At 44.2% G+C, this 64,890-nt stretch overlaps 1 protein-coding gene across 1 annotated transcript; it reads right to left on the bottom strand.

The window, feature by feature from the left end:
* Positions 1-4,589: 4,589 nt before the first annotated feature.
* LOC142013935 (interleukin-6 receptor subunit beta-like) lies at positions 4,590-63,413 on the bottom strand. Its single transcript, XM_074995957.1, has 16 exons — positions 63,357-63,413; positions 48,819-48,870; positions 48,563-48,613; positions 41,592-41,703; positions 34,509-34,675; positions 32,763-32,899; positions 29,347-29,488; positions 29,113-29,195; positions 26,542-26,752; positions 19,754-19,912; positions 18,597-18,719; positions 17,844-17,996; positions 15,546-15,689; positions 12,568-12,664; positions 8,806-8,887; positions 4,590-5,082 (listed from the first exon to the last, which is right to left on the bottom strand). The coding sequence occupies exons 1-16, from the start codon at positions 63,411-63,413 to the stop codon at positions 4,606-4,608; spliced, it is 2,247 nt and encodes a 748-aa protein (XP_074852058.1). The 3' UTR covers positions 4,590-4,605.
* Positions 63,414-64,890: the final 1,477 nt, after the last annotated feature.

The following is a 64,890-nucleotide window of genomic DNA, read 5'->3' as shown; positions in this document are numbered from 1 at the left end:
TCCAATTTGTGTCCAGCTGTGGAGTATCTTACTGCCACTACAAAAGCAGGTCAGCAATAACCATCTCTGTAAAACATGCTGTTAAAAATACATCCAGCTGAACTGCAAGGTCTGAGCTTAAACTAACTGCTTTGTATATGGCTAGACCTCCACATGAGAAATAATATGGAGAAGAGAAGTTCTAAGGTGTACTTTGTGCGAACAGGAACAGATGTGAACCCCAGAGCCACTTGTTCTAGTGTATTTAAAATTCACTAGATCCTATTGATTGCTTGTCTTGGGAAGGTTTTCTTTTAAACTGATCTGTTTAGGGTGACGAGGAGGACAGATAATCAGTTTGTTCTGGTTAAACACACTAAAAGCCTAAGGGCTTGATATGTAGTAGGCTACTTTAGCTTTTAGCCAAATTTCATTTCACCTCAACTTTGAAGCCCTCAGGAGCTGAGTGGCTTTCTGCTGCTATGTTGTGGTTGTCATTTGGCTGCTTAAGACGATAAAGAGGATCAGTCTTAAGGGATGGAAGGATGACTATATATTTAAGCAAAAAGCAGTCAAGTAGCACCTTAAAGACTAGCAAAATAGTTTATTAGGTGAGCTTTCATGGGACAGACCCACTTCTTCAGACTATAGCCAGACCAGAACAGACTCAATATTTAAGGCACAGAGAACCAAAAACAGTAAGCAAGGAGGATAAATCAGAAAAAGATAATCAAGGTGAGCAAATCAGAGTGGAGGGGTCGGGAGGGAAGGTCAAGAATTAGATTGAGCCAAGTATGCAGACGAGCCCCTATAGTGACTCAGAAAGTTCCCATCACGATTTAAAACGTGTTAATGTGCCAAATTTGAATATAAAAGCCAGCTCAGCTGTTTCCCTTTCCAGAACGGTGCGATAATTCTTCTTCAATGACACACATACCTTGAGGTCATTGACAGAATGCCCCGTTCCATTAAAATGTTGACTAACTGGTTTGTGGATCTGGTGTGTTTTGATGTCTGTTTTGTGCCCATTGACCCTTTGTCTAAGGGAGTTAGAAGTCTGTCCAATATACAAAGCATCTGGGCATTGTTGGCCCATGATGGTATATACGATGTTAGTAGAGGAGCATGAGAAAGTGCCCGTGATTCTGTGAGTAACCTGGTTAGGTCCAGTGATGGTACTTCCAGAGAAGAAATGTGGACAAAGCTGGCAGTGGGCTTTGTTGCAGGGAAAGGTTCCAGGACTGGTATTCCTGGGGTATAGACTGTGGCTGTTAGTGAGGATCCTCGTGAGATTGGGAGGTTGTCTGTAGGAGAGAACAGGCATGTCACCCAGGGCCTTCTGCAGTGTGGCATCCTGATTCAGGATAGGTTGTAGGTCTTTAATAATTCGTTGCAGTGGTCTGAGTTGGGGGCTGTAGGTGATGACCAGTGGTGTTCTGTTCTTGGCTTTTTTGGGCTGATCTTGTTCCTCTCTGTTACTATATATTTAAGGTGCAAGCTTGGGTAGCAGGTGCCGGGTGCACTTTCATTTCAAACAGGCTTGCTGTGTGACCTTTGATAAGTCATTTAAATGCTCGGTGCCTCAATTTTCTCTTCTGCAGAGCAGGGATACAGTATCTTTTTTCATAGGCTTTATTAAGGTTTGAAAATTCCTTTGAGAGGTTATGTGGAAGGTACCACTACAGCAAGTTTGTGAAATGCATACAAAATATTATTAGATGCAGACATCTGTGCCTCATTACTGGCTTGGAATGAAATATTATAAATGTTGTAGAGGTTCATGTTTGTGCTAACTGAGGATTCCCCCTTGAACGTTCTTACATGGTATAACTTTTAAATACTGCTGGGGAATTTATTAAACTGAGTGCTTCGTAGATAAATCTTGGCAATTTGTTTCCTACGTGTTTCAGAACCTTTCTTGCCAGTCTTCCTCAAACGGTGTATCTCTCTGTAAAGAGTCACAACAGGATGCCTGAAGCAGCATCCCAGGTAGAGAAGTATACTGTTCTTCAACTAGTTTATTTGCTGGTTACTGCATTCACTATGTTTTTAAATAACTTTGCATTAAATAGCAATTTTCAGCTGTAGATCTCAGTACTTACAAAAGTGGGTAAGTATCATTAGCTCCATGTTACAGGTGGAGAAGGTGAAGCTCGGAGGGGCATATAACTTCTCGAAGGCCATACAGCATGCCAGTGTCAGTGGTACAATTAGAATTCAGATTTTCTGATTCTTAAAGTACTTACTCATGTCCATTCCACGTGAGGTGTGTGTGCTTGCCACATGCACCAGTGCCAGTAGTTTTCCCTCAGCAGTAGCCATAGGGAAGTGGCTCTAGACTGGTGCAATAAGCATGGCATAAGAGATGCTGTGTGCCTCCCTCACCGTTACTTCTTGCCGCCAGTGACAGTACGTGAAACGTTTGCTACTCTAGTGTAGCTTGGGCTTTGTACTGAAAGACTTTGTAAGTTGCTGTAAATAGATTGCCTTAGTGTTTAGCTGTCGTTAGTGTGTTATTCCTACCTGGGACTTGGCCAGGGCATGCCCCAGACAGCACCCAAACCCTGCGACCATTGTAAACATCCTGTGACCCATATAGTAGTTGTCTTAGGGGTCTGGATGAAGAGCACATATGCAACAAATATTGCATTTGTAAGTCCTTCAAGCCAAGACTAAGCAGAAGTGTGTGCTGCTAGAGGCAGTAGTGAAGACTCCTGAGGCGTTTTAAATTGTCCTGGACAGCAGGAGAGACTGGCATGTGTGTGGAAGGGGATTGGCAGTTAGGGGCAAGACCTGGTCCCATGCTTGGTGGAGCCTGGCCCCAGGCCAGGAATATTGCTGTATGGGACTGTATGTCCCAGCACAAACTCACCACCTATGCTTGAGTTTGAACACCTGTTCAATTCCTTTCCTCTTTGCTCCTCCAGGTTTCTCATCAGAACAAGATAGGGCTTCCAATTTCCGGCTAAGAAGGGGCACATTAGTAATCGTTTCACTCCTGACCAGGTTCTTCTTTTTTAGACTGTGTGGTTCTTACAATGGGTGTCCGGCTCTGTTTTCAGATGAATGAGGGTTGGTGCGGGCATGTTAATAATTGGATCAAGATAGCAACACAGCCAAAAAGGAAGCAGTGGAAGAAACAAAAAGAGGAGAAAGAAGAGGTTGTGTAGAGAGGGTTATTTTTGGTCTGTTATGTGGGGAAATGAAGTTGAGGGCTGGATTTAAATGAACATGAAAATGTCCTGTTGAAAATAATGTGGGTTTGGTTGAGAGAATCAGGATAACTAAAAGCTGAAATTTACTCATTTTACACATGACAGATGTGTGCAAATTCACAGTAATGACGGCTGTGAGAACGACGGTCCTTTAGTTAGTCAGAACAGGAAGAGCAGAACCATTAATGCTGTGTTAACTTCCTCACGCCTGGGATTGCCAACTGTCTCATTCCATAAACCCAACGACCTTTGCCTTGCTCCTTCCCCAGGCCAGTGTTTCTTAAATTATGTTCCACAGAGCACTGGTATGCCGTGAACAAATTGCAGGTGTGCCACGAGCATCTGACACCTTTTGTGATATCATACACGGAGGATATATATTTTCTGGTATTAAAACCAGATACAATGTTACTTCTTCATTGCTATGATACCTGATTAAATTAATTCATTTTTTTTTTTGCTGTATATGTTGCTGTTTGGGGTGGTGGTTTTGTTTTTCTTTTGTTTCAGTCGAACAACAATTTTTTGAAGAAAATTTTCATAGGTGTTTTGCATAAAAAATATTATTTGGTGCTCTGTGGTCTTGAAAAGTTTCAGAAACACTGCCCTAGGCCATGCCCCGTCCTGCTCCTTCTCTGAGGTCCTGCTCCCCTGCTCATTCCATTCCCCTCTCTCTGTCAGTTGCTGTCCCCTGCTCATTCACTTGCAGCAGGCAGGGGCAGGACATTGGAGTGCAAGGGGCAGCAGGCTCTGGGAGGGAGTGTGGGTGCAGGAGCAGGTGCAGGGGCAGCAGGATCTAAGAGGGAGTGTGGGCGCAGAAATGTGTGCGAGGATATATAGGGAGTTTGGGTGCAGGTTTCAGTCTCTTGGCTGGGGCAGAGGTTGGGATATGGGAGGGGGTGGCACTTACTTCAGATGACTCCTGAAAGTGACCAGCACATCCCTCTGGCAGCAGCTCCTAGGTGGGAGTCCAGGGGATTTCCATGCACTGGTGGCAGAAGGCATGGCCCCCACAGCTCCCATTGGCTGCAGTTTCTGGTCACTGGAAGCTGTGGAGTTGGCACTCAGGAGCGGGGCACTGCACAGAGACACCTGGGCCTTCCCTACAGGGACAGCGCCAATCACTTCTAGGAGCAGTATGGAGCACGGGCAGGCACGGGAGCCTACTTTAGCCCCACTGTGCTGTTAGTGCCCCAGATCCCGTGGGTTAACTGCAAGAATTATTTGAGTATGAGTCTTAGAAAGAGCAAGGGCCTAAAATGGCTGTTTTAATTATATACACAAATTTTATCTGTGGAACTTATTAAAGCAGTAAAGCATCAAGATTCACAGAATTGCTGCCCTATAATATTGTAACCACTCTCATCGAGCATCAGGGTTTGGGGGCTTGATCCTACAGCACTGAGAGACCTCAGCTCAAACTGGTTTCTTTTACCAGTGTTGGGCCCAGTGGCATAACTGCCTCTTGGCTCTGTTTCACGTAGCCTTCTGGAATAAGCAGTGCGTGTTGCCCCTCTTTTCCTGGCCTGTTCAGTTTCCTGTCTAGGCGAGGCTGGGGAGCCCTCAGAGGTAGATTTGGCACCAGACTCAGCATGGCTTTCTGACTGAATTCCATACTGGTGTAGTCACTCAGGAGAGTTGCCCTCATGCCAGAGCTGGCTTTTTCAGTTGCTTTTTCTGGAATTTTCAAAACACTTGGAGAGGTGTCTGGGCAACCACCAGCTCTTTCAGAATGGACTGCATCACACTCCCGGATGTCTTCTAGGGCCTCAGTAAAGGGCTTCAGCTCCAAAGAGGCTTCTGAATCCTGTTCAATCACCTGAATGTTGATGGTATCATTGTCTGTTGGCACTGGAAGCAACGGCCTTGAAGTGGGTCCTTGGCTAGCCTACAAAACCAGATAGGATGGAAAGAAGAAAAAATCATTGAGTGTTAGGGTAAACTTGTGATCTGAAAATAAATAATTTACTAATATTAAACAATAGAAAAAGTCAGGAAATGGTTGGGCTGGCCACAGCTATTACTTTCTTCTTTTAATCTAGCTGGCCAGGCAATTTCATTTAGTCTTTAAATTCCATTGACAATGCACATTGGTAGCAGGAACATAATTAAGGAAATAAATATTTCTGCCCAAAAAAGACCATATTCTCTGCCCCTCATGGTTAAAGTGAGGTGAGGGTATCACAATCAATAAAATGGAAATTTCAGGATGGTCTGTGCAAAGCCCTGTAATTAATGATATGTGTGATTCACGTATTGCTAACAACTTAAACAGGTTGGATCGAACAGTGCTATACTGCTTAACTGCCCTTTTGATGTCAGTATGCCTCTGCAGTGACTTCTCTTCACTTTGCTGACACTATGTTCTTCGAGGGAATGACTGGTTTGAAAGGTTTTGTGTATTTTTAGCTGGCTAAACTGCAGAGCACTGTACAATGTAAAGCCAGGAACTCCCTGCGACTACTGAGCCATACTAGCCATCAGAAAACACACATAGTGGAAAGGCTTTTCATAGTCCATAACCAGTATCCTTCCTTCCTGGTTACGCTGCTTTGTTTTTTTGCATTATCAGTCTTAAATTGCAGACTGGCTGTCATTTTCTCTGATGCACCAGTAACTGTTACAATCTTCAGTTAGTTTAAGGTTGTCATTGATGACCTGAGAAGTTAGACTTCATTCTTTCTGACTCCAGTTCTTGAGCTGAAGCATGACAGCTACTTCATCCCAATCACCCAGCCAAGACTTAACTTTCCATGAAATTTCACCAGCCTTTACCAGGGTTGGTAGCAGGCTCAGCAGACACCTCAGCACATTCAAAAATTGGCTCTGTTTTGAATAAAGGTGTGTGTATGTGCATTTTTGTGGGACCTACCAAAGCTACAAGATTTCTGCATCTCTGTAAACTGAGATTGCAGATCCAGCCACTGATGACATTTACTGAATATTCTGACATCCACCAGTGGTGACAATAGGGATAACTGGTGTAACACCCTACCTAAAGAATCCAGAATAAGCTTTCCCAGATTCCTGACTGAAGGATGCACTAACATAAGACAAAGAAGTATGAGTTGCATCTGAATCGCCCTTATGCCTGCAGGTTGATGAACTCGTGTGGAATTTTGCTTAAGTACAGGACAAGTGTCCTGTCTGAATCTATTGACTTCATTGGCAATATGCACGAGAGAGATACAGATAAAAGACAGTCTGAAAAGCAGTGAGAACAGCCTTCAGATTTCTCTTGTTAGGCAAGAGAATGTTATGCAGTTAAACTGAAAGGCAAACTTAAAAGTGATACAAATAAATGTTTTGTTTTGTTTTGTTTTTTTACCGCATGGCATAGTAAATCTATAGAACTCATTGCTACACAAGACCACTGAGTTTGTCTACCAAGAGTTTTAAAAGGATTAGATATTATATGGATCCCATATAACATGATTTTTGTAACCTTACAAAAATAAGGGGTATTAAATCTGCCCATAATTGCCCATTAAAGTGATTCTGGCACCTTCCTCTGAAGAATCTGGTCTATGCACTTATAGGAGACTGGATTGCGAGGATCACTGATACGATCACTTATGGAAGTTCTTGTGTTCCTATTCTTTGTATGTTCTCTGTTGGTGAGGAATTTATTACTGCTGCAGCTATTACAAAGTTCAGTGCTTTGATTCAGGAAGTCCTACAATTTTTCTTCGACTGTGATATCTGGTATTCCAGCTGAGTTTACAGCAGAAATTTTCAGTAGGTAAGTTTAATCTTATGCTTGACCTCCTTCATGTCCTTTAGGAGTTTACTGCAGATTTATTTGACAGTATTCATTCTTGAATTGAAGCAATGTTGTGAGTGTTCTGACTATTTCCCTGAGGGAACCAGCTTCTATTCAACAACCTCTCAATGCTCACTGGTGGATGTGGGTGCATCTATCACATTTCATTGCCCGTTGCTAATGTCAGCTTACCACTAGGCCTCCAGAAGTAGCTACCTTGATACTGTGCTGCCTACTCACTCTGAACCCTCTTCCTATCTCCCCAACCCCCCCCAAACCTTTATGCGTCATCTGTTAACGATTATTTCTATTTCAGCCATGTTGTCAGCACAGTGATATTTCTTACAGTATCAGTGTAACTGACTTGATTTAATTCCACAGCTTTTCTCTCTGCTGTGTGTAAAGCATACAGTTGGTATGGAGCCATGGTGTTATTTTCCCCCCTCCAAATACCTATTATGGAGCAACATGCATAACTTCTCTGTACCGGTCTTCCGTCTGCAAAATGCAATCACAACATCTTCCACCTATGTCTTGGATACTTTGAGCTGACTTCATGTGGGCAATTATTATTACTCTAAGTTTTTGTCCATCTAGATCCCTCTGTAGGCACACCCTTGAGCCTTGCAGGTTTGATCTGATTCTTTTGGATTGCCATGCCAATTGGAGCCACACACATGGCCCGTATGACCTTGCACGTGCATTATGTGGAAACATTAATGTGAGTGAAGCACAAATCAAAATTGCGCTTCTCGAGGGTTAACTGCGTGTTGGCTGCTCACCACAGGACACCGCGGTGTGCCAAATAAGACTCTGGCACTACATGCAGCTCTTGGAGGCTTTAAATGTGGCTCCTCAGAGCTACACATGGGGCGTACCCTCCGCCCACTCCGCGCACATGTCCCACTACTTGGTAGGACAGGCGGGTAGCAGCAGTGGCTCCTGCGGCTCCTGGGCCCGGCACAGCTCCTGTGGCCTCAGCCCAGAGCTGAGAGGTTCCTGTGACATCGGCACGGCTCCTGCGGCCCTGGCATGGCCCCAGTGGCCCTGGCGTCAGTGGCAGAAGCTCCAGTGAGTTGCCAGCACATTCAGTTAGAGTAGGAATGGGCTGGAGGTGCCCGGCTCTGTGGGAAGGGGAGGGCATTCAATTAGAGCAGGTGGTGGGACTGGGGCTACCTAGTTCTGAGAGAGGGGGAAAATTTATTTAGAGCGGGTGTGGGTGTGTGGTGAATCTGCAAAGACAAGAGCCACCGGTGTGGTGGTCCCTTAATTGCTACTGGATTCCATGGGAATAGATAGAGCAACCCCAAGTAGCCAAAAGTGTCCTGAAGGTGAAGTTGGTGAATCACTGGCTCCAGAATCAGACAGCTGAACCCTGTTCCTTTGTGTTGCAGCTGTGAATTTGGTTCAAAATATTTTATCTAACTTTCATTTAGCTGGAGATTCTGTTAAATGAACAATTTCAGATTCATGTGAGCTTTCACATCTGGGATAACTCAAGAAGCCATCAATCCGAGTGATTATTTACTCTTATTTATCGAAATTTGTATAAATAAATGTTTCTTTTCCCCCTGTGAGATACTTCATCATTTTGTGTAGGTTTTTCACACATTTGGCTTAATGCATGTTGCATAGTATTTCTGGGGGGGAAAAAAATCTATAAAACCCTTTTGCAAAGGCATAGGAAAATCCCCTAGAAAAGCCTGACCCTATCTTCCCAATACCACCACAGCAACTGCTAAATCTTTAATGATGTATATTTACCAAGCACAATTAAAAAGAGAAGAAGCTAGTACTCTGTGCTGCAATAATTCACTGAAAGAGCCAATTCATCAGCACTTCTCATACCAGTGGAATGATTCTTGCCACATCTTGGATAGCACTGCTGTTTCTTGGATTTGGTACTGTTGGCCAACAGAATTTTCTTGTCCTGGAAAGACATGTTTTTTAAACTGAGGTTCCAAATCAATGACTGAGCCTTCATATACTTCTACTTTCATCATAAGTCATATGTGTAGTTGATCAGTATTTTCATGGCACATCAGATCTGGATGTCTTATAGCAGCTATTAATAACACACAGGCACAACTTGGCAATCCAAAACAATAGTCCATTTTTTCACGGTAAATTACTGAGTTACTGGTGCACAGTTATTTAGTATTGTGGATAAGAGCTATGTAAGTTATCAGAATGTGACTCTCTTCCCATATCTACTGCATATCAGCCTTTTCTTCCTTTTAATCCACCACTATTTCATATCTCCTCCAACCCTCCTTTGTTCCGTGGAGGTTTAGTTTGGCCTGCCAGTAGCAAATTATAGATAGGTTTCTATTTAGAAATCTGCCTGTCCCCCAAAAAGAAGCACCTGCTTTTGCCTCATGACAGAGGAGGACCTGTGGACTAGAAGGCAGAATATTGTGGCATATTACCCCTTGGTTAGGACTCTGACACAATGGGAGATCTGCCTTTTGGGACTGAAGGATCACTAATGGCATGTAGTAAATTAGCTGTAGTGAAATAGACATTTCCCTATAACAGACCTGATAGAATTTGAATTTTATATCTGCATTTCCAGGGTTCAGCTAGTCTTTCCGCTTCTGTGCTTAAATTCTTTGAGGATTCATGTGGGAGAGAAATAGTGGTGTTTTCTCAAGGTAAAGCCAAATTCATGAGCCTCATTGAAATTAGTTTCAGCTGAGTGCCTTCACCTCTGAGTGGTTTGTAATCTTGAACTGAATTTGGGATCTCAGAAATAAACATTCAAAAGCCCTAGTAAGCTATCCAGCTCAAACTCTGGGTAACTTAGCCATAAATGTGTTGAGACTTGGCCTCCAGGCTTACAAGAAATCAGATAGTATTTGATGGTTAAACAGAGGAGCAGCTGGGGAAAGCTGATACAGGTTAATATAAAATAAAAGCTACTGGAAAATGGAAATATACACACCACAGGCTTTGCTGGGCCTTTAAAAGGACAGAAGCTCAGTTTCACCTGTGTCATACTTGGCTTACCTTCCCCAGATGGTGGAAATGAGTGCTGAAGTGAAGTGGTAGGCCTGCTTGTGTGTGTGAGAGAGAAAATCAGCTTTTCGGGGGGGGGACTTTATTAGGAAGGGTCCTGAAGTGGATGCTCCATGGAAGAGCAGAAAGAGTCCATGGAAATGGGCCTGTGAGCTGTAGTAAGTAGGAAGGCAGCTAGCAAGTACTGAAAGCAGGTGGAAAGGGTGCTGGGAAGAAAACCACATAGCCTGGGACCACAGGGCAGCCAGCCCAGGTGTTCTGGGTTCCTAAGGCAGCGCATCTGTGGTGGGAGTTGGGTGTGGGTTCTGCCTATGCTGCCACCAAGTGAGGGGCCCACAGAGAGTCCAAACATTAAAGAAAATCAGGAATTACTTTTTTTTTAAAGCTGCCACCTGGTGAGGTGATGCAGTGAAACCTGTAATTGAAGGGAGGATGAAAGGACAGATTAGCACCCAGAAAGGCTACAGCTGAGCTCAGGAGAAGAGTAACAGTGAGAGTGTGATGTGGAAGAGTAGATGAATCCTTGAAAGAAGGGCTGTAGCAGCTGAATCTGGCATGGAAGGGGTGACCTTCTGATTTGACCAGAAGGCCAAGGCTGAAAGAAACATCACAAAGCAAGGGGAAACTGAGGTAAAGACAAGCACAGAGCCAAACTGGATAAGTCTCTATTACAGCCTTTGAGTGTCATCATCCTTCCCATCCCAATCTTCATAGTTCAGCCTAGATTTATGCTTCTCAGAGCAGGGACTAAGACTATATCTGTTAAGCTCTGGGCAACAGGAGGCTGCAGTTTGGAACTGTCATGACAATAAAGGAGTTCTTGGCAATTATGTTCCAGCAGAGGTAGCAGCAAAATGTGGAAGGAATTTCATACACCGTTTACGTTGGCCTGACTTTGCTCCTACTGAAGTCAGGTAAGTGAAATTAATTTAATCTGGGCACTGTTGAGAATCCCATGGCCTCAATTCTCTCTGTATATGCACTTAGTAGAGTAGTGCTCTGTATGTGTTTTTAGTGACTTATTTTCATATTATCATTGCAATAAGTCAAGACTAGATTGTATGTTGTTGAATGTATAAACACTTGTTGACTCTGTTCTCATGAGCCTGGGGGTTTCTTGAGGTCACTGACAGAGTTTGATCTGTCTGACTGCTCTCCATTAGATGCACTAAGATCAGTCTAGCCCATGTGACAGAGTCAATTCATTTTCTTAGACCTCCTCCATACCCTCTGCCCACCAAAAAAAATCCTGTCACAGACCGTTGCTTTACTTATTTATTTTTTTTTTCTCATTCAAAGGGTAGGGTCTGGTTTTTGGGCTCTTTTCGCTTCGGAATACTCTACAGTGGAAATCATAATAGGCTTCTGTGACTTGGTGCACACTTTCTTGGTGCCCTGACTCAGTCCTACACAACGTCTGTCACTTCTGGCTATGGAAAGATACTAGCGAGCTGCAAATTCGTTCTGAAAGTAGCAATGAGCCAGAGAGAATGAAGAGTTCCTGTGTGGGTGGAGGGGGCGTGCTGTATGGAGCAGTAGATCAGAACGAATTGTGTCCTGAACCGTATTTGAACTCAGGCTATAATTTTGACATCCTGTCTACTCTAATCACTTATCAATCACATTAGATCACAATAACAGAAGTAGTTAAAGCATGAAAAGGGAGATGGGGCAGGGTTCCATTATAGTTAGCTATGACAGGTTTTGCATTAGTAGACTACTAGGGCATTGTCAGCGACACACCAGTAGTTTATTAATAAACCAGTCCTGGTTTAGGATTATTGAAGTATAGCACCTTCAGTTTACATTGTGTACAAATAAAATGTTAAAAAGACAGTCTTCTGAGGGAAGGGATGCTTTGCAATATCCTTCCTCTATGGAAAGTAGTTCCTCACAAAATGGGAGGGAAAAAAGACATGCTCTCATCTCAACAAGGCTGTGTTTACACTACAAAAATAACTTTGAAGTAGAGCACTACTCAGTTCCCAGGAACGAAGTAAGGACTCTGAAGCTGAGCCCCCTACTTTGAAGTTAACTTGTGTGTAGACTCTCTGATGGCTACTTTGAAGTTACATCCTAGTGTAGACGCACCCCAAGTGTCTTGTTATCTCTGTCTTTTTCCCCTTATTCTTTCCTTCTCACCCATTTACTGTAATGGGTGTTGGGGGATGGTATGAGCTCATGTCTCAGCTGTGCACCAATGGGAGCTGATGCACTGCTTGGGCTAGCTGGGCTTTCTAGGTTGTATCAATCAGCATGTGACATTGACCAGTTAATCCGCAGTCTGATTCAATAGTAGAAGGGCCATAGTAATCAAATGGATAATTATTCCTTATTCTGGGGACAGTAGGAAGCTTTATAAACTTATCCCATTGATGTCTGAGATTGTTACTGCTATCCCAAAGCCACAAGAATTGAGGAAATTATTTGTATAACCCTGCTTTTTTGCATCTTGTCTCATAAGGGCTTGTCATTTCTAATTTGAAATTAGACCACTTGTGCAAAAATAAGGCAGGACTCAACACTACAGAATGCAAAGTCAATAAAATGTACTTAGGTTGTGCAACAGCCCAGTCAATGTTATCCTCTTACCTTCTTAGCACCAAAGAACAAATGATGGGTAGAAAAAAAATGGTGGATATGATGCCAAGACAAAGGGCAACAACAATGCCTTCAAATACCCCTTTATCTGATGGGAGATAAACAGAAATGAAAATCACTTATGGACCAGGTCTGAGAGACTAGAAAGAGGGAGATCTGTTTGCACAAAGCATAAACCTCATTCCCGTAGCTCGGTATCCCTGTGAACTTAGCCTAAGACAAATCAATATATAACCAATTTCAAGTTTCACACGACTGAAGGATAAATCTGTAAATCCATCAGTTGTGCCCTATGACTACAATCTTGATTCTGCAATCAGCTGATGACCTGCTTACAACAAAAAGGCAGCCATGTCAACTGTGGCTGTCCAACCACATCCCCTACCTTTGTTGGCATCAGTGATTTTTGGGAAAGTGTTGCTAGACGCTTTTCTACCTCATGGGGAGTTGAGTGCTCAGAGAAGCGGCACAAAGACAACTATAGGTAAACAACTAGATAACAAAGTCTGTCTGCACAGCACAGTCAGCAGCATTTTAACTTGGTTACAGGAAAGTAATAATAATATGCTGGCCTATGCTGTGGATGTGGTCAATGCATGAGTGGAAATGTGTATTAACTCAGCTTTGTCTGGGAACAGCCATGAAGCTGGCTGACTTATTTTTTTTTAAATAGTTATTGTATGTTTCTTTCCATTTTTAAGAATGGCTGATGTATTGTTTACCAAAATCCTTTTTCATAACTCTTCATATTTTTAAATGATTAAATGGATTGGGACATGATTGGAAAACTGGGCACTTCAAAATAAAAAACACTGAAATGTATAATTTTTCTGTTTAATTTTTAACCAGCCACCTCAGTAACTGATCATGTTCATTTGACAGTTAGTGCAGATAGAATGTAATATATACTGTGTGTGCTTGGATTACTCACTGATCGTACCTAGTGTGATTCCTGAGCAGCAGGTCAGAGTTTTTAAGGTCAGAAGGGACTAGGAGATCAGGTATGTCACAAGCTGCAGCAACCCACTCAGTTATTCCTATATCAAACCCAATAACCTAGATTAAAAGGATGTATTACAGCCTTCAGGAGACTCAACCTGTACTCTCTGCCTGTGGCATGTTGTAGGCACTGAGGCCTTTGCAATGGCAGGGAATTGATGTGGTGAGGTATATCCAGACTATTCCAGCAACGAATCTGTGCTGCAGAGGAAGCAAATCAAACCAACCCCCTCCCCCACAGTCCCTCTACTAATCTGACCTGGAGAGAAATTCCTTTCTAACTCCAAATCTGGCAGCTCGTGACCCTAAGCATATGAACAAGACTGAGCATGTGAGTAGTCCAAGAAAAGTCTCTATATAACTTCCATGTACTAGCCCACCTTTTGCAGAGTCTTATCTGGGCAGGGACATCTCTGATGCCTCTGAAAAGCAGGGGCGATTGGGTGGGGGAAACAGAGTGGATCAGGGAATGTGGGGAGAAGGTAAATCCTTCCTGACCCCTACAGCTGACCAGCTGAAGTCCTGTAACATTAGCTTTAGGAAAGTAAAACACTAATGAGCAGGGAACCTTTTGGGCCACCAAGTCTAATCTCCCCTTCTCTTCCCCAAGAAACCCAGTCACTAAATCCCATGCAAACCTATTGCAACAGGGTCAGGCCAGCAAACCCTGTTAGGAAGGGCAAAAGGCACCCCAGGATGCAGCTGGAGTTAGGGGAGAAAGGGAAACAGCTGTTTTAACCATGCAGATGATGGCAACAGAGAGGGACTGCAGTCAGGTAACAAGAGCTAGCTGATCCCATGGCCAGCGTGCTGACAGGGCTTTGAAAAGCTGTCCAGTCAGGGAAGGAGGGGAGAGCATGTGAGAGGAGGTGGATGAAGTAGGGAAGCAGCAGAGAGTGAGATAAGAAGAGACAAGACAGACAAAGGCTATGTCTAGATTGCCAAGAACTGTCGGCAAAAGATACACAAATGCCTTACGCAATTTGCATTTCTTTTGCCAACGGTTTTGTTGGGAGAGGCTTTTCTGACATTTGGCCCTGTCCACATGGGGACAAATGTCAGAACCACCCACCATTAAGTCACCCCTCCTTCACAGAATGAGGTGTACAGGGATGTCGATTCAACACACCTGGCTGGCACGTTTTTTCTGGAAGATCTTCAGTCTGGATGTGTTCTGACAAAACTTCTGCCAATAGAAGTTTTGTAGGCAGAAGCCAGCAGTCTAGACATAGTCAAAGAGACCAGAGTGCTGGCAAAAGACCACCGGGGAGGGTGGGAGGAGAAGAGTTCCTGGGCTCCCCTTCTCCAGTGAGTCTGAAAGCTGTGGCTGTGGCTGGGGGGCGGAGAGACTGACTAACCGGCCCAGACTAACTGAGGTGGGTGGAGCCTCAACCCGCCAGCCAGAAGAAGAGGCATGGGACTCTGGCAAGACACAGGGACACCTTACCACACTATCTACTTCATTCCTATAATTAGGTTGTTGGGAGGCTGCTTCTAATGGCATAGAAACATTTGTCTAACTTCCTTCCTAAAACTTGTTCATGCCTGTTATGTGTGCGTTTCATGTGAAAGCTGACTTTACCCAATGAACCATTTGTTTGCAGGGGAAACTTAGCTCATGTAGCATTTCAGGCTGCTTCATCAAGGCCTTGGGTGTGTAGGTTTTGTGTTGTTCCCCCCCCCCCCCCAACTGTACAAAAAATGATTAGAATGAACTAATAGGCCTCCCTCATTGCTTTCTGCTGAAGAGAGTTCATGGGAGTCTGTTTACCCCTCTTTCAGGTCAAAAAGCCATAGGGATGTCCTTTTTCTTGTTCTACTGCTCAGATTCAGAGGTGGTTCTACTTGTGACTAATATTACCCAGTGCTAAGGTTTCGCAATCACATTTTCCTCCCCCCCGACCCACCACCATGCAGTTGTTTATACCATGGATCAAAGCAGCACATTCAAAAAAAGAATTTCACAGTACCATATTTCAAAGTAGTGAAAAACTGTGAATAGCTCTGGGCTCCTTCTCCTGCACCGGTGATTCCTGAAATCTGCACTCTATAGGTAGTTTTTTCTTTAAGTCCTGTTAGCAGGTAGCAGGTGGTAGAAGAATTGACAGCAACTGCTGCAACACAAGAGGAGAAGGGGACAGCAAAAGTACAACATTAGCACCAAATTCAGGCTGTGTATAGGAACAAGTCCATTAAGCTGTAGCTGAGAAGATGCCCAACTTTCATGCCCTCATCCCAAACCTGTGGGAAGCCATACTCTGCAGATGTTGTAATATTGTTGCCAAAGGAGGCAGCGCTTTATGGTGGATGCTGAGATTGGGACACATCACACATCCTCTTATTTTGAAATTACTCAGTGTCCTGGACCAAGGAATCTCAGTGTAGCCATTGAGGATGGTGTGCCATAAACGTCCAGTATTGGTATCTAACCCAAGATCTCCAGAAGTAAAGCATGAGCCTCTACCACTTGAGCGATCCTTAGAGGACAGTTGCAGTAAACTTGTATATCCTGTAGCATAGGAGGGGGTATAAAAACACACTGACAGTGAGTTTTATGTGTACCCACAGTGTTGTGGCAATCAAAACAAGGATTTACCTGAATGTTATTGCCTAATCATTGTGCGTGTACATCTGCATCATGTGATTAGGCCCTGAATTTGACCTCTAATGTAAGAAGGCAGAGTCAGAGGAGCTTGTAGATGCCCGGTAACTCTCAAAACCGGTCATAGTAAAAATTTAAACTTAGGCTCCACTTGTAGGTATTGGTGTGGTATGTTCAGCTCCACAGCTGTATTTTGATCTGGTTTAGTTCAAAACTGGTTCCTCTATTAAGGTGCTGCGGATAATATTGCTGTCATCAGAACAACTTCAGTAATAATGCAACTGTGCCCTTTCATTTATAGAATGCTGCTGTACATTCAGACACTCTTGATATGAGCGTTGTAATGTTAAAGAAAATTGTCTATTTTCTGAAAGCAGAAGGTGTGACCATAATGCTGAGTGAGGCAAAGTGTCTGAGAAATGATGCTTATAAACATTCTTCGTTTCTGGAAAACGCAATAATCATCTCTCAGGTTAACTCATGTTGCAGCAACTTGAATTGTCGCTCTGTTTCAAGCAGTTGTCCCAACTCTCTCTGCACACAAAAAACAAACAATCCTGGGATTTTTTCCCCCAAAATAGTAAAAATTTAAAGCAGGCATCTGGGGTGAAATGTGAGTTTAAGTTGCTTAGACTCTTGCTTTTTGCTTTTTAACTAGGATTTCACACAGCATGTTTTACTGTTTTCAAATGGTCCATTGTGTCCATCATATATTTTTTTTGAGTCCTAGAAAACAACTGCTTTTCTATTTTGGGGAAATATGTCTTCTCTCTTGATACAAAGACTGCATTAGCCCTGAAACTTAAAGATCAAAACCTCAATGTGTTGTAACTTTCAGCGTAGAATCCTTCCGTGACAGACATGGGCAAGGATATCTATCAAAAGAGAATCTGTTGTAACTTTTTTATATGAGCTCATGTAAAATAGTCAGCCCTTTGTTCATTAGCATCTAACTGTTCAATAAATATTTTGTTATTAATATAGCGCCTTCAGGAACCAGCTTAAAACTATGTTCTTTTGGAGCTGGCAACAACAGATCACTTACCTAATCTGTTTTTTAATATGAACAGGAAACTATTAAAATTGTTTCGTTGTAATCTAATAAAATCACTATCTTTGACCTCCAGTAGAAATGTTCAGAAGCAAGTTTGGCTGAGTCATAATGCAACACAGAAACAGTGTGAATTGTCACAATCCCTTTTGCTATATGGTAAATATGCTGACAGCATTTCCTTCCTTTCAGTATTTAGTAGAAATTGCTGCTATGGTTTTGGCAGCAGGAGTTTTAAGAGGCTTTGAAGATTTTATTTAGCCTGGTAGATTTTAGTGTCATACAAGTGGTTGAAGCTTTGATGGCAATTTGTTCATTTTGTAAATTAAAACAAATTGCGCTGAACAGGAGGTAAATGGTGTACTTTTGAACAGATGTGCTTAACTGAAGATGTGCTGAGTGTCTCTTTCATGGCCTAAATTTATCTAATTTTGGCCACCTGTTGTGATGCTGACCCTTAATCTTTTAAAAATAAATTGAGAGCTTACCCTATAATCAGGTGCTGTCTCGGGATTGTGTAACCTTGCTAGACTGTTATAACGTTCCTCCCCGCTCCCCACACACAGCGGTAGCAGTGTTGCTTTTGTCTTATGATGATGAGAGATGGTGACTTACCAAGAGAAAGATTCTTCATTGTGTCTGTGTAGTTGATTCTGTATCCCTGCAGAAAGCCCAAACAGTCTTCTGCAGGTACCTCAGTCCATTTCACAAAAGCAGAATGCTTCTTGATATTTGAAATTGTCACAGTAGCTGGACCTATCCTAGGAACTGAAGCGTCGGGTGATTTTAAAGATAGATAAATCATACTGATCACTGTTTCTGTAATGCAATGTGCTGCAGGCTAATCCATACGTACAAACTGGCCACTGAGTAGGAAGCACCTCCCTAACTTGCAGAGGGGCACAAAGATACTGGTAGAGGAGGGAAAGCAAAAATTACATACAGGGAGTGTCTGAGTCTTGCCTAAAGCAATCTCAAAGAAGGTAGAGACATCCAGCTGCCGTGGATGAAATTGCTAAGGATAGCCTTACTCACCCTATAGTCACAATGGCATGAAGGGTGGTGCTAGTCAGAGTGTGAGTAAGGGTATAGAACTTGGCCACAACTCAAACACACTGCAAGAAGGGACAAAATCCCTGCTCCATTGTCTTCACAACTCTGCCATGGATTGTAATAATTACCCCATCATCTCTGCGGACCTGTCCCTAGCAAGCAACATCGCATTCACTCGCGCACACAGCCAGCACATCACAACTTGGTCTGCAGCATGACTGAGAGGATATTAGTGTTCTATTACAGCCCACTGAAGATGGGATAGGAGACAAATTGGAGGGGAATAAACAAAATGAAGATTTTTCTAGGAAATACCTCCTTGAACTGAGTAGAAGTGGGTCACTCCAAATGTCCTCTCATGTTTCATGAAACTTTCGCATTCACATTTGTTAGATGCATGCACCATTAGTTTGTACAGTTTGTATGGTTGTAACCCATCTGGAAAACAATCAAGCTGAAATTAGTGTTTGCTGAATAGTTGCAAGTATGGTGTGTATGGGAACTGCAGCACCACAAAGTTTTTCTGTATTAACCCCTCAGTGAGGTCTAATAATTCCAGGTCTTCATGTTGAGTCCAAATGTACACTTTCTCCAGTTGGTGTCCTCGACCATCACCACGCAACCTGCATATTGGATTTTTTTCATAATTAAAATGACAGCCGTAATACATTATAGTTTGTAAAGTATGCCAAGTTGGCTTCTAGTCTAACGGTTGTACAGATGGAGCTACAGGGTGGAAAATGGAAAATAAAATAGCTCAAGGCCTCTTGGCTCAATTGTGTATTCCCCACATCCTCCGTCTGGCAAACAGGGATACACCTGTCGTAAGAGGATCCATGAAAATAATAGGGGATGAATTATTGGTACAATTTCAGTTGTGACCCTTGGGTCAAATTTCCTCCAATGTACACTGAGTCTAATCCTGGTTACCTGTATGATCTCAAGCAATATACAGAAGGCAGGTCCTATAAAATGTTCCTGAACAGTAGCTCTTCGCACATAACTCAAATATGCTGTCTAATAAGCTTCAAATTGTTGCTGTGACTTTACAGGGACAAGTTTGGGGAAAGGGCTGATAAGTCATCTGCTAGGCAGCTTTTGCCACAGTATTAGGTTTAACTAGCTGTGGGAAATATTGTCACCCTTATCTTGTTGCTGGCTTGTAGTCCATAAGCTCATATCCTGGGTTTGTTGAGAGAGGATACCATACATAGGCTGTGTTGACACAGCAGCATTTCTTTGCTGAGCATGACAAGTAGGTTTCCCAGGGAGGACTGAAATTCCCATGTACTTCCACTATGATTGTGGCTGCTGAGTGCTCGCCACAGTGACTCCCATTTACACAGAATAAAGAAGAGTAAAGGTGTGAGAGAGGATCTTCACCTGGCCCACGGGTATGAAAAGTGCAAGTGCAAAAGGCATGTTTCCCATCAAATAACTGGACGATCTGTGAAAGAAAGTTGATTTGTTACCTAGTGTGAAATTGCCTGTTGGCTTAGTTATGATTTTCATTTGCATATCTTCTTTACCAGTGCCCCAATCGACCACAAAACACTTTGTCTTATATTCTGGAGTCCAGGAGACAACACTTTGGTTTCCCTGTGAAATGACTGTGATTTGTCCAGGCAAAACTGGGGAGAGACAAAAATTTATAGATCAATAAATAGGAAAGCAAATATTCAAAACAATATTAGGGTGAATTCAGCATCCTGTGGCATGTCATGGTGACTGTGTGGGTAGTAAGGCTTAATGAACTCTAATCACCAGTAAAAAATGTTTTGAAGCTTGTCTAGTGCTCTGCGCTGCCCTAGGGGAAACCTATGTTTGATTCCTGGGCATTGCTTTTTCCTCCTCGCAACCAGCAATGGGAGGTTGAAAATATTCAAGCCTTCGGCAGGATGAAGCACCTCAACCTAACCCATTCCCTTCCCTAGCGAAGTCAGCAGTAGTATTAAATGTTGTGCTGCTATGTAAGATAACTTTAAGGCACTGGAGGGTTTTGCTGACAAAACACCACAGTGTCCACATTACAAGTGCGTTCTGTCGACAGCAAATTGACAGAATACGGCACTTTGATCGACAGCATTCTGCCATTCCCCTATGGGGCAGAACACCTCTCTTGACAGATCTATTGACAGAAAGTCAGTCTGGAAGTTGTGAAGAGCCTTCTGTCAATAGAAAAGTCCTCCAGGGTGCTGGGTAGGTGCCCCGGGGGTGGGCTGGGGGGCTCCCTGTCCACAGAAATCAGTGTTCTATGGTCCCTGCCTCCAGCCATTCTTAATGCTGCAGGGAGCCACAGAAACCCCATGGCAGAAAGCTGAGAGTGTGGAAGCAGCATGCTGCTGTTCAGCATGAACTCGGAGCCACTCTTGACAACAGAGCTGGGTGAGATGGCAGAGAGCCAGGCCCCTCATGACCCTCTGGCCTTCCAGGGAGCAGGCTGAGGGGTCCCAGGAGCCATCCTAGAGCAAAAAACATCAAGTCCCTCCTGGACCAGGCCCAAGATCCAGGCCGTCCTGGATATGTGGGGCAAGGAACATGCCCTCCTCGGGCAAGGGGAGGAATAAATGCCCCAGCCTACACCTGGCTGGCCACCAGCCTGGTGTCACAGGGCCACCGTGCCTGCACCATGGAGCAGGTTCAGGCAAAAGTTAAAGAAATTAGGCAGGGCTACGCTGGGGGTCCGCAATGCAAGATGCAGCTCAGGGTCAGGACTGGCCACCTGCCCCTACTAGAGGGAGCTCCACCACCTCCTGGGGGGGGCGATGATACCTCCACAGCACCTGCCTCCATGGACACCATGGAGGAGCTCCCCCACCCTCGCAATGAGAGGCTGAGGAGGAGGAAGACCAGGAGCACCCCAGGACCCAATACCCCACTGGAGGGGGAGGCAGACATGGGGTTCAAGGCCAGTGGCAGCACCCTGGTCATCACCCTGGACCAGGTCCCTCCAGTCAGGCCACCTTCAGGGCACGCTCAGAGTTGACTGAGGGTCCCTCTGGTAAGTACCTTGCATGTCACACACCCCAGGGCGCGGGGGCAGGTGCAGTTGGAGGTGTGCTGTGAGCCTCACCAGGCTGGTTTGGGTGGGACCTTGTGCTGCTGGCCCAGCATGTGCAACCACGTGCAAGGCAGCATGTCTCACCCAGACCCATCAGATAGCCCCTGGGGATTGGTGCCAGCCTCACAGGAGCCCGGATGAGCTCCAAGCCCTGGGGCTGGGGCCTGGGGACTGCCAGCCCCTGCCACAGCTGGAAGCAGGCTGGCCACACGGGCACTGGCCTGACCTCAGACACACCAAGGAGTGTGACTCCTGGCATGCGGGCATGCCCACCAGGGAGGGTCAGCATCTGTTCCCGTGGATAGTGCTGTGAGCAGAGGTGTGTGTGTGTGTGTGTGTGTGTACACGTACGGGTGGTGGGCTGGGAGGGCCAGGCTGCATCCTGCTCACCCACCACTCATGTGGAGACCCACTCTGTGGCTGGACACGCCCCCTTGGCTACTAGCCCATCTGGACTGGTCATCCCAGTCCCCCCAACGCTATGGAGTCCCCGTGCAGCGGGGCCCACTGTGCAGGCCACACAAGCCTGTGCTCCTGCGTCCCTTGGCCTGGGGGATTTTGGTTGCTGCTCACAGTGGGCGGGGGCAGGGCCTCGGGCTGCATTGTGTGAATGACTCAGCATCTTCCCTCCTTGCTTTCCTTACAGCTGGACCCGCACCAAGTGAGGGATGAGCCATCTCCTCCCTGGCACCAGAGTGAGCTGGCACCCTCCCACTGAGAGGGTGGGCCCGCAGCAAGCTGGCATGTCACTGGGTGAACAAGGACCTCCAGGAGGCAGCAGTGTGGGCCCTCTGGAGGCTGACCAACCTCCTCCAGTGGTGGCTGCAGGATGACCAGGAGTAGTGGACACAGGACCGGGAGTGGCAGTCGTGGGCCTGGGACCAACTGATGTCTCACTTTGATGCCACCAGTAGCGTCTGGTGGCACCTGTTGGCCCAGCCACCCATAGCTGCCACTCGCCCTCCATCCCTGCTCCTTCCGGCCATCCTGCAGGGTGTCCTGGACCTCCTGCAATAGCCAAGGGCCGTGTCTGCCCCCGCTCGCTCCCCTTGCTAACCGAGACCCCACCACAGCCCCACCACCTTCCTGTGCTCCCAGCCTCAGCCCTGCCCCAATGGGGACCCCGAACCTGCGGTTGCAAGGGGTCCCAAGGCTGATGCTACTTGAGGTCCTGCTCACCTGTGGGGTCATGGCCCTCCATTCCCTCCATGGATTGCCCCCCCACCCCTGTCCCAGGCTTCCCCACTGTAGATACTTCACTGTTTGTGCACCTTGTAAATAGTTTATTTTCAAACTGTTTATCTTTGAGTAAAAAACTTATTTGAATACCACCCGCATTCTTCTTTGTTGGGGAGCTGTGAGGGGGTGAAGGGAGGGGTTATGGTGGGGACTGGGTAGGCTTGTGGGCCTGAGGCCCTCACTGGGAGTGCACGGGGTGGGTCATTGGGATCGATTGGCAAAGCTCTCCCTTAGGGCCTCGTGGATCCACAGCCTGTCCATACGGGCTCGGCAGATGGGAGCTGCACCTGTCTGTTTGTAGCCACAGGCAGCATCCGCCACCCTGGGAGGAAAGACTCCTGCTTCCTGTCTACTGTGTAGTGCAGGGCACAGCATGCGGCCATAACTCAAGGTATGTTGTGCTCCCCACATCCAGGTGGGTGAGCAGGCACCAGAAGTGTTCCTTCAGGTAGCCAAAGGTGAATTTGGCCTGCATCCATGCCCGGTGGAGTTGGGCATTGAGGCAGTCTTGGCTTGGGTCCAGCTGCCCAGTGTAGGGCTTCATAAGCCAGGTTATGAGGAGATAGGTGGCATCTCCCATAATGCACAGTTGCACGTGCACATCCCCAACCACCAGCTTCTGCTTGGGAGATGAAGGTGCCCATCTCTATCCTCCAGCACAGGCCAGAGTTGTGGAACACCCACATGTCATGTGGCTGGCCTGACCACCCAAAGGACATGTCAAGGAACCGTCCACGGTAGTTGACCAGGGCTTGCAGCATGATGGAGAAATAATCCTTGTGGTTGATGTACTTGGCCGCATTGTGGTCTGGGGTATGGATGGGGATGTGGGTCCTGTCTATAGCTTCAAAGCAGCTGGGGGCACCCCAGGACAGTGGATCCATCCATGACTGTGTCCATGTCTGTGAGACAGCTGACCCTCCACAGCAGGAGCATGTTGATGGCCCTCACAGCTTGCAGCGGGACATGTGACTGAGCGAGGGAGCCCCTGAGCCCAGGGGTGGTTCTCCTGCCCCCTCCCATCTTCTCCCGCTGAGATCTCCAGGAGCCCCTGCCCCCCACTGTGAAGCCACTGTCCCCAGCAGCAGGGCTGTGCAACGGTAGGACAGAATGGTCTCTTGGGGATGGGGCTTCCCACCCCTCCCATCCTGACCCCACTCCCCAATGGCCCTCCTTAAGTGGGACATCTACCTCCCTCTGTGCAGGACCTGCAGCCCAAGAGTGCCTTACCTGCATGAGGATGGCCCTGATGGTGGACTTCCACATGCAGATCTGGTTCCCAATTGAGCAGTAGCTGTCAGGGGTGGCAAACATCTATAGGGCGATCCGTTCTCCACAGGAATGGCGGGCTGCAGCCAGGTGCCCAGTCTCCAGGGGGTGGGGGAGAGCCAGGCGCAGAGCTCCAGAAAGGTGTCCTTCTGCATGTGGAATTTCTGGAGCCACTGCTGGCTCCCACTGCCCCATGACAAGCTGCTCCCACCAGTCAGAACTGGTGCTGTGCTTCCAGACCCACCTGAGCACATGGGGGGTGAGCCCAGGTGGGCCCATGTGGCAAGCTAGGGAGTGCACCTCAAAGGTAGTGTCTGGGTCATCCTCCCTGGGGAGGAGGAAGAGGACGGCCATGAGGAGGTTCAGCAGAAGCTGAAGCACCTCTGGGTGTGGCCAGTGCAAGCGCAGGGGCTGCTCTGACTCCATGGCTACCTAGAAAGTGCTGTGCTTCACTCAGTGTGTGAACCCTGCTGTAGCAGCTGTGCTGTCCCTTATGGAGGTAGGCAAGCCTCAGAATGGGCAGGGAATGGGTGTTGAGGGGTGGGCTTTAAGGATGTGTCTCACTGGGTCTCCCAGAAGGCCTTGCCAACCATGCAACCCTGTCTGATGGGGCTTTGGGGGCCATTCTGTCGAGAGTGAGTGAGTCTGGCTGCTCTTTGTCGAGAAAGTGGAACAAAAGAGTGAGCCACTTTCGTGGCTGGCTGCAATCTGTCAACAGAAGTTTTGTTGAAAGATCTCTTCCAACAGTAGCTTCTGTTGACAGATTGTGCTAGTGTAGCCATAGCCTAACTGGACGATAGTATAGTCTCTTAATGATCAAAATTGGCAAGACTTAATAGCTGCTGCTAAGAAGGAAGACTGGCAACTTAAGTCAAGAAATGGCAGAAGATGAAATAGAATTCTCTAGCTGAAAAAAACCAGTAGGAGTGTGGTTATAAGAAAGAATTAGAGTGACAAAACTAGCTCAGAGGAACTGGATCTGAGGAAGGAAGCTTCATGGGAAACAAACTGAAAGCCTATATCATCCCAATGGTGCTTATACTGAGGAATAAGACCCATGCATTAGGGAAAACCAAATGTCTAAGGAAAAGCATGAAATTTAAGTGTGCAAGACTTGGTAAACCAGTGACCATCGATAAGATTAGATAGAAACAACTGAAGTGGTGGATGCTACATTCCTCAGGGGCGGGGAAAGATAGAGGAAAATTGTGGGGAGAGCTAAATAAGTCGAGAATAAGAAAAACCAGATGAGAGGTTTGCTAAGGTGACAATGATGTTGGAGGAAGGAGAATAATTGTGTTTAGGGCTAATTTGAAAATCTGGTGCTGGATAGGAGAGAGCAGAAACATAACTGCAGATGCACCAGATAGAGTGATAGTGATGCCTAGATGGATGGAGCAGGAAGGGACTAAAAATGTAATAGAAAACAATGGAGTGGCTACATAAAGTAAACACTGCTCTGCATAATGGTTCTGGACCATTTGAAAGCTCTTACATGTGGTTTTAAGAATCCAGGTGTCACACAGCCTAATCATCACTTGTGATTTTGTTTTTACTAATAGGCATCAGAAAAGAGAACAGCGACCTTGGAATTACATTCTGAGTGTGTTCTAGGCTTTTGGGTTGCACAGAAGAGAATAGAGAGAGCTTTGTGGGAGAAATGAACAAATGGGGGCTCAACTGGGGGCTCATTGTTGATGGGGAGGGAAATAAGAGACTACCCGACAGCCAGTGTGGTACAGATGTGCACTGTCTTGAAGTTAAGGACAAGAATCTTGACTGTGATCTGGTGGAAATGAGAGAGAATATCGTGGTCAGCAACAGAGCAGGAAGAAAGTCTCGGGACTAAAGTATGAATGGATTGAGTAGTTGCAGTATGGGTGCCAGAGGAAAAGAGTTCACGGACATATGAAGTAATATATAACTTATAAAGCAACCTAGAAACACCAGTATTTACAATATTTTTATGATATAGGTGCCAGTCCTTGGAAACATTGCTTTTGAAAAAAAATATGAATGGAGATATACAAGCAGATGTCTAGCAAAACATGGAAACTGTACAATGCCAATTATATTTCCTGGGTTTTGTAGAAGCCGCCTAATTTTTTGGAAGAACCCCCTCAATTTTTTTCTTGCTAGCCAATTACTTTCATGTTGGAAATTGTGCCCAGTGTAACCGGCTGGAAGCTGACATAAAGAGTTCATAGAGTGGCCATAGATCAAGATGACCTTTTATTGTAAATATGCACCAACCAGGCTGCACAGCACAACAACCACCTCCTACTATAAGTGTGTTTAATGCCTTGTAAAATTAGTCTGCTGGTAGGTCGTTAGATTTACTAACTAGCTGAAATAAATATAGCTGTTCTCTTAGGTTTCCAGTTTATTTTCCAGATTTCTTGGTTTAAATCAGCTCACGCAGAATTCAGTTTCAATATCTCCCACAAACCACTAATTTCAGTATGAATAACTTTAATCAGAACAATAGAGCTGTCAGAACATGTTATATAACATGGTACTTTTGGGATAGTTTTCATACGAGTCCTTAATCTAGTGCAGGTTTAAAGAAAATAGTAAACAGGAACAATAGGATCCTCTTGATCCCAGAACTGTTGCTTTTACAAGGAAACGCCCCCCACAGAAGAGAATCAGTGGAGACACTTCATACATCTGTAATAAGTGATAAAGTACCTGTTGCAGTGAAATCTGGGACAACATAAGTGACCTGTGGAGATTCTCCTGCTTCATTATAGGCAGAAACGTTAAATCTGTAATAAGCCATGGAGAGGTTCAGGTGAATTCTTCTCTCAGTTATGTTGATGCATTTTGGTTGATCATTGCAACTGTTGGGAATTCTCTCAATATTAACATGGTATCCAATGACATGCCTGCTTTGTGTTATCTAACAAGAAAAATATGATCACTGAACAATCAGATATCAATCTCCTTTTTAATAAAATTAGCCTGTTCACAAAAATTGTGATCCATGAAACACATGCAGTTATGTATAAACAAATCTCCCCTGTTTTTGACTGTCAAAAAGATACATTTAGTGCTGTGATTGGAGAGGGATTTAGGAAATGATTCAACAAAACACTTAAGGATGTTCTTTGGATTTAAGCATGTGCTTAAAATTATTTAAATATGTAGTATGTAATTGTGTCTAAATGCTTTGCTTAATTGGGATCTTACCTGGGCAAATCCAGTGATTAATGAGAATGAAGCAGCTAAAATACTCTGTAGACTGCATTCAAAATGTGCCTCTGATTATTAAGAGCCTAGAAGCCCATGAGGGTTAGGGCTTAAGAATGTATTTGAAAATCATAAGCCCCCTAAATTCTACAGGACATTTTGAACGACTGTGTAAGGAGAAAGAGACTTAATTAAACTGCTTCATCTGAAAGGAGTCATTACCTACTGATATGAAGCTTGTTTAGTACGGTAGTACTAAAGAGAGCGATCCTCATAAGAACCAGGGGAGAACTGACCAAAGCAAATGAATTTTATGCTTCCTGCCACTGATACTATATACTACAATCTTGTGTCACAAACTGGTCTCTGCACCAAAGTTGTGTAAATAGCTGTGGCAAGAGAGCATGCTTTTTTTTTTCCTCATAATTCTTCATGATTATAAAAGACTCAGAAGTACATCCCAGTTACTCTTACCCTCTTATGCAGCTTTAAAATTACACTCAAAGTCAGAAGAGCACTTAAGTGAATGCTTAAATGCATCCCTATTGATTTGAATGGCACTAAAATGCATAAAAAGCCTTCAATTTTATAGGAGATGGGATCAGATGAAACAATTACATAACAAGCTCTCCAGCTAAAGATAAGTTCTTCCTTTAGCTTGATATTGGAATTGGTATGTAGCCGTGACAGTGATTTATATAACCTTAAAATTAATACAAGTTGACTCTCCAGTCTGATATGCTCTGCTCTGGCAACATCTGTAGTCCAGCAAGATTTTAGTTAACTGGATGTTCACGTATCAAAGGTGTGGCCAAGTTTTCCATTGCTCCATAATGTTTGTTTACCTCAGTCTTGGCTCTCAGTGTTCTGTGCTTTTATTTAGATCTCATTAACTCCTAAATGTCTTCTAAGAGTACAGTAAACAGTGGAAATGTGGATAATGCTTCTGGAAAATGCTGACCTTCCATGGTTCAGCACGAGTCAGGTCCTAAGAGTGACAGACTAGAGATGTTCCACCTGTAATTTTATTTCTAGTTTAGATTTATCACCTTCCAGTAAAAGGGATAACTTTCCAAGAATGATTTTAGGTAGAAGACTGCAAAATTTCCCATTGGTAGATTATTGCACACATAGCTTTTGTTGTCTCTGTTGATTTTTAGTTGGACTCTTAACTTTGATTGTGACAACCTCCCTCTGGTTTAGAATTGGAAGCCCTCTTTTCCCCTAAGGTTTTAGAGAGAACTTAAGGCTCGTGAAGACTATAATAGCTTCTTTCTCATCAAAATGTCCAGCTGCCCCCTTGGCAATGAATTCAAAGGCTGTCAAATTTACTGTCCTCACATTTTTTTTATATGCTCTCTTTGTCAGGAAACCATCCCTTTCTTATTTCAGCAAATAAGTAGTCAGTACAGATGTACAGTAGTCAGTTGATTCATGATCATAATGTCTGCTGTGGAAGAGAAGATGCTTCTGGAGCTCAGAGTCTAAACTTTTAATAGCATGATGTGATTCTGCAGCACTCTGCATGGTGAACAGAACTGTCTTGTTCTAAGGGCATTGCAACCGACTCTCTATTTAGATATTGACTAGATAAGCTTGGAATTTGCTTTCAGAATTCTTAGATCAGGGCTCTTTCAAAAGTGTCAGTCCCACTTGAGAATAAAACTTCTAACGAGCATGTGAGACAAGGGGTATTTTAGCTCTAAGGCCTGGGGTGTGTCTGCCTAAGGGACCCTTTCAAGGAGAAGGGTGGGGGTGATTATGTGAGTGAGAGACTTGAGAATCCAATTCCTAGGCCAATGTCCAGAGTTCGTCTGTTGCTCCATCCATCATTCTGTATATTTACAAAGGGGTTTTGCTCACTTTTCTCTAAGACCGTGACTCTATAAATTTACATATGGACTGCTAACAACCGGTGCTGCAAAGGTGCACAACATCCCAATGTTCAAATGCAATTTTGCTTGTATAAGAATATTTGACACTTCAACATTATGAAAAAAAATTCCCTATTCCACCCAAAGCAATTAACTTTTTTGCTATGTCCATAATAATAACAACAACATATATTACCTGCCACTGAAGAAAAACACTTATTTGGCCTGGAGACATTTCTATGGTTTCATTAACTAAAATTGTTGGCTTATCAGTCAGCTCTAGAGAAGAGAAGGATGGGGAAATCCAGTCACATAATTTGATTTTCATATTGTCCAATAATCTATAAATGGGACATCACTTTATACAACAACTGAAAAGATTTCCTCTTTCATATCAAACACCAGAACAATAAAGTGAATTGTCACTTACTATGAGGGACTAAAATCTCTTTACTCCAAATGCAAACACAATTGTGAACCTCACTGGATATGCATCTGAGCTGAATGACATATGAAGATGTACTGTTTAAATTGGAGACAGTCATATTAACAGCATTATTTGCTGTGGGCACCTGTGAACAATAAATTACAAACAAAGTTTGGTATCATTAAGCCAAAGTTCCTTTTTCATAATTTAATAGTCTGTGATTATTGCTGTTTATAAGGGCCTGCTCTTTAATTTCAAAGGGAGTTAGGGATGCTCATCATTAAATAGGAGTTACAAAGGCCCAGACCCACAAAGGGATGGAGGCATTGCATTGCTAAACATTGTGGCACCCAATTTCTAGGTACCTAGAAAATCACAGGAATGACACTGATCCACAAAATCCTGACTTAGGCATTGGGGGTTCCTGTACAACAAATGGGAAAAAGGGGGTGTCTTAGAATGCAAAGTATGCAAGGCGGCGAGCTGCCTGTGTTAGTTAATGGGAGATGCCATCAAGAGGGCAGTGTCCTAAGCTCCATCTCTCGCTGCATCTACACGACAGCAATCCTTCCAAAGACGTTCTTCCGGAAGAATTCTTCAGAAAAAACTTCTTTTGAAAGATCACGTCGACACACAAAAAAAGGGATTGAGAGAGCAATCTGCTCTGTTGAAAGAGAGCCGCCACATAACACCCACTCTTTTGACAGAACAGGCCAGGGATTGAAAAATCTGGCACCGTGAGGACTGCTCTTTTGAAAGAAGGGCCCCCAGAGCATCCCTACATGCTTTGTTCCAAAAGACTCTTTTGGCAAAAGTCGCTCTTCCTCACCCGGGAGAGGAAGAGGGCCTCTGGAAGAAGCACCATGTTCTTTTGGAAGAACACATTTTGTGTGTAGATGCTCTGCAGGATCTTTTGAAAGAGCTCCAGCTAGTCTGAGTGATCTCGCCAGTATAGATGCAGCCTCTCAGTCTGAAGCTGAAGGGGCATAGGTGTCTCTTCCAGTAATCCATGGATAGGAACTCCTCACCTCGAGTCAGGGAGGCTCAGTGGTTTATTCTGGGATGGACTTGGAGCCTGACTTGTTCCTCACAAAATAGGTGGAGGAAGTAGTCCAGTGGTTAGCTCCTTTCCCTGGGAGTGGACATTTTAGGTTCAATTCTCCCCTCAGCTGGCCAGGATGGGAGAGGCTTTGAACAGGATTCTTCCACCGCTCAGGACAATGCTCTATTCACCAACCTAGGGGGTATTTTGTCATAGTGTGACCTACTTTCTTCTGGTGAAACTGTTCTATGGTATATAGAACATAATTGGCCGGTGGGAGGGAATCTGATATTATAAGAATGTTTATTCTCTCATTCTGGCTCAATGATTACTTAAGTATTTATCCAACGTGGATAAAAACACTGGGAGATGGGGAAGAGAGAATGACTGACTGTATAGTTCAGTGCTGTGGGCAGCTACTTGGAAGGTCCCAGGGTCCAGTTACTCAGCTCCTGCAGGATGGCAGACACTGAATGAGATCCAATCCAGTAGGTGGCTTCTGAGCATGCCTACTGGATTGGGCCCAGCTTGTAACTTAGGTGGAGGAATAGTAACTTGACCTCACCCCTCCACTCTCTGATTTGCTCACCTTGATTATCTTTTTCTGATTTGTCCTCCTTGCTTACTGTTTTTGGTTCTCTGTGTCTTAAATATTGAGTCTGTTCTGGTCTGGCTATGGTCTGAAGAAGTGGGTCTGTCCCACGAAAGCTCACTTAATAAATTATTTTGCTAGTCTTTAAAGTGCTACTTGACTGCTTTTTGTTTTGTTAGGTGGAGGAGTACTTATCTGGGTCATAGGTGTTCAGACACCTAGAGTACTTGAGTGAGTTCAGACCTATGGTGTTCTTGCAGTGGGTCAAAAATGGGATTGTACACCTGAGTACCTTGAAGGATTGGGCCTTAAAAGAACTGTTAGACACTCAAAGTGTGTATTAAGGCTCCATTTCAAGGAAGTATCCTGACTCAAGAAGAGCTCTTAGCACGTGCTTAGCTTTAAACATGTGCTTTATGTCCCATTGACTTCAGTGGAGCTCAAGCATGTATTCAAAGAGAAGCGCAGGCTTAAGTACTTCTGTGACTAGGGATGGATTTAAGCAGAAGTTTGGGAGTTTTACTGAGCTGGGGCCCTCATTTAGAAGCTCAAAAGAGCTAGAAATGAAGGTAAATGAAGTATTAGAAATGTATAGTGGACACCCAGATTTCAAAACTGCATGCATATGCTTGGAGCCTCAATACTAATTTGTGTGTGCAGCTAATGGTAGCTTGTACAATTACCAATATCACTTAGATAATGGCCATGTCTACATGGGCAGCTCTATTGACAGAAGCTGCTGTTGACAGGGAAATCTCGACAGAGCTTCCGTTGACTGACTGCTGCTGCACACAACTTGCTCTGTTGACAGAGAGGAGACAGGCTGCCCTCCTCTGACAAAACAGCAGAATGGCAGCACTACAAACAGGGCTGACTGGCAACCAGAAGCCTCTCTGTCGACAGAACTGCCTACATGGGCAATCTGTCAACAAAACACTGTTTGGGAACAGGGATAACCCTGCCAGCAGAACAGCTGACTTCTGCCAACAAACCCTCAACAGAGCAATTTAGCCTTGTAGACGCTCTGGAGTTTTCTCAGCAGAAGCCCTGTTCTGAGATGTTGGCAGAGTTACACTCTTGAAAATTTGGGCCTGAAAGTCTCTTTACTACTCATCCATTATAGTTTATATTTCCATGAAAATATTTGCGATTAGTTATAAATAAAAGCAATTAGATGGCTAGTTCTTGCTCTAATGCGGAGACAGTCAGCAGAAGCATTTTAGGAGACAATCATTTTGCTTTGTGTCATTTCTATTCATTGATTTGGGGGGGAAATACAGAATAATGGAAAGATCTGGAGACTTTCCACTTTCTTTGAGGTTGAATCTGAGGCACATTGAAGAGGTCAGATAAAAGATTCAAGTCCTCAAGCCATTCATGCAACTGAGACTGAGTTATAAAAAGAGTTGTGAACATTCAAAATGTTAAGCTAGCTTTTTGCACTGACAATGAAAATGCCTCATCTGATTTCTTGGGCACCAATTTAAAATTTTAAATATGTCTAAAAGGTGGAAGTTAAGCATGAACAAAGGGTGCAACATTTGGCACTTTCTTGTTAGGCTGAAAAATGTAGGGTCAAATATATGATGTAATTCACCATAGATTCATTAATGTCAATAGAGCTGCTCTAACACAAGCTCAGAATCTGTCCCACAGTCTGGGATATCTTAACAGAAGCTAATGGTGGTGAAGAGGAAGTATTTTCTTTGTCAGAATTGTCTTATGTGTCATAGAACCAGTAATACCCAGCTGAAGCTTAATTGAGATCTGTCTTCATTTACTCACCAGTATCCACTCTGAGGATGCTGGAGGTGCTTCTTTATATTGCAGTGCATATTTCATAGATTCTTTTGGTGCATCCCACTTAATTATTAAGCTGTCTGATAACTGGTGAGCACTTATGGAGTTTATAGCACACTTCTCTAAAATAAACAGCACAGAAGCCATAAACACACACAGCAGGAAACCAATGATAAATGCAACATCTTTCCCTTCTGTTTGTTCAGTACTAAATAGCTCAATTTTCAAAATCCAGAAACAACTTGTTAGTAAAATTTTTCAGTATGAAACAAAGACCCAGTCTTGCCACATTTACTCAGTGCGGGGTAAGCTCTGTCTCTGCAAGTCGCCCCTTTTATTTCTGTGAGATTTTGTAGTAACCAATACTATTCAAAGTGAGCATGAACAGCAGAAGTCCAAATCTGAATGTCTATAACAACACTAATAATGCTATTTAAAAAAAACAAAACAAAACAGAAACTGTCCTGAACTCTAATTGCTTCTGTATTTCATGGGTGTGTCAGACATAAGAGTTCAAATACAATTTTGTTTTCTCTAGGGTATGGGTACTTTTTGAGCTGGGGATGTGATTCCTGCTCCAAGGAAGGTACCTGAGCTAGGTCATTATGACTATATACTATTTTTAGTAGTGCAAGTGGCAGGAGGGGCTTGCTTCCCAGACCACAGAGCTAGCACCTCTGATATGCATGAACTAGCCTCTTTCAGCGCTACAGTCTAGTTTTAGCCAGGTAAGAACTAGCATGGGTTTATCTCCTTCAGCTGAGAATTGCAACCCTAGCTTAAAGTGTGGCCACTTTATAAGTTTTAGATTATGTCTAATGGCCCCTCAAGAGATGCTAGAATAGCAGGTGTGGAGTGGTTCTGGTAGTGTGCTGCAGTAGTGAGGACTCTGTTCTCCTTCCTACCTCCAATCCCATCTCTCCTAGAAGAGCCCATGACCAAAGTCACTCACAGTCTTCAGGAAGTAATTAAGGATTAGTTCAGTGCCAGGATAACAAGCTGAATTGTGCTATAAACCCCTCGATCCCAAGACTAGGACTTGACACCTCACTTGTAAGTGGATTGGGAAGGGTGGTACCCTTTCATATAAATTATTGTCTAACTTCAGTAAGCCTCCATTGCATTGTGAACCCAGGTTTGTCGGATCCAGGCTTGGTTTCCAAATCTAGACTGAAGCATACATACTACATTGTAAAGCAGGGCTTACAATTGAGGGGGCCGGGTCTCAGCTGGGCTAATGTGTCCATATTGCACTGCACAGATGGTCTGGCTTGAGCTGTGTCAGTGGGACTGGTCTGGCTTGGACCACAGTGACAGTGGGACTTGGGTTTTGACTCAGCCTAGAGAACCCATGTCCTGGGTGTTTGCTGAGCTAAGTCAGATTGATTTGTGTGTGTATGAAAGAGAGATTTGAGCTCAAACCGGAGTCAGACTTGTGATTACTAAATGAATAAGCCTATCTGCACATTCCCCCACTCCCGATAAGCTATATTTTTTCTGAATATTGCTCTTTTACAAACCCTTCCCCCATTTACATCAGAGTGAAGATTTCACTTCAGATGTCCAAATTATGGTCTAGCTATTTGATTTGGTGGTAAGAAGTATATACTGAAAGTTACAATTTAGCAAATAAATCCAAACTTTAATAAAATTATGCTGTAGCTTTAGCCAATTGTTGCATCTTAGATTCTATGGTAATAGAAATAATAAGCCATATTAGAAGCACTGTACCTGCCTTGCTGGGTATTACGGAGATGTTCTTTGTTTTTACACAGCTGTCATGGGAGTACTTTGCAGATACCCAAATAGTTGCAGCACGAGTCCAAAAAAGGAACTTTCGTTCTATTGTGGTGGATGTTGATGATGTACTTCTTTCAAAATGTTTCGAGATATTATACCTGCAGGCAAAAACATTAGAATAAACATTACTGAACTATAATTCATTAAAGCAGTGAGAGGACGACTGATGAATTTTGTGGGCAGTTAGAACACACAAATATAAGAGGCAGTCTCAAAGGTTTTGACTTGTATTAATTTTGGTTGGCTATACGGGCCCAAAGAGGTAGTGATATTAACCTAACCCTTTTATTGTCCAATACTAAACAATTTTAAATAACGTTCAAGCTTGGATTTGAGTCACCTCCATCTGCCTCATACCATGACAGATTTTTAAAAAATCTTTTAAACCTTTACCAAAGATGCAAAAAACAAGTTAAAGCATTAGAATTTTCAACAAAGAATTAAATAAGGCTCAAGTTTTAATATAATAAAATATTTTATATTTTATCTTGTTTCCTTGCCATTTAACTGTAGAGCATTTTCCTAAAGAAAAATTACTTGTTTGACCATCTTTTAGATAGTATTAAAGATGGTGTTAATTGCCCTTTACTGGGGGGAAAAGCACTTTAGTTGAGATGGGCTGGAGCAGAGGCAGTCACTGTTAACATCCAATCTCATTTCTTAGAAAACAAAACAAGAGAACTGCACAGAAATGGGGAAAGAAGAAAACAGCAAAGACAGATAATTCAGCTTCTATCTCTGGTACTGATTTTTCCTGACAATCGCACTGCTTAAAAATACGGGCATGGCATGCTACCAGCCATGTTGAGACCTGGCAAACTTGTACCAGTTGGGCGGTTTAGGACGTTGCTTTTAGTTTTCTCTTGTTGCCATTTCGTCCAGCTGAACCAGGATCTTATTAGACAGAAAGCAAAGGGAGACATACAGAGAAGAGTTAACAATAAGGTAGGGAAGGAAAACGGAGACGCAGGAGGGTGTGACAATGTTCCACACCCCGCAGGACTGTTTGGTATTTATCCATGACTAGTGGGCGTTTCATCCACATATCCCTTGCTAGTTAGGACATGACTCAAGACTAGCATGAAAAGGCCCAATCATGTCACAGTGGATCTTGGGGTCCCAGGAAACAGTAGGTGGTCAGACATGATGGACAAGCTTCCTCCTTATTTTTGTATCTTTCACTCAGGTAGCATTTCTATCTCCCTCCTGCCCCACTCCCCTTTCAAAAAGCCTATTTGAAGACTCCAAAAAATAATGTGCAGAATAGCCTGTCCTCCCATTATTCTGTTAGGCCTCATTTCTAACACACCAATTTTGGTTCGTTCATGTCTGGTTCCACACTTTGCTTGATTACCAGATGTGACCTTAATGCAATTCTTGAATTATATCAGAAGGCCTTTTTGTTTAGATTAATTTAATCCATCTCCCACTTGTATCTTTCCCATCAACATTTATTGTTAAAAATGTATATAGTATCACGGTGAATTATCTGCTTTTTGTCAGCTAAACTCAAGAGGCCTCAGGTATTACTGCACTCCTATCAATTTGAATGAGATCAATGAGTGTAACATGGGTTACCAAGCAATTCTATTTATATCCAGATTTGAGGCTATGGCTATACTGTAGCTGTAACTCTAAATAATGTATGGAATTTGAGCAGTGCAAATTGCATAAGTTATTTCAAGTTAACTGACTTTGAATTTGGTGCCAGCCACATGGCACCGAAGTTCGAAATAAGCAGCAGTTCTGAAGTTTCTGCTATTGGAACCGGAATACTGCTGTTATTTCAAGCGTGGTGGTTAGCTGTAGAGTTGCTATTTTGTGTCTTTGCAAATTTGACATGTAACTTTTATACAATATGAATGCAAATGAAATAATGCTAGCCTTTCAAATAGAGAATCTTAAAGTACTTTAGGAAAACTTCAGGCTTTACAGTCAGTGTCCCCACATGTATCCGAATTACACGGCTTCTCAGATAAACCCCTTTTCCCACAACCTTGTAAGCTGAATCTTGTCAGATGTATAGTGAGAAAGACAGAGCTGCACAGGGACCTCTGCTAATTTACAGGTCAAACCTGCAAGCTCCAGAGGGTTCTCAACTGCCAGTGTCATCACAATCAAATGTTTTGGTCTCAATATTTCTCAGGAGGAGTGACGGAAAGGTATGCTGCGCCTTTCTTACGTCAGTCAGCTCACTGACAAGCTAGCTCTCTGACATAAACTAGAGCAGCCTGAAGACTGTCCTGAACTGTGCTGTCAATAGCTCCTATGGCTCATGGAGGCACCCAGAAATTATCTCCACCAAAGCCTTTGAATGTAGTTATATCTCCACTGGTGGGAGCAGAGAGAGACACTGGTTTTAGATGCCACAGAGGTGTCTCTAAACAGCCCAAAGATTCTCATATACTGGGGAAATAAAAGTGGGTGCAGTGGCTACAGCACAGCTGAGGATTTGGCCCTTTGACCTGACAGTCACAATGTAGGAGAAAGTTCTACAAATGTTACATGTGTATCCACAGCCATAGAAAACAATTGTTATATTACAATATGGGGCAGGGGCCACCACTTTTCCGAGGGATGGAGTGCTGAAATTTGAGCTTTTGACCTCTCTTTAGGGTCTAAGTGCCAGTGATACTTTTTCAAGTCACCAATAGTTCTACTTACAACAGCTTCATTAATAAATAAATTAAATATGCAGAGCTTCATTCTCTAGGTGGTGGTTGGTAGCATTAGCTGGTTTTCTGTGAATCCACAGGCAGCATGGCTTTGAGCAAGCGCCTGGCTGTGTGTGGGGGGGTGGGTGTGGCTGAGCTCCTGCCTCTCATACTGATGAAAATCAGCTCACTTGCTACTCTTGACACCTGTGCCAGGGGTGGCTGACCTCTGATATAGGGCATTATTTGGGGAATTAAAAATTGCATTATAATGTATACACACAAGGGGGCAGATTTAACTTTATGGTCAAATATTTACTTTGGCATCTTGTGCCCACTGAGCAATTGCACCATGGAGCCTTAAGTTACTTTAGCAAAGCTTTTAATAGAATTTCATGGCTTTTAAACAAACATCAGAACTAAGAAGAAAGATGCTCTGGGGATTTCCTTTCTCATGCTCCCTCAAAACTTATGCACCCTTTCTTGCACGCTTGGGGGCAGGAGACTTTGTACAGCTAACGTGTGCAATCTCAACACACCACTATTTAGAATGGAATGTTTATTTTACTGCTCGTGATACTACTTACCACCACCAGATTTTTAGAATTCCAGATGTGGCCAAAAGACAATATTTAATACTTGAACAACATTTAAAGGTTTTCTACCCCATCTTCTAACTCAGCAGTCAGTATTTCAAAGCCTAATTTTTTCTGAGTGCATAGCTATAGCCTCTGTGTGAGGTTTTTCTTTTACCTGGCATGAAGGAAGAGATAATCAGACACAGTACTCTTCCAATTTCTCACTAACATTTATTGCACGAAGCAATGAAGTCCTCATCTTGGATTAAGCAAATTTCTTTTTTTTTTTTTAAACCCCAATAAAAAAGAGCACTGGACTAGAATTCAGGAGGTCTTAGATCAAATACTATCTCTGCCACAGTTTCTCTGTGTGACTTTAGAAAAGTCACAGTCTCCCTGTGTCTTGGTTCTTGGTCTTTTTTCTGTTTGTATGCTCTGTGTCTGCCTTCTGCTGTTTATCTGCCTTCTCAATTGAGAATGTAAGCTCCTCAGGTAGGATCTCTATGTGTATGTACGGCATCTAGCATAATGAGGTCTGATGATGATCAGGGTAGGGGCTCTAGGAATCATTAAAATATTCACAAACATTACATACATGGAAATACCCATTCAGAAAAGTGTGAGGCTATTGACAGGCAAGATCTGCCTGCTCTGCACAGCCAGAGTGCCCCGATTGAAGGGTGTCAGATTTGATGCTCTTGCTGGGGCAAAGTTTTCAACTCTGGGCTGTGCAGCAAAGGGGTTCCCAGCACTCCAGGGAATAGAGACATATTGGAGACTGAGTGGGGCAGGGGAGGAGTTGGAATGGAGTTAGGGCGCCCTCCATGTGGTGGATCCTCCAGCTGTTCCCCATAGAACAGGAGGGCGCTGGAGTCAGCGGGGAGCACTGCAGCTGCCATGCATCTCCACTGCCTTTCTTGCTGGCCCCAGAGATTAGGGGAATTTCCCAGTGTGCAAACACTTATTCAGCATTCGGATGTGCTCCTAACCACAGCTCTTGTTAATGTAAACAGCAAATATGTCAAACCACAGCATGATGAATAATCAGCCACTGATATGATTTCAGTAATTCTAGCACATATGAAATTATGACTGTCTCAAAGATCTTGCAGTTTAATGTCTTATTCTATCCTTCTGAGCTTACTCAGATAAATCCTTAATCACAGCAGATCCAAAATACACGTGGGAAAAACCCTTCCATAATACAAGCATCGTATACTAGCAAGAGAGGAGTCCAGTTTGTGATCATCCTCATTGCACCTATGAACAAATGCTTTATGCAGATAGTTGATTTCATCTGCCTCAAAGTCACGGTCTTTATTTTCCAAGTGAACAAACAAGCTGACTGTGACCAGTTTCTTTCTCACTGCTAAAGTCAGTTACCATACCAACAAAATAAATTACTTCAGCATCTACTTCTCCTATCTGCCCCCATCTAAACTCCCCCAAGCATTTGTTTGTACATGCGGCATGATTTAAAGGAGCACTGATTGAAGTTTTCTTGACATATTTTACAGTTTAAAGTGCTTAACGTGTCATGAAGGAATGCCCATAAAGGGTTAAACTCAGAGGCTACATCTACAATACATGCGCCTTTCAAAAGGGGAATGCAAATGAGGGAGATCAGAAATGCAAATGAAGCACTGATTTAAAAATCTTGCACTTCATTTACATAATTTCTGCAATTGCGTTTTCGGAAGAGACTTTTTTGAAAGCAAAAACAACTGTGTTGACAGGGATCTTCTGAAAATAAACCCCATTTTCAGAAGAACCCTTTTTCCTGAAACAAAATAGGAAGGAAGGTCCTTTCAAAAACAGGGTTTATTTTCAAAGGAACCCCATCTACACAGCTGTTTTGGCTTTTGAAAAAGTCTGTTCTGAAAACACGATTGCATGAGATTATGCAAATGAAGCATGAGATTTGTAAATCAGTTCTTCATTTGCATTTTCAATCTTCCTCATTTGCATTCCCCTTTTCAAAGTGGAATATAGTATAGAAGTAGCTGGAGAGAGTGGGTGTTTGTTGGCAAGCAGCCAGGTGAGCCAATGGGAGGAGAGGGGGGGACATTTCTAAATGAGGAGTTCTTTTTTTTGCGTGGCTGGAGGAGACGCGCAGAGAGGTTGAATCCTGAGAAGGCTTAAGTAAGTATCCAGGTCAAAAGGATGTATGGGTATATAGATAGGTAAGTAGAAAGGAGATGTTTAGTCAGATGCAAACAGGTTTTTCTTTATTTTGGGTTTGGTGTGGGACTTCTCTGGCTGGCTTTCTCCTGTACACTGTAACTTTAAAACTGAATACCAGGGAAATAATTCTCTGTGCTTTTACTACTTTTTATTAGTTGCTCTGTAACACCTAGTGACCAAGTATGCTTCACCATGTAAATCTTTTGTTTTGTTAATAAGCCACCTTTTTTTTTAAAGGCAACACTTGATTCCTGTATCCTAGAGAAAGGTCTCTGTATATGTGCACCTAAGACTGAAATGTCAGTTGTCGGGTTGCAGATTAATTTCATCCCTTTTTGCTCTCAAACTTTCTCCTGAGGAAGAGTTAAGACCTTGGGATTACCCCACAGGGAGACATCCCAAGTGTGTCTTCCTGGGTTTTAAAGATGGGTTTTCTCGCTTGGGTTGTGGCAACTACCTCCCAGGGTCAGGGAATCTCTGACCTTGGGGAGCTTTTAAGCAGAAGCCAATAGAGGCAAGGTATTTTAAGGTTTCTTGAGGGCCCCACCTTCTGCACTCAGAGTGGGAATCAGCCTTGACAACAAGTCACACCTCTATATATGTGTTGAAGTGATGGGCTTGGAGGGAACTCTGATATTTCAGGCAGATATAGCAAAGGACTAGAAACGTACACAATTACTCTAGTATATGGTAGAAAGAAGAAACCTTTGCTACCTATATTGCTGTGCTCCGCAGGGTGTGCAGTTACTAGGAACCTCTTTATAACCTCTACTGTACTGTTCTAATATTACATTGCAGTTTGCACAGCTAATTCCCTGTGCCTCCCAATACGGCTACCAGTTTGTACTCCTGCTATTTTTTTTTTAAAGCATGGGTAGGTTGTCCACGAAGGAGGAAGAATCTAAGCAAGGGACAGGCAACCCACTGATTTGTCCCCACCTGCTCCTGGGGAACTTGCAGAGCTGAAGTTAAATACTACTTGTTGCACCTCTCGAGTTCATCACCTTTGTGACCTGACTGGTACTGAATGAGAGAAGTTGCAGAACCATGGGAGGTCAATATTGTCTAGCAGGATTACCAACACTTCCACTGCTCACTGAGCTCTTCAAAGACTTTTGGGTTAAATTAGAGCTAAATAACAGCACAGAACGCTGAAACTGGTAATTGTAAACAAACTTCATGGGACCACGGGGAAACATGGCCACCCTCATGGTAAGTGGTCATCTGGCCAACTAAAATAATGCCAGACTATGGACGCTGGCAGGTGAGAGAATGCCAGATTAGTATGGTAGACTCTGTAGGAAATGCTGAGATAGATACATAAACAATGGAAGACAGGTCCTGTGTGCTTCTGCGCTGCCTACTAATCACATGCCTTGAATCTTTTTCATCCCCCACATCAGTTCTCCTATCAGTTTCTCAGATGTAGCTTCACTGAAATCAGTGGGCACTACATGTGAGTACAATCTTTGAGGGACAACTTTGATTTTCAGTGTTTAACTGTACAGAATCTGATTGCTACAGAGAAGGTAGGTGAGAACAGAAAGAATCACATCAAGCAACAATGACAGGCTTTCTGAAATGTCTTTCAAACTTACCACTTTAAAATGATTGTATAAGTAGTATTTTGGGGTGCACTGGGGATGGGCAACCAGGAGCAAAATAGATTTATTTCTCCATCTTTGTAGCAAGTCAATTCACTATGCCAATCTGCAAAAATAAAGCAAAGTAAATAAATAAGCAGTCTCCATCACACTGAAAACAGAAGGCTTATCTTGGACATCTCTTTATAATACCTCATTAACAAGATCAAGGCAACTCTTAAAAAAAGGCAACAAGTCTAAAATTGGATACTCCTTATTTAACCAGTGGGACCTCCCATCAACAAGTGTTTGGGCAAGGCAGTCCTACGAAATTAGGACTATAATGAGGAATTATTTAAAACCGAACCACATCAGGGCTTATCTATACAGTGTGACAACAGGCATCAGAAGTCTGATGTGCGTTTGATTTGTAAAGCATACTAGTGTACTGTGCTCTAACTGTCCTATTTAGATCCGGCTGATATGATGTGATATGATGTGGGGGGCTGTATACTGAACCAAATGGCCAGTGAGGCTGAGAGCTTACTCATGAGGCTCTAGCATGCTATTCTTTGATCCCTAATCCCTTGACAAGAGTGTGGAGCTACTCAGGAAGAGACGCCTGAGAGATTTGGAAGTATGATAGAAAACCTCTAGAAAATAAACATAGAAAGGAGAAGAAAAATCTAATAACAATCTTCTACACCTGATAAACATTCTCTAAATTTAGGTCATAAACAACCTCTACAGGAGTGAAAATAATCCAGTCAGAAATCCAGCAGCAGAGGGAGCTACATAGTTTATTGCACTGAATGCAGCATATACAATTACCTGCCTTGTGAGCAGGTGGTGCAGGCTGAACCTCTCTAGTCCAGCAGTCTCTCATCTGGCAACATCTGTAACCCAGCGTGAGTTTAGATAGCCAGACTGCTACTTATCAGGGGTGGGGCCAAGTTTCCTGTGGTCCCATAAAGTTTGTTTTCAGCCACCAGTCCTGGCTCTCAGTGTTCTGTGCTGTTATTTAGCTGTAATTTACCCCAAAATGTGGAGTGTATGTGGTGTCCAGAGAGGGGTAGCACCCATGGTGTTGGGACTTGTCCTGTCTCTTCAGGACAGTTCGTGCACCTTTTGGTCCCCACCTGGCACCCAGCTCTCACCTGTGGCTCCACAAAGCTGTAGCATGCAGCAGCCACACCCTGATAAACCACTTCAACAGGCGGGCTAAATGAGGTGAGGGTAGCCGGCAGGTCTGAAACCTACGGTGAGATAGGGAATTGCCTTTCCCAGCATGCAAAGCTGGCCCCAGCAGAGTGGGTGGATGAGATCAATAGCAAGATCCAACGACCAGGAAGGAGGTTCTGCAACACTCTGTGGAGAGTGAAGGGCATGACAAAGCACCAAAGACAGCACGGCCATCCACTGCACCCCAGGAAGTCCCAGCCGTGACGACTTTTCATACCAGTGGAACCAGGCTTCTGAGGTCGAGAGAGTGGAACTGCCCCTGTGCAACGGCTTTTCCACTTCAAACATTCTCCCGCACAGGTTCTTTGCACATTTCATCACTTCTGTCTACCTCAAAGTCCTGCGGCGATGGCAGAGGGGTGAAGTGACAGGTGGAGGTGACCACTGGGAGTTGTAGCTCCAAACCTACATGTAGGTGGCCTGTGGACTTTGGTTGCTTGACCCTGACCCTGGGACGACAGAGTTCGGCAGCATCCTAGGCGACTGAGCAGGCCTTTTTAGGAACAGCACTGCTCACCCTCAAAATGAGGAAGCGGACTGGAAAAGGTGTCCCAAAAATTGCTTGTCCCATCCAAAATGGCCAGCATGCTGCAGCTGGCAGTTTTATTCTCTCAGCAGTCGAAAAATAGTGAAAAGAAAGATGATATTTGCAGCATGGAACGTTTGCACCCTCTTGGACAGGGAGCATGCTGTGAGGCCTGGGAGAAGAACGGCCCTCATAGCAAGAGAACTGGCACGTTATAACATTGACATGGCCGCCCTGAGCAAGACCAGACTGGCAGAGGAAGGAGCCATCTGTGAACCAAAAGGAGACAGAATCCATGGAGTGGGACTTGCCATCAAGACATCATTTCTGCACCAGCTTCCTGACCTACCAACTTGCATCAGTGAGCGTCTGATCAAGCTCCGCTTCTCCCTCAACACCTCTCGCCACGTTACAGTCATCAGCGCTTACGCCCCACACTGGCTAGCAGCGATGAAGCAAAAGAAAGTTTCTATGCAGACCTTGACCATCTTGTGAAAGCAACTCCTCCTAGTGACAATCTTCTCCTGTTGGGTGACTTCAATGCTAGGGTCAGCAAGGACTTTAGAACCTGAAAAGGGATGCTGGGGCATCATGGTGTTGGTAACATGAATGCCAATGGCTGCCTTCTGCTGAGCTTGTGTGCAGAAAATGTCCTGACGATTACTAACACTCTCTTCAGGCAAGCTGATAAATACAAGACCACATGGATGCACCCGAGATCAAAACGGTGGCACCTGATTGACTATGTCATCAGTCACAGGCAGGACATTCAAGATGTTAAGATCACCAGGGCCATATGGGGAGCTGAATGCTGGACTGATCATAGATTCATCAGATCAGTCCTTATGATGCACATCACACCACTGCACCGCAAGAAGCTCGAGGTTGTCAGACCCTCCTTCAACATCAGGAAGCTGCAACATACTGGTCATCGTGAGAAATTCGCAGCCTGCCTTGACGAAGTGCTGAAGTCCCATGGAGCTCTGACTGGAGACCCAACACAAAAGTGGGACCAGTTCAAAACCTTGGTGACAGAGTCAGCCAAGTCAACACTAGGACTGAAAAAGAGAGTTCACCACGACTGGTTTGATGAAAATGACAAAGCCATCATGAAGATCTTAGAGGAAAAACAGAACACATTTCTGCTATGGCAAAACGATCAGTCCTCAATCTCCAAACGTGATCATTTCAAACACCTTCAGAGCCAGGCGCAAATGGCACTTCACAAAATGCAGGATGAGTGGTGGGAGAGTAAAGCTGATGAAGTCCAATACTACAGTGACACCAAGAACTCCAAGATATTCTTCAGTGCTCTCAAAGCTATATATGGACCTTCAGAGCCAAGTACTACACCTCTCCTGTCTGCAGATGGCATGACCCTTCTGAGGGAAAAGAACATCATCAACAATAGGTGGAGAGAGCACTTCAGCAACCTTCTCAACAGAGCCTCCATTGTCAACTCTGTGACCCTAGACCAGATCCCTCAGGAACCCATAATACACAGTCTTGACCTGCCTCCTACAATGGATGAGGTCAAAAAGGCAATCAGCCAGACCAGCTCTGGCAAAGCCCCTGGGATGGACGGTATCCCTGCTGAAGTGTTCAAAGCAGCAGGACCAGTGTCACGTGAAGCCTTTCACAACATCCTGATCAGCATCTGGGAAGAAGAAGACATGCCCAAAGACTTTAAGGATGCCACAGTCATCTCGCTCTTCAAGAACAAGGGCAACAAAGCTGATTGTGGAAATTCCTGGGGCCTCTCCCTTCTCTGTACTGCTGGGAAGATCTTGGCTCGAGTCATCCTCAACCATCTGATCACCAGCATCTCAGAGAAGAACGTACCAGAGGCACCGTGTGGTTTTCACCCAGGCTGCAGCACCATTGACATGATCTTTGCTGTTTGTCAGGTCCAGGAAAAGTGCATAGAGCAGAACTTGGTTCCGTATGCTGTCTTTATAGACCTGACCAAGGCATTTGACACTGTCAGAGAAGCCTGTGGATTAACCTGTCAAAAGTTGGCTGCCAGAGAAGATTCGTTAACCTCATACACCTGTTCCACGATGACATGACCGGCTTTGTTCTTTCAAATGGAGAGTCCTCAGATCCATTTGGCGTGAAGCAAGGGTGAGTGCTGGCCCCAGTGGTGTTCAGCCTCTTTTTCACATGCATCCTCAGCCATGCAGTTAGGGACCTGGACCATGGAATCTACATAAAATACAGACTTGATGGGTCACTTTTCAGCCTTCGTCGTCTGAATGCTAAAACCAAGATACTTGATAGGCTCATCCTTGAAGCCCTTTTTGCTGATGACTGTGCACTTATGGCACACAAGGAATCTGATCTCCAGCTCATCGTCAACAAGTTTGCTGATGCCACTCGCCTCTTTGGTTTGACCATCAGCCTAGGAAAGACCGAGGCACTGTTTCAACCTGCTCCAGGATCTGCTGCTCTCCCCGCTTCAATCTTTGTTGAAGGAACAGAGTTAAAAACAGTAGAGGCGTTCAAGTACCTTGGCAGTGTGATCGCCAACGATGGCTCCCTTGACAAAGAAATCAATGCTAGAATGTGCCAGGCCAGCCAGGCACTAGGACATCTGAGACTGCGAGTGTTGAATCAGCACAATATCTGACAGTCCTCTAAACTGAAAGTGTACAAGGGTGTAGTCCTGGCCAGTCTCCTGTATGGCTGTGAAACCTGGACCTTGTACAGAAAACATATAAAACTGCTGGAGCACTTCCACACACGCAGCCTGAGATCACTACTGCACGTACGACGGCAGGACAGAGTTACAAACCTGGAAGTCCTGGACAGAGCAGGAACCACAAGCATCGAAGCCATGGTTCTGAAAGCCTAGCTTCGCTGGACAGGGTATGTCATACGAATGGAGGAGTCAAGAATCCTTCCTTCCTTCCCCCCAGTGGTGTGGCTGTCTGACAGCTGCACAGCAGGGGAAAGGGAGGTAGAAGGCTCTTAGCCTGGTTCCCAGCTCCCCACTTGTGGAACCAGGATGCTGACTAGTCATGAACTGGTCAGTTTCCCAGGTCCCACAAGCCTCAGGGAGACTGGCTCCCCTGTAGTGGCGGGAGCGGGAAACTGACCAGCCCTGAGCTGGTCAGTTTCCTGGGTCCCACAGACTGTGGGGAGACTTGAACAAGGCTCCCCCTGGTTCCCAGCTCCTCGCCACTCTGGGAGCCAGGAAACTGAGCAGCCCTGTGAGCCGGGAACCAGGCTGCAGCCTGGTTCCTGGCTCCCCTCGACTTGCGCAAAAATTCAACTTATGGGGAGGTTGCAGGAATGCAACCGCCTTGTAACTCGAGGGTTTACTGCTCACCAAAATTAGGCAACTAGTCAAATAGAAATTAAAAGGACTAGTTATGAGGGTGAAATGCCTAGAAATAGCAAGGAAACTATTTTAAAACACCGTAAGAGGCTTAAACTAAATGTTTACTCCAAATAGAAAAAGGAGTAAGAGGACCAAAAGAAACCACTTTGGCTAAATAGGAGAGTAAAAGAGGTGGTTAGACGCAAAAGACCATCTTTTAAAAACTAGAAATCAATTCAATGTAGGAAGAGAAAAAGGATGATAGCTCTGGAAAGTGCAAACATATAATAAGGCAAGACAAGAAAGCATTTGTGTGTTTAGCTAGTTCTTCAAATTGTAACTGCAAAAATTTTAAGTGTATGAGAAGCATCAAGCTTGCCACATTATTCAGCTTGCAGACAATCAAGCTGCTAAATGAGCACTGTTTTGGAGGTCTATGAAATACTTCCACACTTATTTTAAAAGGAAAGTGTGTTCTGCTTTAAAAAAGACTGGAACAGGTGTGCTCCTTTAAATAACTGTAAGGACTAGCTAATATTGCTGCATTCTTTGCGCACAGATTCTATACTAAACTCTGTTTGCAGTGTATGTTCTCCATTTTCAACTCAGCAATGTTAACTCCCAGTCCTGGTGTGATCAACAGCTATCTGTCCTCTGATTACAGCTGATAGCAGTGTACCAGAAGTAGGTCAAACGTGACTTTTTCAATCTCTAAGACTGTGTCTATACTTGCATACCTCTTTTGAAAGAGGTATGCAAATGAGGGAAATTGAAAATGCAAAACAAGGTGCAGATATGCATATCTGGCATCTCATTTGCATATTCTTTTTTCAAAAGAGCTTCTTTCGGAAGAAGAAAACCAGTGTAGACACTGCTCTTTTGAAAGTAAACCCCATCTCCAAAAGAATCCTTCTTCCCATTAAAAAAAAAAAAAAAGGGGGATTTTAAATACTACCTTTTATTTAAGATTTGGACTGCATCAGCCTCACCCACATCTTCCTGAGTTCTCAGTATCAACACACTTCTTTTGCTTTAGAAAGCCCCTTACAGATTGTAGATGTTGCAGAAAGAGGCAAGATGACTACATAAAGGCCTTTGATTGCCTATGATATCAACAATACAGCAGACCCCCAACTTTTGTGTGGATTGCATTCTTGCACAGCCCCATGTAAATCAAAATTCTCACAACTCGGGGGAGCCAGGAAACTGACCACCTGTGAGTGGTGAGTTACCTGCCTCTGGCTCTGAGCTGCCTGCAGAACAGGTAAAACTGACCAGTGCTGATGGAGTCAATGGGATACCAATGAGTCAGGTTCATGCCCTAAAGAAACATCTGGGCTACGTCTACACTTGTATTCCTCCTTCATAAGTGGCATGCATATGAAGGAAATGGAAACTGCAAATGAGGCACAGATTTACATATCTGGCACCTCATTTGCATACACTTCTTTACAAAGGAGAAAAGCAGTGTAGATGCAGCTCTTTCGAAAGTAATCCCCATCTTCCAAAGAACCCTTCTTCCTTTAAAAAAAAAAATAGGAAAAAGGCTCTTTCAAAGATGGGGATTACTTTCAAAAGAGCTGCATCTACACTGCTTTTCTTCTTTTGAAAGAAGTGTATGCAAATGCGTGCCAGATATATAAATCTGTTTCTTATTTGCATTTTTGATTTCCTTCATTTGCATGCCTCTTTTGAAAGAGGAATGCTAGTGTAGATTGAGCCCTGATACTACTTTTCAGAAATACCTACCCAATGCAGATTGGACTGCAGCCAAAACTGTAATGAATACTTCAAACCCAAATTGGTTGCCCAATTGCTTCACCTGTGGGCTTTCCTTCAGCAGTGGGGCTTATCTTTGCAATTAACTGAGTAATGCTTAAAAAAACGGTTGTTTACCTGGAAGTTGCTTGCAGAATAGGAGATTAGAATTCAAACCATCAGAAGAGTCTGGAAGATAAAAGAGGATAAAATTAAAAGCAAGAGTGTAAAACTATGGGAAAAATAAATGTGTTATGGTTCTGTTTGTTTGTTGCGTACACTCTCTTGCCACAATTTAACAGACAGTTTTTTAGGCATGGGATGACCATGTTTAAAATATTTATCATTTTCTGTTGTTTTCAAGTATTGTGTTATAGAATGAATGAAAACTCACCTGTTATGAGCAAGGCTATAGAAACAAGCAATAAGAAGCCATCCATCTTCTCCTTTAAAAAAGAAACAGAATTGTTACTATGGACATTATGCGTGGGCTTCAGTCCATTTGTAGCTGAAACCTGCCAAACTGCCCATTCAATACACGCCTACACTAGCATCAGGCAAACACCAGTGACTCTCTTATGTTGCATATTGGCGATACATTGGAACGTCAGAGATATCTGAGCTTAAAGTAAGCAGTTAGTTATACCCCCAGAACCCTGTTTTAGACAAAGCAGAGGCATTCCTCCTTGGTACTTGTCAGAAATTAGACAGGGGTTGTTAAAGGGACCTAAAGAAATTATATATTTAAATCCAATTGAATTTAAATGGGAATTGGGCACCTAGCTCTTCAAAATCCTCACTCAAATGTTCAGACAAGCCTAAGGTCACGTACTTCCTCAGAGATGGATGATTACCTGTGGTAATAATGACGTTAGCATAAGGCCTTGTCTGCACCAGTGACAAGTTTAAAAAAAAACAAAATAACCCTGTGGCTATGTCTGCACTAGACAGTTTTGTAGACAAAACTGGGGTTTTGTCAACAAAACTCACAGAGCATCTATACATAACGTGCATTTTGTTGACAAAAACTGTCGAGACAAAAAGCTATGTAGATGCTCCGGGGGCTCTTTTGTCAACAGATTGAATCCAAAGATCGATCCGCTTTTAGGTATAGATGCGATCTGTAGGACTCTGTCTTCCAACAGTAACTTCTGGTGACAGACGCTTCTAGTGCAGACATAGCCTGTCACCACTAAAATCTCTGCAACTGCAGTGTTGGCAGCAAACCTGGGAGCTCTAGTGTAGACAAGGTTTTAGCAGTTACAGCCGTTTTTAACACACTATCAAGTAAGCCTACTCAGAGGGCAGGGCCATAACAAGGATGAGGCAACTGAGGCACTCACCTCAGGTGCCACAGCTCAGGGGGCAGTTAGCTGGCTGGGTGGCTCCAAATGAGCTGCAGATGGCTCTTTGAGCCATTTGCAGCTCTTTAAGCTCCGCTGCTGTTGTCTTTGCTCCCTCCCTGCCTTGCCATGCTAGCTAATGGAGCTCATTTTTATTGGGTTAGCAACCAGCTGTTAAACCAATTAAATTGAGTTCAATTAGCAGCAAGGCAAGGTAGGGACTTTTTGTGTTGTGGGGGAGGTGGGAGGAGGAAGCCACGTGGAGGAGGCAGCAGTGGCGGCCTGTCAATTCAAGGAGTAGCTGTGCCGGAGCTGTCCTGTGATGTAGGGTGGACTAGGGGGCAGGGGTTTTGGCTGGGGCTGAGATGAGGTTTGGCAAGAGGAGGTGGGGGTTTGTCTGGGATTGGGTGGTGGGTTTGGCAGTGGGGCAGGGGTGAGGCAGGGGTTTGGCTGGGCTGAGTGGGGTTTGGCAGGAGGGGCAGGGGTTTGGCTGGGGCTGAGAGGAGTTTGGTGGGGTTTGGCCGGGGCTGAGAGTGGGGTTTAAGTTGGGGGGGTGGGGAAGAGGAGTGGTTTGGTTGGGGTGGAGTGGGGTTTAAGCTTGTGGGGGTGAAGTGAGCAGGGTTTAAGCGACACTCCCCCCTGTCCCCCTTTTAAATCTTTTGGGGTTGGCAGGTGGGGCTGGGACACGTACTGGGAGCAAGTATGTGGGAGTGGCAGGGAGGGCTGGGGAAAAGATCTGGCCCCAAATTTTGCTGGAGCTGGAGCCCTTGGCCAAGAATGTTCCTGGAGTCCTTGTGCCCGTACAACTTGCCATCTCTGTGTCTGGGGAGCTGGGCAGTGAATCAATCCAGGGTGTGATAGTGCTGGTGATCAGAGCATTGTAGTAGGCAATACAGGCTCACTTCTTGCAGGCCTAAACGGGGCACAGAGATGAACAAGGCGAACGAATGGTAGCCTGGATAAACCCAGGTTGTGAGGAAGGGAGCTTGGTGGATTTGCAAGGGTGGTGCAGGGTGGGAGATCACAGGGTACATAACAACAAATGCACCAGTGACAGCACAGCAGGAGTGCCTTAATTTCACGTACAAGGGAACTTGGGGGAAATTTGAAAAGTGGGAAGTTTGCAACTAATATTTGTGACCTGTAATGTGACTCTGGAACTTGCTGCCACAGGAAGTCACTGAGGCCAATAACTTACAAAATATTCAAAAAGAGATTGGACAGTTGTGGAACTCGTAGAAATCAGTAGTTTTGTCATAATTTAGTGTCACATTTTGGAAGAGATATTCATCCTTATCTTTTATGTATGGACCAACTTCTAACTATTAGAGACTAGGATGAAACCTTACGTGGAGAATAAATTGCTTCCTCTGTGCTTATTGTGAGATTCCTTCACCTTTCTCTGAAGCATCATGTACGACTGCTGTCACATATAAGATGCTGGACTTGACGAACATTAGATCTGTCAGAATAACAGTTGCCATACTATATTGACATCAGCTGTGCATATTTATTGTCACCTGACAGACTAACAGATTTATTTGGATATAAACTTTCACGGGTGAAAAACACTGTCAGATGCATCTATGGTGGGGCTTCATACTCACCTTGAGGAATTATGCCTTTTGCTGGTCAACAATATTGGCCACTGGATACTTGTAGGCAGTCTGTTCCATATTATGATATTTCTCCTGTTAAACACTAAGCTATAGTTTGGTATGTGCTGTTCTTTCTACATTTTGTTTTGGTGGTGAAATCTACCATTGTGGCAAAAACAACAAGAAGTCCTGTGGCACCTTCTAGAATAACAAATATTTTGGAGCATAAACTTTCATGGGCAAAGACCCACTTCGTCAGGTGCCTGAGTGAGGGGTTCACCTTGTCAGCTCTGCCCCCACCCTTGAGTGAGACTCCCTCCTTTTCATAAGCCCATATATTTAAGCCCTCCTCTGGAACCCCCCACTCACGCATCTGATGAAGCGGGTCTTTGCCCACGAAAGCTTATGCTCCAAAACACCTGTTAGTCTATAAGGTGCCACAGAACTTGTTGTTTTTGAGGATACAGACTAACTGAGCTACCTCTCTGATATTTGTCATCCTGGTAAGAAAGTGCAGGCAGTAAGACAATAGACTTCAGTTTGCATGTTGGGACTACTATTGAAAGGCAGGTAGTTATTTTTTCAAATTCTTAGAAAGGACTCGTTGTCATTTTATGCTAATGTGGAAATGGTTAATTATTTTCCAGTGTTAAAAGCATGCCTTTCTGCGTTAGAAAAAGAGTGATTACCTAGCCGCTGCTTGCTCTGATCTCTTCCACCCCATACAGAAGGTGGTGACTACTTGCACGTAATAGAATCTTATTTGGGTTACATATTAGGCCATGCAATGAAAAGTACTGCTTACAGAAGAAGCAGCAGCTCAGGCATTAATGGCAGTTTTAGTTGGTCTCTCCTGCACTGCCTGTTGCTCCTACAGCTAGATCATTTAACATGATTCCTAGAGATCAGTACATTACAAATGGAGAGCTTCATTGCCAGGGATGTACATTTCAAGACAGTTCATTTGTAAGGGATGGTTTATTTTTAAGACATCAGAACCTCCCTCCAGCACCATCTCCGAAGGAAAAAATACGTTTAGATAAGTCTAAAGATAACATCATAAGGAGACTTGATAAATAGACCTTGCAGAAGACAGTGGCAAAAATGATTTAAATATTTGCACACAAAATATATTGGGGAGGAGAAAGATGCAGCGTGTGTCAAAATTAAAGTTTGCTTTAATCTTCCATTCTTAATTCAATAAACAACAAACATGTTGTTTGCTTGACTATGGTTCTTTCAGTCCTCACTTTGTTGGCAAGTGAGCCAAAGTGATTTAGATAAGTGAGTTTTAGGTAGTACAACCTACAGTTGGCTAGTGATTTTTGGGTTTTACTTGATCACTTTCAAAGTCAACTACTTTAGGGAAGTTGAGCAGTGAAATATAGTGGAGTATCTTCAGAAGGCTTTTCTTCACAATTCCCCATTTATGGAGATGTACTCTAGATTGCAGCCCTATTCCTTATGAGTTATGTCCGCTTGTATGATAAATATAATCCTTACAGTTGAACGAGATGAAGAACATGCAGGTATGTTGAGTTTTTAAACTTTAAATTTGTGATAATTTACTTTCTGGGATGCAGTGCTGTCTTAAAGCAATCAAATTAATGTGCTAGCTGAGTCTCTGTATGTGTGGCTCATCCACAAACAGCCCCTAAAAGGTGTGGCTTCTCTCGGAAGGAAGGGTTACGGAATCAAGGAAGTAACTCTGAAAAGAAGGTCTGGAGAGTGGGTGCTTCTTGCCTGGATGAGAGGACAATATTTCAGGAATCAGCAGCACCAGGAGGGAGCTGTCTGTCTTTCTTCTTACAATAGTAGTAACAGTAGAGCACACGTGATCTTCTGTCTGTAACATTCCAGGTACTCTGCCTGCTGGTGCTAACCCAAGAGAAGGAAACCATGAGGTCTCACAATCAATAACTATAGTGATTCCCTCTCAACTTATTTTTATGTCACCCAACCTATCTAATGTTGAAATTATCTCACTCATGCCACCAGTTTCTCTCCTCTGGTGACCATAGTGGAACAAGGCTTTGGTTGCCACTGGATTGGTTTATTGTTTTAAACTAGATTTGCTCTAATCAGAATTGCACAGTAGTTACTAAATGCTGATGGCTGTCTGCTCTAGCACTTCTACTATTACTAGGGCACTACCAAATTCGTGGTTCATTTTGATCAATTTCATTGTCCTAGGATTTTACAAGTGATAAATTCCATGATTGCAGCTGTCTTCAAACTCAAATTTCACAGCACTGAAATTGTAAGGGTTGTGACCAAAAAGGAGTTTGGGAGAGAAGAGTCACATGGTTATTGTAGGGTATGGTTGCTGTCAGTGTTCCCCACCCTGAGCAGAATGAATTCTCTTTATGTGCGCCTCCATTGTGGAGCTGATGGATGACCCATCACCTTCATATTGGTGCACATAAGAAAAATGATGTGGCGGGAGTGAGCCCAAGGGGTTCTGAGAGTGGGCGGTAGCTCAGGGTTGTAGCAGAGGTTTAGGGTGCAAGGACTGTGGCTGGGAGAGTGCAGGCTCTGGGGTGGGTTTAGGGATGAGGAATTTGGGGTGCAAGAGAGAGGCATTGGGTTTGGGGAAGAGCTCTGGGCGAAGGATGTAGGCTTTAGGGTAGGGCTGAGTTTTAGGGCTGTGGTGTTCAGGAAGGTGCTTCAGGGCTAGGTGATGTAAGGGTTGGGACTCAGGTTTACCTGGACAGATTTCTGCAGGGGCTGGCAGGGAAAGGTTCCCCTCTTGCCAGCTGTGGCTGGTGGGGAAGGGTGCCCCCCCCTTTCACCGTCCTTGGCAGCTTCAGGGCTTAGGTAGAGAGATCTCTCACCATTGCAGCCCTAAATCCCAGAGCAACGCTTAATGGGAAGCTGCACAGCTTACGGGAAACTTAGGTTGTAGTACAGTGACCCTTCTACACTGCTGCTGGTGGCAATGTTGCCTTCATCACTTAGCAGCTGGAGAGTGGCAGGTTCTGGCCCAGAGTCCAGCTCTCAAAGCACAGCCAACGCTAGTAGCAGTGCAGGCTAACAGAAGGCATGGTATGATATTATGTTGCCACCCTTACTTCTGCACTGCTGTTGGAAGGGTGCTGCCTTCAGAGCTGAGTGCCCAGCTAACAGCCACCGCGCTCTGGAAGCCCAGTTCCGTAATCAGGGCAGATGTAAAGGTGGCGATAATGGGCCCCCCTGACCCCTGCAACATGAGGGGGTACAAATTTGTATTCTTGCCAAAATTTAGCTTGTTACAGCACTGTCAGCGGGGCTACGTCTACACCACAAAGTAATTTTGAAAGGCAATCTCCCTGAAGACACCTCTTTGGGACCTATGGAGTGCGGCTGTCTGGGGTGCATCTGGACTGGGGCTGGCAGCCATGTAAACAGCCCACTGCTGTCTGTGGGAGTGGCAGGTGCCCCATCTCCATGCTCCAGGGCATACGTGACTCCTGACACCTACCTGGTGGTCCCTCCAGGAACTCAGGGGAGGCCTGGGTGGAGGGGGCCTGGCTGGATTTTTTCAAGGGGAGTGCGATGATGAGGGTGTCATCCTTGGAGCCCTCATCATTGCCTGGGGGCTCAGTCTCCTGCTCCAGCTGCTGGAGGATGGAGGTGCCTGACGGTCCCAGGATGTCCTCCAGCTCCATGTCTGGCTTGAGCTCTGGCCCAGTGGCATGGAGCATTAGACTCAGTGGGGACACCTCCTTTGGCCCAAGGAGGCAGATGAGCTCCTGGAAGTGGGGGCAGGTGGTGGCTGCTGCACCTGAGTGGCTGGCAACATCCCGAGCCTGACAGTATGCCTGCTGCAGCTCCTTAACTTTACAGCAGCATCTGGTCGGCTGTGCCAGGGGGTGGGGGTTGGACCCAGGAGGTCAGGCCAGTTGACAGCCAGCTGCCTGCAGCAGTGTTCTGGCACTGGCCACTGGGGTGGAGGAGGACCTCCTCATTCCCCCACATCCCAGTAAGTCTTTGATCTTGGCCTCGCTACAGGAGGGGGCCCTCATCTTTAGCCTTTGGATAGCTCAAAGGGGGGACCCCTGGGGGGCATGGGGGTCCTGGCCATTGGCTATGCTGCCAGTGAGGTGGCTGCTCCTGGTCTGCTATTGCTGGGCGAGCATGCTGCTGGAGGCTCGTGCCTTTGCCGCAACCAGCATGCTCTCAGCTTCCTGCCATGGGGTTTCTGGGCCTGTGCAGCTTTAAATGCAGCCAGATGCAGAGACCATAGAGCTCTGCTTGTGTTGGCAGGGGAGTCTTTGCACTCTAGCTGGCCGGCACCATGCAGGGCTGCTGTTTTGAAAGAGTGGCCTGCAGAGTGTCTACACACATCTTTCAAAAGAAGGCATATTCCTGAAACGGGAATGGAAGAGTGATTTCGAAAGGCAGCTGCGTTCCTTCGAAAGTACTTCCAAAAGAACCCATCTTGTGTGTAGAAGCTTAGTGGGATATTTCAAAAGAGTCCCTCCCTTCAAAAATTATTTTGAAAGAACTTGCTAGTGTAGACATGGACAGGGAGTCCAATCAGACCAGTGTTTAAAAATGCCTATGGCTATGGGAGCCATCTACAGTAGGTCTCTTATCTATTACCTCTGGGTCAATTGCTCAATTGTTGATGATAAAGGGAAATTTTCTAAGATTCCCTACTATAGATTTTTTTTGCTGAAGGTATTAGATATTGGATTCAAGCCAACTCGTTGACTGAGTTATAGGCAAAAATTGCCTTAATGCTTGCCAAAGTTTCAGGCTGAGTACTGAACATGCTACATAAAATGTCTGTTGATATGAATGATTTTCTTTGAGCTACAAAAGCAGAGACCCAGGCATACTTATAGTCTTATCTTCAATGAGGCTGCAGGGGAGTAACATCAGACCACATTTATTAAGGGACACAACTAGGAGTATTGAATGAAAGTGCACAATGATTTATATTAAATATTAGGAAAAACTTTGTGGGGCTTGTCTATTAGCGGGGGTGAAAACAGACTGAGCATTAAGCTGTTTTGAAAACCTTTGCATACACACGACACAATTCATTGTAGCAAAGCTCCATATTTACTGCAAACTCTAGAATTCTCTTTCAAAATGAAATAAGCTTGACACAAGCTAAATTAGGACTTCTCACTACTTTGGTAGCCCTTCACCAACTATCTCACGCTGTTTGAAGCATATGGTTCCTGGCTTGTCTGTTCACCTTTGTGCCCTCCACTGCTCTGGTGTCAAGCTGACAGGCTGTCACCTTTCCCACTTAAAAACCTGGCACCGGATGGCAGTTTGCATATTTGCTTCTGAATTTAAGTGTAGGTATTAGAGCACTATTACTCCAGAAGCCTTACAACATGGGGAAGTGTGCTAGAGTGTGTCGCTGTTGTGGCCAGCCACCGACATAAGGATCTTTCTGTGAATGACTGAAGGGGCCACAACGTAGGTTTAGACCGGTATGGGATAGAAAGCAAGCAGCTCCGAAGGACTTACTAGGGTTGCCAAGAAAGAGTCTGGCAGTGGAAATGTAACCTGTCCACATCGGGTTTTTTGAGGAACTGGACAAGGTTTTAATTACTTTCCCTACTGCCCAGCTCAGAAAACTTGTGGATTTTGCTACCAATTCTGCTAACTTCATCACTCCCACTAAAAGATCAGTAATCGACACTGGAGGATGACCACAAGGAGGTCAGTGCAAATTGGCCACAGAAAGACAGGATCTCTCGGACCTGGAGGATCTTAATGGTGGCCAGGCAAACAATATAACCCAATTCCCAGCCAGAAATCTAGGCTCAGGCCACAGAGGACACCATTCTCATCTACCTATTTTCCTTTCCTCTCCCCACCTCAGTCCAGCCTGGCAAACCACTCCCCCCTGCCCCCCGCAAACATCTTCAAACTCCAAATTTCTGATTTCCTCCGACTTTCAGTGCTGAAATACAGCCCAAGCACTCTGCCTATTCTGGGCCGCTGTTAAAACACTGCTGCTGTTCATTGTGGGGTCTATGATGGCTGACAGCAATCCAAAAATGGAGGCAGACCACCCAGAAAGGAAGCCTGGGGTGGCCTCAGTGGAAACAGGATTAAGTTTAAACCTGTCTGGTTTCTGCTGTGCATCCCACACACTGCCTAGCAACAACGCAAACAGCCATGGGGTTCTTGCTGAAAATACCTGATGGGTAGTACTCAACAAGATGTTATTACTGTGTGTGTGTGTACACACAATAATGCAGATTGAAAGAGGAACAACTGTCTCATGTGTAGGCCATTAGTGCAGCTTGCATACTGTGAGTTAAACAATGCATGTCTAATCAATACCTCTTAAACTATACCCCAGACAAGTCCTTTCTTCTGAGATCTCTTAGGTTCCTGCAAGGGGAAAGGGTAAGGAAGATATAATCATCTGGGCTGCTCAAAAATTAGATTGCTCCAAACCACTCAGGACTAGGTGGGGAGGGATTTGTTCTTTTCCATCATTAATATATAATTGCTGAAAAAAAACTCAGAAAAGAAGAATATGAAAGTCAAGTTGTTAAAATTATAGTTTGATGGCAGAAATGGGATCAAAGCAGCATAGGTAAGGGCATAAAAGCAAACAGTTGAAACAAATCAGGAGGAAACAATAGAGTCCACTTTATGAAATGCAAGGTGCTTATTTGAAACAAGAGGGATAATCATGTTGAAGGCAGTCCGTTTCCAGTGAACAGAGCCCACATTGCAAACCAGACAGTCCTGTAACAAATGTATTGAATTTGAGAAGTATAGGTGTGGGGAAGTTTAGTGGGGGAGAACATCATAAACCAAATCTAAACTATATTTATATTTATTGGCCCTCCAAAACTCAACATGGTTTTAATACCTTTTAAAAATAAAGACACTGAGCCAAATATAACAAATATGATGGAACCGTGTGAATCAAAATAGCCAAGATGGTGGAATGCTAAAACTAGACTTTAGAACAGGAATGAATAACTGTTTTTTAATTATAGTAGAGCTGACAGGTTCCTAAAGTAACCTTTTTATGTGTAATGAAGCCGGAATTAATCTATGTAAAATATACTATAAAAATAGCTACTTTTCTGCAAACTTTCAATCTCATCATTTCGTTATCTGTTTATTTAAAGTTACACTAGTTTGCAGTAAGAAAACCACCATAGGTTCTGGGCACCCAGAGCTCACCAAAACACAATCTTAAAATAAGCCATCACTACCTCCCCATCACATATCCTTGATAATGATAATTCAGCAATAACAAGAAATTTAATGTCCACCCAACAAAAGAATCTCTCTCTCAGTCCAACTCTCCCCCATAAATCATTCTGTTCTATTCTAATGGGGTCAAGTGTTTAAAGGCTGTAGGGGGGTGTCTCTCTCTCAATGGGTCTCCAGCCCATGCACTCCCATGTTGGGTTAGCTGCAGTGGACCTATTGCTAGACCCTTGCATTCGTTCTGAGCCTGACTGAAATCAGTAAGAGCCCCCCCATCTTTGCCGTATCAGGGTCTTGGATAGATAGATCTCAGGCAGTTTAGAGCTTCATTAGGCAAATTAGCACCTTAAAATCAACCCAGAAAACAACAGGCACGTAACAGAATACAGTTGTATATAGTTGTATTGTACATGATCAGCAGTATAGCATATTTAGTTACTCCTACCTGTTTTGAAGCAAAGTCACTGAGAAATTTTCATTGTCCCTTTGCTGAAATTGCATAATACAGCTATTTTAAATAAGTATTGTTTCTGTAAATTAGGGACATTTTAATAAATTAATGTTTTTGATATTTTAGAAGTTCGATACATCTCCCTTCTAACCAAGGACAGCTTTCATTAAAAATCAGTTAATAGACAATAGGATACTGTACCCAACACCACTTCCTCTAGGTTCATTTCCAGGACTCCAGGTTAGTAAAAGGTATAAGAGAGTCTTGTGGAGTGTAGTTACCCAAGAAACACATTGTGTATCTGAGCTGTGAGTCTAACTCTGTGACAACCTTGTACAGAAGTGATTCCACACTGCTCTTAGCCACACCCCCTGTGGGAAATTTGGAACTACAGGGAAAGTCTCCACCCCCCCGACTTTCCTCCTTGTCAGTGTCAAGTGAAACCATAAAACAGCTCACTGCTAAAATGTTTACATATTATCTCAAAGAGAATCAGGATGTACACCCAACGTGTGCTCTAATCAAAGACCATCAAAAGGTTGAGTTCCTCACAAGAGGTTGGAAGAAAAAACCCAGAAGCCTGTGCAAACCATACGTAGTATATCTACTAGATAGTGAGCACAGCATACAGAAGAGCAGGCAATTCATAATCTCTGGGGAAAGCTTCTTTTGAAGAACAGAATAGAAACCAAAACTGTCCTTAATTTTATTAACAAAGCCTTTGGTCTTGGACTAACATCTGTTTGTCACTGGTGCAGTCAGCTGTCACTCCACTGACAAAGAAGTGACCCCAGATTTACATTGGTTTAAGTAAGTGCAGAGTCTGACATAGTGCATCAATCTGAATGTTTTTAAGAAACAAAATATTTTCAGACTGGAGAGGCAGTGTCTCCTTTTTGCTGTAGCTCCATAGTTAGGGTGTGCCGACAGATGAGAGCTTGCTTTCTACTGTGCTAAGATTAACGTAGCTATGATAGCTCAGGCCAAAGGCATTCCAAGTAGGTTTGTACTTAGAGAACTATCCCAAGCCACCACCATTGCTAGCCTGGTGATACTGAAATTTGTAGTGTGCTACCTCAAGCAGAGCTAGTGTGTGTCTGTCTGCCTGCACTGGTGTGGCTGTACCCACTGGAGATGCACCCTGAGATAGAGGACAGGGCTGTTCTGTGGAGAAAGTAGGAGGAGATGCACAGTATTTTACAGAAACGAGCTAACACCTCTGTGTGCAGGTTGCATGTTGTGAATAGTATTATTTTGAGTCAATACTGCTTTGATCAGTAGCTAATCCTGGCTTGCCTCCGAGCATACCTGGCATATTAATTTTGTGTGTGTGTTTCCAACCTCTGAACATATAAAGCAAATGTAATGACTGAATCCTACTTCTAAAAACCCATTCCTCACACAGTCTTTCACAATTATTCAGGGCCATCCTGAGTGGGATCGGGGTGGGACCTGGGGCAACCCTCCTCCCCAGTGCCCAGGCCTAAGGCAATCTCCCCATGTTGCAGGCCTTGTCCACCCCCACTGTGCCCCCACTTCCACCAGACTCTCTTCTCCCAGGCCACTGGACCAGGGGATTACTTGGGGTTGCCCACTCTGTCCATCATCCTGGCCCGCTGCACCTTGCTGCTCCTCAGGTAGTGAGAACTGGAGGGATGCTCTGGTTCCCACCGCTAGGCTGAAGTAAGGTGCAGCAAGCAGGGAGGGCGGTGTGGCATGGTACAGCAAGGCAGAGTAGGCTGCTGCTCCCACCACCCCTGTGGTGAGTGCAGGTGGGGAAGGGGAGGCGACCACTGCTGCCTCTACCCTCTGACTGTCACTGCCTCCGCCGCCTGACCTTTGGCCTCAGGTTACCTCCATCCCTCCTGTCCAGAGGATGTTTGGGGCAGCCGCGATGGGGTCCCCAACATGGAGGACCTGGGCTGGCTGTCCCAGTTCATCCTATGAATGGGACAGCTCTGCCTTTATGTACACTTAACCCCCGGAATTGGGGCCTATGTTCCTCAACATCGCACGCTCCCATTTGCCTGGAGAAGAATCAGCCTCATATCATGGCTAATAAAATACCAGCTGATGTAAATTTTCATGCAGGATTGGCATAGGGAGGGTCTCTCCTATTGGGACAGGGACTGTCTACACTGAAACACTGCAATGGCACCACCATAGGTGCTGACTCTGTGGATGCTCTGAGGCTGGACCACCTTTGGGGAAGAATTAGTGGCTTCTGAGTGCCCACCAGCAGCCAAGCTCCGGCTTCTGTCATTCCCTGCTCACCTCTGTAAAACTGCTGTTTTGCAGTGTTCAGAGGTTCAAAGAGGGAGGGTGCGGCATGCAGAAAGAGGCGATCGTGGAGGCAGGGAAGGGGTGGAGCAGGTGTTGGAAGACATGGGAGTTTGAGGGAAGGGGTGAAGTGGATGCAGGGCCTGGGGTAGAGAGGGAGGCATTGAGCATCCCTCAGGTAGGGGCCTTGGCTTGAGCTGGTGCCTGGTATGACAGCTTCACTCCTAGCCTCCAGGCTATGTTGCTGTTGTTGCTAATTAAACAATAATGACTATAAATGATAACCCAACAAGCTGCAGCACCAACTAATCCCACCTTCACATCAGTTTGGGTGTTCCTGGGTTTTCCTTGGCAAGATCTTGCTTCCTTCTCTCTATTAATGTTTCATGTGAAAGATATTGAAATCCTTTGTAATCCTGGATTGGAACTAATAGGACTCACCTGATCTGGCTTTCAGACTGAATCATCAGAATACTTTTTCCATGTCTATGGAGGCATCTAGAGTCTGGATATTCTTGGCATTTCAGGTGACGTGACACTGACTTCTGTTACAATGGCGTCATATCTTCATTTGGTTTTGCCATTTGGTTGTGATGCAGGTAAAACCAGCTGATGACCTGAAACCAGTATTGCCTGTAAGCTGAGGGCTCAGGCAACCATCCAGGAGAGATTCAGGTGCTGCCCAGCTAATAAGCATGTATTTCTATGGGGGTGCACATCTGCACATACCTTGGTGAACATAACAAAATTTGTTCTGCCCATGGGTGGAAAAAATTAGAGAGAATGCTGCCTGAACAGCAGAAACAATAAAATACAGAATCCATATGCTGTTTAACTGTTGTTAAAGCTCTGTCACCAGTAAACCTTTAACAGACAATTTCATACTCATTCTCCCCCACATAAGCTATTTCCTGTGGACTTTTGTAAAGGTAGCTCACAGGACAGGCTTGTTGAAGTCATGTAACCAGTTCTGACTATAAAATGCAAAATCTCACATAGGGCACAGAAAAAGGAGATCAGTAATCTATGTCATCAATACCTAGTGGTGTTTGCATGGGCACGCACCTCGGAGCTCCACTGACTACACAGAAAACAAACGTACATGTGGACGAGTTTTATTTTTTTCCATCTTGTAATGGCCTTTTCCACTATGCTAAAAAGCAGCCCAAGAGAAGCAGAAAATATATGTTGTTAAAAGGAAATATATTTCAAGCAATTGGATGTAAATTTTTCTAAGGAGTCTTATTTCAATAGGAAGTATCCAAAGTAAAATAGACTTTTGGGGCCTGAATCTGTTCTTGGTTGCACTGGTATAGTGCAGGAGTAAAGTCAGCTGATTTTGTGACATTGTTATATCATAGTGCATGATCAGAATGAGGATCTTTTCCTCCAATTTATGGTGACATCTGTTACTGCAATTTCTAGCTCCTTGGTGACTTGGGACATAGTACATAAAGCTGCACATCTCCTAAAATATTCATTGGCTGATAGACTGAAACATACCAGTGTTCTAAGCAGTGGTGACTGGTGAGGGGGGCTTTGGTGGGTGTATGTGTGTAGGGGAACAGTCATGCACCCCACCCCTGCACTGTGCCTACCTCATCCCCCACCTGTCTCTTCCTTTGGAAGTTCCACGCCACTTCTGGCGAGTGCAGGGCTATAGCACTGATGGTGAGCATGTGTGTTTGGGTGGGTGGATGGATGTGTAGACTGTACACTGAAGCTGTATAAAACTGATGTTATTGAGAGCAGACTCTTGGGCTCTGTTCCCTGTTTGCAGATAGGAATCAGTATCTTAGTTCATCGCTGTAAATTCAAAAGTACTGAAGTTACTCTGGACTTGTGCACCCCCCACGTGTTGCCCCTGGTTCTAAGCAATACTAAGTGAATTAAATATTTAACAGACACTTGTGTGCTAGCACTGTGGTTTCAGCCATAACTCATTTCCTCTTGCCCTAACCCACTTTGCATTTAGCTTTAGTTTTTTAAACATTGTTATGAATTATATTTTGTACTCTGTTGGGCAGATTCTGATCACCATTACACCAGCGTAAATCCCAGAGTAACTTCAGTACCTTTGAATTTACATTGGTAGAACTAAGACACTGATTCACTCTCTGCTTTTCATCCATGGCGCTCAAAGCATGTTACAAAGCTAGGAAAGCTTCTCCTTAACTCCCCACCCCCTATTGGGAAACGTAAGTCATCGAAAATGTAAGTGATGTGCCTGAGGTCACACAATGAGTCATTAGCAAAGTGGGGAACAGAACCCGAAAGACTGCTCCATCTAACATGAGTTTTCTCACTGCTGCAGTGATTTCAGCAGTTTTTCCTCAGTCATGTCAGTGTAAGAACCTGATCCAAAGCTCATTAGATACTCTGACTTCAGCTTGCGTTAGGTCAGGCCCTAAGTGATTGCAGAAACAGTCAAATGCCTGGCTTCCTGAACCATGGTTCCCATTTGTACAATGACTAGAACAGATGATTTAAAGTTGACTTGACATATAGTCAGGGTTCTGAAAGCAGACAAAAAGAATCTGTAAAGTCCATTCCTATCATATTTGTCACTACCAGAAGCTTATTCTGGCTGGAGATTATTTCAGTCATCATAAAAAAAAAAAAAAATCAGGTAAGAAGATCCGAGTAGTTGACTGGAGTTTATGGTCATGGGATTTACAAGGCTCCTAAAGGAATCTTGGAAGTTCATTCACAGACCTTCAAGACCCATCTTTTTTTGTTAGTAAGCCAATAGTGACTTTTTTGTTGTCTTGTCCCATAACTGTGAAGATGGGACTGATCAGAAACAAAGAAGGGGGGGGAAAAAGGTTAGAAAAATTCCCAAAACACAGCCAAGCAGGCATAGCAGGAACAAGACAGATCCCCAAGAATATTGCCAGTTAGGGCATCCTCCATACTACTTTACGTTGTTTTATGGTGCTTCGGATACCATGGAGTGAAGCACCTTAAAAAGTGAGACAGGCAGAATATTAATTTCATTTTTTCTGGAGTAGGAGCCTGAACTTGAACTCCTTATGTAGGCAGGAGTCACCCTGGCTCTTCTGAAAAGGTATGTGGAAAAAGTAAAGTGCCAGCATGTCTGTGTCCAGTTCCATCCATGCTTCCACCCTGGTAGAGCATCCATTTTGAGAAGTAATTCTTTGTCTAGTTTGTAGAATATAAGATTTAAATTACTGCCTTTGAGTTGACTCCCTCCATCCCAGATTTCACAAAGGCATGGAACCCTTAACACACAGTTCTGTGCCATGAACTGCAGTTCCCTCAAAGCCAGATTCTGCTGCTCCTACAACCACTGTTAGTTGTTATTTTAAAAGTTAGTCCTGTATCTTTGTTTTCTGCCCTCCTGTGGTTATTTTGGTTCCTCCTTCCAGTCTCCATCAGTCTCCACTGTATCTCAGACTAAGTCTAAGCTAGGCAAAGTAAGTCGACTGCAGAAATGCAATTCTAGCTACAGCAATTGCATAGCTAGAATTGACATATCTGTGCTCAACTTACTGGGTTGTCTCTACTGAAAAAGGTTGACAGGAGAGTTTCTCCTGTTGACCTCCCTTACTCCTTGTGACTCACTGTGACCCCTGCGACTTCTTGTGT

This window comes from Carettochelys insculpta, chromosome 5 (genome assembly GCF_033958435.1).
Source record: "Carettochelys insculpta isolate YL-2023 chromosome 5, ASM3395843v1, whole genome shotgun sequence".
NCBI lineage: Eukaryota > Metazoa > Chordata > Testudines > Carettochelyidae > Carettochelys > Carettochelys insculpta.
Note: the sequence above shows the minus strand (reverse complement) of the source record. Positions and strands in the feature narration are given on the sequence as shown.

Excerpts from the sequence above, each read along its gene's own strand:
- LOC142013935 (XM_074995957.1), bottom strand. The coding sequence starts at position 63,413 with ATGGATGAAAAGCAGAGAGTGAATCAGTGTCTTAGTTCTACCAATGTA. Across the intron at positions 29,489-32,762 it reads CATCCTCAGAGTGGATACTG|GTGCCCACAGCAAATAATGC; the intron begins GTGAGTAAATGA and ends TATTGTTCACAG. Across the intron at positions 29,196-29,346 it reads AGAGATTTTAGTCCCTCATA|AGCTGACTGATAAGCCAACA; the intron begins GTAAGTGACAAT and ends TCTCTTCTCTAG.